Consider the following 72089-nt stretch of genomic DNA (forward strand, 5'->3'; position numbering starts at 1 on the left):
TGAAATTCAGTGTGGGAGATCTTTAGAATTTATGATGAATTATGGTTTGAAAAAATGTTCAAATTTTAGGGGATAAGGGTGTGCACCGACATACAATATATGGCACCCTTCTAATTCCCTTATTAGTGTTTGTGCCACAATGAAATTCAGTGTGGGAGATCTTTAGAATTTATAACGAATTATGGTTTGAGAAAATTTCACATTTCAAGGGATTGCAACTGTACTCTTAATAAATTTCATCAAGTATTTTTAGCAAATTAACAAGCAAGAACAAATTTGAAGCAAGATATGTATATAAATAGTTTTCAAAACGAGTTGACAGACGACAATTTTTTGTATAAATACGTCTTCCTACGTTATAAACTGTTGAGAAAACATCAAATTTGTCGTTCAAGAAATAGATTCCATTACAATACTGTCTTATTCTTCGAAAATAAACTAACTAATAATGTAAATATAATTTTTCAAATAAAAGCGAAATGTTTGGGGCAGCTATGTTGACTTCGCGATGGGCAAAATCAAAGGATAAGGCAACTAATGGTGTCGAGCGAGCTGGAAAAAGATTCTCGGGTGTAAAAATGGATATGTCACATATAATAAAGAGGTACTTACAAAAATGTTTATATTAATTATTTGTAGTTAGATTAGGTAACAAATTTTTAGTATCGAAAGTAAAGGATTTTGATTACAGAACACCCTGCATGGTCGCAGGACGTGAAAATACTTACAAGTCTTGAAAATACACTCTATATTTTTAGATGTAAAAACTGTTTAAAATAGAGACTAAATATTTCGAGATATGAAAAGGATTCGAAACGCTGAGTAAAATAAAGTACTTCCAAGTAAATAACAAGTACTAAGATGTAAGAGTACTTCAATAAACTACTTGAAGTAGCAAAATTACTTTAAGTCCTACTTCAAGTACCGCCAGATCGAAAAAGAAATTAGTCAAAGTTGGCCATGCACGACAAGCACATGTCGTAATTTAATTTTTTTTATTAAATGTCAAATTGACAAGCGCATGTCGTAATTTAAATTTTTTTATTAAATGTCAAATTGACAGTTTAAAATTAGAATTATGACACCTACATTTATAACACATAAAAATTGGTCTATGGAGTTCAGACAGTAGCTCCCTCGCTGTCGGAAACGTGACGACTGCATGCCTATTATGTTTTTTTTTTTGCAGTAGATTTCAAAGCATTCGGTTTTGTAGTTCCTGAGTAAACCATTAAAATAAATTTACGCATTCATTGCTTTTTTGAGTCACCGGGTATATGCAAATTCAAAAAATATGAATGGAATGATAAATTACAAGTACAGACTCATCATATTTTGTGTATTCTAGATTGGATTTATTCGGCCAACTTTTGAGCTGACGTCATCAATTTTTTGGAGGGGATAAGCAAATATATTTTGGCTAAACATTTATTACGCTCTTTATAACCTTAAAACATCTGCAAGATTTCAAAACATTCGGTTCTGTAGTTCCTGTTAAATCAATAAAATACATTTACGCATTCATTAACTTTTTTGGGTCACCCTGTATATGCAAATCCAAAAAATATGAATGGAATGATAAATCACAAGAAGAGACTCATCATATTTTGTACATTTTAGATAGGATTTATTCGGCAAACTTTCGAGCTGACGTCATCAATTTTTTGGAAGGGATAAGCAAATATATTTTGACCCAACATTTATTATGCTCTTTATAACCTTAAAACATCTGCAAGACTTCAAAGCATTCGGTTTTCTAGTTCCTGATTAACTTACTAGAATAAATTCACGCATTCATTATTTTTTTTGAATCACCCTGTATATGCAAATCGAAAAAAATTGAATAGAATGATAAATCACAAGAAGAGACTCACCATGTTTTGTATATTTTAGATAGGATTTATTCAGCAAAATTTTGTGGTGAGGTCATAAATTCTTTAGGGGGGACGACCAAATACATTTTGATCAAAAATTTTCCATGCTTATGATAATTTTAAAACATTTTCAAGATTTCAAAGCATTCGGTTTTGTAGTTCCTGAGAAAATCAGTAAAATAAATTTACGCATTCATTAATTTTTTTGAGTCATCCTGTATATGCAAATCCAAAAATATGAATGGAGTGATATATCACAAGTACAGATTCATCATATTTTGTACATTTTAGATGGGATTTATTCGGCAAACTTTTGAACTGATGTCATCAAGTTTTTGGAGGGATAACCAAATATATTTTGACTAAAGATTTATGATGCTTTTTATAGCCTTAGAACATCTGCAACATTTCAAAACATTCGGGTTAGCAGATTCAAAATTAAATTGCAAAATGTTGTTTTATAATTTTGATTTTTTTTTTAACTCAATTCGGAGTTTTAAACTATATGTATAGGACTGTTATTTTATACAATTTGAAACCCATTTACTACGTACAATTTTGAAGTGACGTCATGGCATTAGTGGTGGAGATGATTAGACAAATTTTGGTTAGCGTTTTACCGTCTACATGATATTCCTAATATAAGTGCAAAATTTCACAACAATCGGTCCAGTACTTTCGAAAATTATCTGTCTAACCAAAATCCGGGACGGCAGACAGACGAACAGACGGACAGACAGACGGAAATGGGAGACCTATTTCTTCGTCTTCTAGGGGTCATGAAAGATAAAAGAAAACGTAAAAGTAAAAGTAGAGAGTCGCCCGAGAGACTCGATTACGATACTTCCTTTGCTTACGCTCGGGAAGTAAAAATGAATCAAAATCACCGTTTTTCAATTTTGTCATAGTTCTGAAGTAAGATTCTAACAAAAAAGCTTTAATTGCGTTTGATAACATTGCAAATTACTTTTGCCAACATCTCTCGCTATCTACTTTTAGATGAAATAATGTACAGGTATGCTTATAATGGTTACTAATTTATTTAATCAGCACATCTGAACTTTTTCAAAGCTTCAGTCTTGATTCTCCTGTTTATCGATGGCCTCTTAATCCCTAAATGAAATTTTTGGGAATCAGTTTAGAACACTCCTTGTGAGTCAACAACTCGCACAGCAGCAGAAATTAGTCAATCATCTGTGCATCCTAAGCAAAAAAGAAACAAATTTCGTCCATATAATTTAACACTAGTACAAAAATTCGGACCCACAGGTAATCCTACAATACTGATTAGTTGACCTCTTTAACTATTTGAGGAAACATCAAAATTTTAATGATAACTTTTACGATTTGTTTGTTTTTTTCGTATAAAGCAAAATTTTGAAATAGTGGTATGAACAAACATAACTGTCATTAATACAACAAAGACAACCACACTGGATTAGACAAAGACAGTTTCAAGCAGTCTACTGCAAAAACATTTCATGTAGTATCGTCGGGAAATAAATTGTTAGTCCCAATTTTTTTTTAGAGACAATTCGAACAATTTACCGTTACTACTGAAAAATGTTAATTTGAAAATACTCCAAATGTATGGTTTTAACAGGAGGGTGTTTCTGCGAGTTACCATAAAAGGGTGCAGATTAACTTCATGTGGTCTTCCCTAACAGATGGATTACGAGGAGGTCTTTCAACCCTTGGCGTCCAAGAAGTCTAGATGTCATGCCCTTGGATATTTTTCTATGAAGCACAGTTAAAGAAATACACCGTATACTACACTCCATTTAAGAGTGTGAAACATTTGGAAAAGGAACTAAAAGCAGCTCTTGAAAATATTTTATCAGATGTTTTGTGCCGTTTAGTGTTTTTGATAAATAAATTATCTATAAAATATATAAATAATTACCTATTTATTTATACACACCTACGAATCCTTTGAAAAATGTATTGTGAATTGGCTTCCCAACTTCACCTAGCTCATTAATACTTGTGAATCATTCTATGTAATAAGTAAATACCACTTTTGGGAATTTTTAACATTTTTTCTTAATTAATTTGTCGCTCAGAGCATTCTTCATTGCCTACGCCCTGACGTATCCACATGGTCGCCGCCCACCCCGGTACTCCTCAAAATCCCCAACTTCTCCGAACAAATGGCCTCCTTTCCTCCCCATCCCCAAATCAGCGCTCGAAACAAATTATTTCCATGTAACTCCATCCTTTCCGGAAGCCGGCTCAATGGCCCACAACCACGTGAATCGTTAAGTAGCCTCCACTTATTCCAGACTGTCGAAATAAATGTCCGCATCCATTTCGGCCGTGGGCCTCAGCGCGTGTTCTTGACGTCCTAATTATTTTATTAATAAATCGAAAAGTGTTGTTACGGCTTTTGACTGCCGTCCGTATGCGAACTGACCATCGGATGTGTGTGTGTGCTCGCACAGGCGTTTGTGTTCGACGTCTAATTAAGTGTGAAGCCAATATCAAAGTGTGCGTTGGGGTGAAGTAAAGACCGCTTCTGGTTATTTTGCTTACGCGGCTTGCTACGCGTATCGCGCTCCAACGATTTTCTCTTCTGCGGTTGGGCACTTGCGAGCCCACTGATCCCAGGGCAGGCTTTGAAGTGGAATATGAACGGACTGCTGCTGCTGGGATCGAGCGGGCTATCGCGAAACGTTATGAGTTGCGAGGATCATTATGCAACGAATAGTTAGATATGTATAAATTTTAAGCGATCTCGCAAAAAATTTATTATATATCGGATAGAATAAAAATGCGCAAAGATCAGGAAAGTTAGAATAACAAACATTGGTAACGAAAGATATTTAACAAAAATATTGTTTTACAAATAATTTTTCCAATTTAAGTGACAAAAATGTCAGCTGATTTCAGACTGCCAAAAAAATTATGAAGTTGGAATACTGTTTGTTTCAGCATCGATTTCTGAAGAAAATGGCAAAAAACCCAGTGGGTTTCTTAACGCGTGAATGTTGATCAAAAACGTCTTCATTTTGATGAGAATTTTTTCAATATTTTAGATTTTCGACAAAATAAATAATTAAAAATTTAAATTCATTCAGTCAGGGATTTTTGAGGAGGAGCTCCGCGCACCTAAGGCTGTTATTCAATTGTATTGTTGGTCGCATTTCTAATTGTTCGGCAGTGGAGCTCTATGTGAAAAATCCTGCATGGGAACATAATCAACGTTTAAGTAACTCGACAGCTATCCCAAAAGAAAGTTTGTAGTTTTTAAAAGTCTTGTTATATTTTTGAGATGAATAAAATATTTTTCTAATTTGAAACACTTCTGAACCAGAGTTTTTTTTTTCCAATAATTAATTAAGAAAATATATACCGAAATATTCCGTTTTAGTGCTCCGAAGAACTATATGCAGATTGATAACTAGAGACAGGCAAAATTAGTCGAAGCGCTCGAAGATTTCTCCCACTCCTCATTATCATTGCAAGTCCAGTGTCATGCCGCGGTTACGATGACCGAAAATGCAGCTGGACGAAGCGAAACAATATTGCGCCCTACTGAAGTAAAGTATTGGGAGTTGCAGCGACTCAAACTGCATGTCTCTATTCATACGTTTTGCAATTACTATTATTGCAACAAATACGAATACGCCAAGTGGCGTCATTATTCCTAGTTTAATAAATTTATCCCTACAGTATGTCTTCTAACTCAAAGCAGCAAGAATTCTCATATATTTTCTTTGTAGTACAAAGATTTTTTTAGTGTATCCACAAAAGGTCATCGTTAATAGGATTATGAAAACACCTAAAGTATCCTGTCTGAAAGAACTTGCCTTGAAACTATGAGTTTTAATTGTGAAAATAGCAATAATGATTCGTCAGTTAAAAATTTGGTTGGTTTATCTAAGATAAGATATAAGTTTTTCAAAGAAAAAAAGTTAAACTGTATTCCCTTTTCTTGTTCAGCAAATCTGATTCACAAAAAACTAAACTTGCAGTTATAATGATTGTTCAACTCAATAACATTTTTACCAGCAGCAAATATGTTAGTTATATGAGGCACGTGGAACGGAAACACGAGCAACAGTTAACACATTTATTATACAAACACAAGTAAATATACATTACATTGAACTTAGACACACGCGCGCGGACCACCGACGAGCCATTAGTGTGACGTTCATCTTCGTCATGGCTACGTCATCGCTGGCGCAGTCGCGCAGACTACCGCCTAACAAGCACTCCATCTATGTTTCCTAACAAAATAATGTGGTGTCATCGGTAGCTAGAATAAATTTACCACTGCAACAAATTAGACCGGTCTTAACAATAGCCATTGTGGCACTAACTAATTTTAGAAAATTTATCAATAATTGAAACATACTGTTTCCTATGATTAACTATCAACTACTTGCCTTCTAAAATTCATAGAATTTTAATTATCAGTAAGCAGTTTTTGTAAAATACTGTTACGAAATAAACCCATACGCCGCTCTGGTACGACGCCTATGGGTACGGTGATGAGCGGTGGTGGCGGCGCCGGACCGGACTAAGAAAAACCTGGAAGCGGAAGTTGCAATGGGCACTCCAGAACAACTTCGATCGCGAAATATCTAGAAAAGATCGGTGGCTATTTAAACAGGGACCACCGCCGGGAACGGCCAGTCGAGTCCAGTAAGTGAGAGAATTTGACTCTAGTCAAATCCGTTCCAGTCGAGTTGGAAATATTCTGTACATAATCTCTCCATAGTTAGTCGTATAGTTTTGTATTACTGTGAAATAAATTGTTATATATATGATCTTAATTACCGATTAACGTAGCAAAACAATCAAATGCTTTTATAAGATGGCAGAAATGTGAATTTAGAAAACTTGTTCAAAGACTCATGATATTTCGCGACACATTAAGTTTCGTTCTAAAAGTGTAAAATATTTGCTCCTGAGATCGAACTCACATTTTAACTTTATTAAACGTTAAAAAATTTTGCTTACTTATAAAAAATGGAAAAATATTAACTAATTTGTCAAAAATTATAATAATCGGAAGAATTCGCTTTCTCAGTAAAAGGGATTTCTCTGTCTAATTTCAACACATCCTAAAATATTATGGTTTATGTCCGTGTATGAAGGAAAGCTTTTTAAAAGCTATGAAAAAAAAAAGACGAATCTCAATGAATACTAATAGTTAAGTAATTTCAACATTTGCAAGTATTCTGACTAAGTGGAGTTAAAATTGAAAGAACTCTGAACTTTTAGGAACGATTTGAATACTGAAAAATGTTTGATGAAAATAGGAAGATAGAAGCGTTATAAAATTTTTGATCAAGGAGGGTAATGATCCAAAAATTATCCATCAAAGAATGATTGCCATAATGGTGAGAATGTCCCATCATTATATCTATATAGCGCACTGGTACAAGTGTTGATTAACAATTTTCTCAATTCTTCCTCGTTTTCATTCTTACTTTTTCAGTCTCTAATATTCAACTTATCTAAATCTTTTTTACTGTCATATCTATTGTCTTTTTTCGTAGTCGTTCTCTTCTTCTTTTGTCTCCTAGCTTCTTTTTGATTTAAATTTAATTTGACCTTCTCCTACTTTTATTTTTCGTAACATTTTTACTTCCCGAGCGTCAGCAAAGGAAGTATTGTAATCGAGTCCATCGGCCGACTCTCTACTTTTACGTTTTCTCGATCTCTCATGACCCCTAGAAGACGAAGAAATAGGTCTGCCATTTCCGTCTGTCTGTCCGTCTGTCCGTCTGTCCGTCTGTCCGTCTGTCCGTCTGTCCGTCTGTCTGTCTGCCGTCCCGGATTTTTATTAGACAGATAATCTCCGAAAGTACTGGACCGATTGTTGTGAAATTTTGTACTTATATTAGGAATATCATGTAGATGGTAAAACGCTAACCAAAATTTGTCTAGTCATCCCCACCACTAATGCGATGACGTCACTTCAAAATTGTACATTGTAAATGGGTTTTAAATTGTATAAAGAAACATAGTCCTACACATGTAGTTTACAACTCCGAATTGAGTTTTCACCCGAGATGTCCAGATTTTTGGAAAAAAATCAAAATTATAAAACAACATTTTGCAATCTAATTTTGAATCTGCAAAAGCGAATGCTTTAAAATGTTGCAAATGTTTTAAAGCTATAAAGAGCATCATAAATCTTTAGTCAAAAAATATTTGCTTATCCCCTCCAAAAAATTGATGACGTCAGCTCCAAAGTTTGCCGAATAAATCATATCTAAAATGTACAAAATATGATGAGTCTGTACTTGTGATCTATCACTCCATTAATATTTCTTGGATTTGCATATACAGGGTGACTCAAAAAAATTAATGAATGCGTAAATTTATTTTACTGATTTACTCAGAAACTACGAAACCGAATGCTTTGAAATCTTGCAGATATTTTAAGGTTATAAAGAGCATAATAAATGTTTAGTCAAAATATACTTGCTTATCCCCTCCAAAAAAATGATGACGTCAGCTCGAAAGTTTGCGGAATAAATCCTATCTAAACCGTAAAAATAAGATGAGTCTGTACTTGTGATTTATCACTCCATTCATATTTTTTGGATTTGCATATACAGGGTGACTCAAAAAAATTAATGAATGCGTAAATATATTTTATTGATTTAATCAGGAACTGCGAAACCGAATGCTCTGAAATCTTGCAGATGTTTTAAGGCTATAAAGAGCATCATAAATCTTTAGTCAAAATATATTTGGTTATCCCCTCCAGTAACTTGTTGACGTCAGCTCAAAAGTTTGCCGAATAAATCCTATCTAAAATGTACAAAATATGATGAGTCTGTACTTGTGATCTATCACTCCAATCATATTTTTTGGGTTTGCATATACGGAGTGACTCAAAAAAATAAATTAATGAATGCGTAAATTTATTTTACTGATTTACTCAGGAACTACAAAACCGAATGCTTTGAAATCTCGAAGGTATTTTAAAGTTATCATAAGCATGGTAAGTTTTTGATCAAAATGTATTTGCTCATCCCCCCTAAAAAATTTATGACGTCACCACAAAATTTTGCCGAATAAATCCTATCTAAAATGTACAAAATATGGTGAGTCTCTTCTTGTCATTTATCATTCCATTCAAATTTTTTCGATTTCCATATACAGGGTGACCCAAAAAATTAATGAATGGGTAAATGTATTTTATTGATTTAATCAGGAACTCCAGAACCGAATGTTTTGAAATCTTGCAAATGTTTTAAGGTTATAAAGAGCATAATAAATTTTTAGTCAAAATATATTTGTTTATCTTAAAAAAAAACTGATGACGTCAGCTCAAAAGTTTGCCGAATAAATCCTATCTAGAATATATATACAAAATATGATGAGTCTGTACTTGTAATTTATCATTCCATTCATATTTTTTGAATTTGCATATACCGGGTGACTCAAAAAAAATAATGAAATCTACTGCGAAAAAAAAACATAATAGACATGCAGTCGTCACGTTTCCGACAGCGAAGGTAGTACTGTCTAAACTCTTTAGACCAATTTTTTAATCTTGCCACAGTTCACATCCACTGAAAATTAATGGTCTTATGACAGTTCTGTACAGTCTTTCTTTTGCTTTCCTGGAGTCCTGTTTGGATACTTCTGTGAGCACTCCTCCACTTCTGTGTCCTTTGTTTATTCTGTAGCTGATATCACTGCTTTCTGCAGGTAGGTAACGTTGTCTTTTTTACATACCGATAAAAATTTCTGTCTGTACAATTATTTAGTATTACATCTCATGTTCGCTGAAAAAATATTTACTATTACTTTTTCTTCCCCTGTCCCTTCAGTCGACCATCAACACATATTTTAACTTTTCTTAATTGATTTCTAGTCCCATTCTTTTTGTAGCGTCTTCTAATCTTCTGGTCATATCCTTGAATTATTTCCTTGTTCTTGTTAGAAAAACCAGGTCGTCTTCGAGCGTTAACATTGGTGCTTCAGGTTAATTAATGTACCTTGTCCGTGAATAATACGTACCTTTGTTTAATGATGGTATGTTTATATAAGTATTTAATCAAACCCCCTTTCTACTTTAGCACGTTGTACTGGTATGTACAAATTTGGGCAAATTATTTTGGTTCTTTCCAAGACTTTTTGCTTCCATCCATGTGTTATCCCTCTTCTTGAGTATTTTCGCTATCATATCATCCCAGATTTATTTTGGGCGTTCCTTTCCTCTCTTGATTTGTATACAAGCTTCCCAGACCTGTTTTACTTGTCGGTCACTATTTAGCCTACCTAGGTGTCCCTACCAAGTCAACTGTTCATATATACTCTAGGATGCTTTGTACTTCTAGATCTTTCCCCAATTCCTAATTTCTTGTTCTACCTCATCGCGTTGTTTTTACTTTTCATTAATATCTCATGTGTCAAAATTCGTAAAAAAATAGTGTTTTCAACAGTCATTTTTATTGTCTTCGTTACTTCTTTCTTATCTATAAAACTTGTAGTTAGTGCATATGTCTTTGCACCCTTCTCTATCTATTAGTTAACATCTCTTTCTTGGTTTCCTTACTCATCAGTTACAACACCCAGATATTGTGTTCGACCCGCTCTAAAACTGTATGTTCAACTTGAATTTTTACTTATTTATTCCCATTCTGTACTCGTTCAGGATTTGGTTCCATATCGTTGTATTTTTTGTTTTCTTCAACTATTACGATAACGTCCGCAATTGCACACTTCGAAATATCTATTTTTCTTAAGTTTCTGTAATCAAGATACAGTTTCTTCTACGACATTCCCTCATTATATCGTCCATAAATATTGAATAGAAAAAGGCTCATAACTCCACCTTGCCTTAATCCTTCTCTAGTTACAATGTCTTCCGATTGTGCATTGTAGATGATTATATGGTTTACGTTATTCCTATACATGCTTTGAATTACTTTTATCATGTTGTCGTTGATTCCTCTAGCTTCTAGCGTCTAAACTTTACCATACTTTTTCTCTAGGGACTCTGTTGAACGCGTTTTCCATGTCCAATAAACAAAAGTATCATTTTGTTGCTTCGTTAGTCTTCATTATACTTTTTTTTAACGTGAAGATGTGATCTTGCAGGCTGCACCCCTTTCTAATCAGCTTTCTGCTTCCACGATCGAGTGTTTTAGCTTTGCCCTTAGCCTGTGTTCTAGCACGTGTTCGAGTAGTTTAAGTACTGCGTTTAATAAAGTTATTCCTTGGTAAGTTTTGCATTCTTTCTATCGCATTTCTTACAGATTGGCACAATTAATGCTACTTAGCAATATTTAGGTATTTTCTCTTCCTGTATCACTTGATTTTGTATATATTTCCAAAAGCCTGCAGCCTACTATGTTTAATAGTATATTGTTGAAATGCTGGAATCTTTTACATGAAGCTTAAAAATAGAGAATGTTGGGAGCCGCGCAGAGAATAACGACTGGTTGTGTCTTCCCCTGTAGGTATATTGCACTTTTTCTTATGACTTTAATACTCCAGTTATCGTTTTGTTGACCAGGATCACTAAAATCGCGCTTTTCAGATTTCTGTTCGTACTTACATGTGAACAAAGTTTATTGCTTACGTTTACCATGTTTGTTCAATTCGACTAGTTTTTCGAACTGATATTTTGTGCCATAATGCATAGTTGTTGCGAGCAGTTTTTTCTCCTCAAAATAAATCATTCATTCCAGAGTATGGATGGCGAGTAGAAGTCTTACTTCTAGGAACCTCCTGAAGTTAATGAGCAAATTAGACAGATGCTACATGACTTAATACCGACACTTCTCTTTTCAGGTCTTTAATTTCAGAATTCAGTGCTACAAACGTAATTTGATAAGTTCTTCGCCTACCATAGAAGAAACAACAATTTGAAAATCAAAATATTTTTATTCAACGTAATCCCCTTTCAACGCTATACACTTGTTACAGCGACCTTGCAACTTTTCTAACCCTCTTAAAAAAAAATAATTCTTCCTGCTCCTCAAACGAAGCCTCCACAGCCTCTATTATCTCGTTGTTTGAAAAAAATTTATGGTCTTTTAAGGTTTTTTTTAATTGACGAAACAGATAATAATCCCAGTGAGCTAGGTCCAGAGAATAAAGAATGAAGTGTTTTGAACCCCAAATAATGAATTGTATTCATTACAATGTGCGATTTGTGTGCAGGAACATTGTTCTGCTAAAACAGAACTCCTTTGGAAATTTTTTGCCTCTCGTTTCCACAATTTTTCGCGCAGCGTGGTTAATAGGCTTTAGTAGTATGCTCCTGTTGTGGATTTGCCCTTTTCTAGATAATCAACCATAATTACCCCACACGAATCACAAAAAACTGAAGCGAGTATTTTTTCGGCAGATTTTTACACCCGAAACTTATTGGGTCTTGGAGCACCAGAATATCTCCGTTTCATGGACTGGTTGCTTTGTTTCTGGATCGTAGAAATACAGCCAGGTTTCATCAATGATAATCACGCGGTTTAAAAAGTCAGGGTCCTCATCAAAAAAGGCACACAAAGAGCGTGAAGTTTCCACTTTTGCTCACTTTTGATCGGCATGCAAGCACTTTCGAATCCATTATGCTGAAATTTTTTTCATGTCCTAACCGGTGTGAATGATGTGACGCACACGTTCACAGGAAATCTTTAGTGTCACAGATATTTGTCTTATGGAAATTCGACGACCTGACAAAATCATATCGTGCACTGCGTCAACATTTTTAGGAGTGGATACCGAAATCGGTCTTTCTGGTCTATCGTGATCTTCAATCGAAACTTTTCCCCTTTTGAAAGAAGGAACCCAATTTTTTTAAAGGGGCATAAGAAGGACAAACTTGACCAAGTGTTTTAGACATATCATCGTAAATTCCTTTACCCGTTAACCCCTTTAGATACAGGTACTTAATAATCGATCTAAGTATATTCAATTTTACTGATTTCCACATTTTCACTAGAGATGACTTTTCCAAAATTCTCGTGCACAACAATGCTTGAACTTTTCGGAGTCAAATTTGACAGTGATTTCTAATAAGTTGTTGTTTGTTACCATGGTAATAAAAATTTGTTTTATGCAGTGGAAAGTACGTAGTCTAACAATTCTAACAATTTATCAAATTACCCTCGTATAAGTTCGAATAAAGCAGTAGTCAGTATTCTCAAAGATCAGTTTTAGGCACGCAATCAAAGCCATATAGATCAATTCGTTATGTATGAATTTTTAAAACGAATATGTCTAAAATTCAAAAAATCTATTTTTTGCACTCATGACCTTTTTTGATGGCTTTCGCGCATTCACCACCGTGCGGGAGTTCGAATTTCCCGCACACGTGCATTTTAACTTCCCGTTGCCATGGTAACCTTAAAATACTCGCGTAGTGTCAACATTGTGACGTGTTGACGGCGCGCATTGTTTATAAATAACTCACAGTTAATTTCTTCAATTTAAAGGTTTATTCGTTGCAAAAAATATTGTACACAACACGTTCGTGAGCCTGCTTCCCGCATTCACGCAAATGCGGCACTCCCTTCGGTCGTGCCGCAAACAAGCGTTCATGCGGGAAGCAGGCTATCCCGAACTAGTTGTGTAAATTACTATTGTGCTTCACCAAACTGAGATTTCGCCTGAGAATCTGCAATACATCTAACTAGAAAACTAAACAACTTTGCTTAATAACGTTAGATTTTCTTTTGTAAGGATGTTATATGAATTACCAGTGTGATGTTCCTTCGCCAAATGTTTCTGAGTCTTAGTCACGTGTTATTTTAATTCAATTGTTTACCGTACTTTTGGTATGTGCTAAATTTTAGCTATGCGTCAGTATTATTAGAGCTATTATTACTGGCAATTTTAGCATTATTATTATTGCTATTATTATTACTGATCCTTGCCGTGATATACAGTTGTCAGGTTTATGTATTCGATGGATGTGAGTTTTGCATTCATCGCAGGAAGATTATTCCTGGTGGAAGTTTGGAGGAATTAATTTGTGCCTCGAGTGGCGTTTGGATTCCCACGGCAGGCTATGACAAGCAAATTTACTTTTTATTTTATGAACCGAGTGGTCTATCTCTGGAGAGAAGCAAGGAATAATAAGAAAAATTTTGTATTCAGTGGGTGTTTGAAGGGCAGTATAAGCACTCGACAGTAAGGGAAAATTCACATTTGTACTATATACTTGTACAATGGTACATCTTATTACGAAAAAAGAACAATTATTGTAATTAAAGTTTAAAATAGCCAGAAAAAATATGTAAAATAATGAGAAAGTTAGGGCATTGCAATAAAATTTGTAAAATTACAAGATTTTAAAAAAGTTGACGTTTTTGAACTTTGGATAATTTCCAACGAAATGTTACTCTACGAGGAATTTGAATAGAAGTTGCGAATTGGTGCTTTTGAGATTATAGATTCTTTGCAAAAAAAGATTCATATCTAATAAGATTCATACTAAAAATAATAGTAAAAAAATTGAATCTTTGAAAAATATATTGTTCCAACTACGTTTAAGAATTAAGTAAATTGTCTGTTTCATCTTAACATAGAAAATAAATTTTGAACCAATTCTTTAACGATTTATTAGCTTAATTTTCCCTTTCGTCTTTATTATATTAACGGTGTCAGTTATTTGTCTTGTTCTGTTTCCTCTGCCTTGTTATTTACCCAGAAAATACACTTTTAAATAATCACGAACAAAAGCACACTGCACCTACATATTTAAATGCGACAAAAACAATGTAGACTTAGTTGAAAAAGCTAAAATTTGATAGAAACTTCAAATAACCGTGGAAATTTGTTTTTGTTAAATCAACACTCTGCAAACCTAAAATTTAAATTAAAATTACTTCTTCCCATCATTTTGCCCAACTTGTAAATAATAAAGTAAAAAGTTAAAATTAATTTAAAAATTTCTACGCCAGCAAAAATAACCTCAGGAAGTTGTCTCAACAATTAATTATTTCAAGTCTACAGCAGCTGATGCCCTCGCTGATGATCCAACTTACCGCAGGAAATTTGGTTCGAAAATCCCACATTGTTTTTAAATTTCCAGTCCAGAGATATTATTTATCCGCGAATTTCCGCCGCAATGAAGTGTAAAGCAAAAACCATCCCTGTGAAAATTTCCGAAGTACGTGTGTTTGCATTTTATATAGAGCTCCACTCTTCCACAGAAAAGTAATAAAGCTTTCTTATAACTTCTTAAAGTCGACTGGCAAAGTTCAAACTTGGAAACGAATACATAAAAAGCGCCGAACTCCGTCGATATTGAGGAATTATTTCTTAAATTATACAGATGTCGGCTTCTGATTACTTTATGGACTCGTCATTTATGAGCAAGGCCCGATTGCCAGATGCACCACGCGTTATTCGTCCTTCGCTATTTGCTAGACGCCAGAAAAGGATGACCTCTCCTACGTGCATACAGTTACATTTGGGAAATAAATTTGTGGTTTTGATTTTCATAAATTGGTTCCCGTTTGTAAATCCACCAAGGTTGTGTAATGTGATTTAAATTGATGTTCGACTTTATATTAAAAATGAACGTGCTTTCGTATAATCGTGCAGATTTTTCCACTTCCAATGCATATTCTTGGGGTATTATTAAAGTCTGAAAGAGAAGTAATTTGCTACGTTAAACAAAGTTTGAAGACTGCATACAGGTTTTTCGTTGAGACGGTAAATTACTTATTTAGAGATAACTGAGTGGAAAAGTTGCGTTCAATTTTAAACCACGTTGTTTTTTGACAAAAATCTTTTTTTTTTTTTTTTTTTTTTTTTTTTTTGTACATTTGGTCGCATCGACAGCTAGGTCATTAGCAACCTTACATGGTAGGGAAAACACACTTAGTAAAAAGAAAAACCCTTCTATATGCATTCAAACAGCTTAATATGTTTAAGAAACAGAAGGATGTTGACCACGTTCGGGATGGTACTTCCTAGCGCTTCGGCGAGGTTGGGTGATATTTGGAAATGGTTGCGTTGGGTTTGCCAGTGGGGACAATCGCAGATGAGATGCTGGACAGTTTGACGGCATCCGCATTGCTGGCAAGTAGCTGGGGAGGTGCGGTTGAGCAGGTATCCATGGGTGAGCCGAGTGTGTCCTAATCGCAACCGCGTTAAAACGACTTGATCACGACGATCTGGCGGAAGTGGAAGTATACAGTTAACTTCTGGCTTAATCTGCTGCAATGCTGTAGGCGTAGAGGTCCAGTCTGTTTGCCACTTTTGAATGATAGCCTGTTTAAATAAACTTTTGGCGTCAGGTGCTGGGACTAACAAAATTTCTGCGGCAGATTCCGATTCGACTGCTTCTTTAGCAGCCCTGTCAGCTTCTTCGTTTCCCGATATGCCAGTGTGAGATGGAACAAAGATGAAACGGACGGTTTTGCCGCTATTGGAGAGCATGGTCCACACTTCAAAAATTTGCATGATCAACGGATTGGTTGAATAAATATTTCGCAGTGCGCTTAGACTGGCTAAAGAGTCGGTACAAATGCAGTATTTAGAGGCGCTCATCGTGGTGATAATCTTGCAGGCTTGGAGGAGAGCGTAGAGTTCGCCCGTGAACACACTAGCTGGAGATGGTAGCCGTAATAGTCGGCGTACGGAAGGCCCAACGACGGCTGAACCGACGACGCCTGTGACTGATTTCGAAGCGTCCGTGTATAGAAAAGTCGAATCTGAGCAGGTTGCTTGTAAGGTATGAAATTCTGTCTGGATCACTGAAGCGGGTGTATTAGTTTTGGTGAACTGGAGGAGAGTGGTGTCTGGTCGAAGAGATGGAATTAGCCAGGGCGGGGGTGTAGCGAACTCATATGGAAGAATAGCGGGGAAGGACGGTATTCCGAGAGTTACCAGATCTTGTTGAAGGCGAATTGAGATGGGTGGGATTAGGTGTCGTTTGCGATCAAATAGTATAGTCAGGCGATCGGTAAATACATGCTGGAAAACAGGATTGCTGGGATTTCTAGAGGTATTAGCTGCGAAGGATAACTGAAGGTACTTGAAACGGAAAAGAAGAGGCGGTTCCTTTGCTATGCTATAGAGGCTGATAACTGGGCTTGTGCGGAAGGCCCCAAGGGCTATTCGTAATGCAGAATTCTGAAGAGTGATTAGAGGTGTAAGGAGCCTGGGACGGCATGCTGAGTAGGCCACTGCTCCATAATCAAGTTTGGGTCGTAGTAATGTTCTGTAGATACGAAGGAGGATTTGGGTGTCGGCTCCCCAAATAGGATGAGAGAGGACTTTCAGAAGGTCTACAATTTTTAGACAGGTAGCCTTTAAGTGATCTATATGCGGTTTCCATGAGAGGTGCTGATCAAAAACCACTCCTAGGAACTTGGCTTGAGGAACATAGTCAAGATTTATTCCCTGAAGCTGGAGGGGTGGAGGTAATTGCCCGCTTTTCTGCGAGAAACAGATACATTTCGTTTTTTCGGCTGAGAATCGAACTCCGTTATTTTCGGACCAGGCCTGGACAGTGTGTATGGCTCTTTGGAGTAGACTGGTTATTGATTGGAGTTCCTTTCCTTTTATGTAGAGGATGAGATCGTCAGCAAAGAGGCCACCTTTTACAGGGTGGTTTACATCCTTGAGAATATCATTGATTGCTATGAGAAAGAGAGTCACACTAAGGACGGAGCCCTGAGGGATGCCGTTTTGTAAGTTCTTTTTTCTCGATAACGTGTTGTTTACCCTTACTGAAAAAGTACGGTTGTGTAAGAAGTTAAAAACAAAAAAAAATAAATGTTTCCAGTGAGTTCCCATCGAAGAAGTTGGTCTAAGATTTTATGCCGCCAAGTCATATCATAGGCTTTTTCAATGTCAAAAAAAACAGCCAGAACTTTGTGTCTATTAGCGAAAGCTTCGCGAATTTCAGATTCGAGATTAATAATGTTGTCGGCTGTGGAACGAAGCTTTCTAAAGCCACTTTGATGGATGTTTAAAAGATGTTCCTTTTCTAGATACCATACAAGTCTCCGGTTTATCATTTTCTCCATGAGTTTACACATTGTGCAAGTAAGAGAAATGGGCCGGTATGAGTTAACATCGAATTTAGGTTTGTTGGGTTTTAAGATTGGAATAATAATAGCTTCTGACCAGAGCTCAGGAAAGGAATGGCCAGTCCAGATGTCGTTGTAAAGATTTAGGAGGATAACTTTTCCGGTGCAAGGAAGATTTTGGAGAAAGATGAAAGGTATGTCATCTGGACCTGCAGCAGAATTGGGACAAGCTTGAAGTGCATTCTCTAGTTCTTCCAGGGAAAAAATATTGTTGAGTGGGTGGACTGAATCGATTTGGGGGGGCGCAAAAGACGATTCCACTTGGTTTTTGTGGGATAAAAAGGCGGGGGTGCAGTTTGCATTGCTTGAGGCCGTCTCGAATTTTTGTGCAAGAAGATTTGCTATGCCTTGATTGTCATCAATAACAGAACCGTGAGAAATTATCTGCGCAGGACCCGGTTGATAAGTATTACCCTTAATACGTTTAATTCTGTCCCATACTACCTTGGTAGGAGTATTGCTGTGAAGGGTGGAAACAAAGTTCATCCAGGAGTTTTGTTTGGCTCTTTTGATGATAAGACGTGTTTGTGCACGGAGTTTTTTGAATTCAATAAAAGAGTCTTGTGATTTTTTACGTTTCCAAACATTGAAGGCTCTTTTGCTTTTTCGCAATGCTTCTGCACATTCTACGTTCCACCAAGGGACAGTTTTTCTTGGTATTAGTTTGGTCTTTCCAATATGGTTATGAGCGGCACTGACTATAAGGTGATTGAGTTGAGATAGAACACTCTCTGGACTCATGTTAGTATTTAACGACCCTAAATTTTGATCGATTTCTGCTTGATATTCATTCCAATTAGCCCTCAGGAGATTCCATCTAGGCTTAAACTGACCACCTGCAATATTCGGATTTGAAGGTTGTGAGAGCAGGTCCAACTTAATTGGCAAGTGATCACTTCCATATAGATATGAGTAAGGGCTCCAACTGAATATATGAGCCAAAGAGGGGTCACAAAATGCTAGATCTAAGGCCGACGTAGTGCCTGTAGCTATGTTGATTCTAGTGGCCTGTCCAGTATTTAAAAGGACCATGTTGGTGGAGCCAAGGAAGTCCTCAACTATTGTGCCTTTTGAAGATGTTGTGATAGAACCCCAGAGAATGTTATGTGCATTGAAGTCTCCTACAATGATGCACGGGTGGGGTAGTTGCTGATAAATATTTTCTAATTCCTCGAGAGAAAATGTCGTTGAAGGTGACAAATATATGTTACAGATTGAGAATGACTGCTTGAGTGTCACTTCAATCGCAATCGCCTCAAGACGAGTTTGTAGTGGAATTTGCATTGCCTGATAGGAAGAATCTACGTATATAGCCACTCCACCACTAGCTATAGAACTCAGCAATCTGTTTTTATAAAAACAAGTATATTCTTTATGGCAGTAGTAATGGTTGTTTTTAAAATTAGTTTCCTGTAAGCACATGATAGAAGGACGACATTCAGACATTAAAACTTGCAATTGAGGAAGGCGGGTATAAAACCCGTTTAAATTCCATTGTAATATGAATGGGCTATGAGAAACTTAAAATGTCTGGGATGAATCGGTTGCTTCGCCGTCATCATCTGAGGGATTAACTAGTGGGTTTAATTTCTTCCGAATCTTAGTGAAACGGGTTTTCATCGTACGATTTGTCAGATGTGGATATAGTTGGTAAAGCATATCTATTAGTTTTGCTATGTCTTGAGTAAATTCTTTAGCTACTGCTATTGGGTCTGCGGAGCCGGTTACATTTTCCAAAAAGATTTGAAGTTGATCGTAGGATAAAATGAATTGGTCTGGATTCTCTTGCATAATTGGTTTCAATGGTTGAAGATGTTCAGCTATTTTGCTCAAATTTCCATTATCTGAAGTTAGACTATCAGAAGATAAACTTTTCTTGATTTTTTTGGACTGTTGAGCTGGCCTTGTGGGTTTTAAAAATTCTGGAGCAGTATTTAATTGGGATGCATTGAGGCCTTGGAAAGGTGAACTAGAAATATCTTCCACTGGCGACCAAGATAAAGAGTCAGCTGCCCGTTTGTTAGGAGGCTGAGGGACAGTGTTAACTGCATCACTGGTGTCCATAATTCTTTGGAAGACAGAGGTAGCAGGTGCAAGGGTATTTAATGCTGGCAGGGGATCCTTTGCTAGACTAGGAGGGTTGAGCGGACTTTCGACAGAGCCTGCGTTACTTGACATCTGCCCTTCTTGCGAATTTTCTGGGACAACCGAGGTAGCTGTTTCTTGGGGGGTGTTATTAGGACATGTGTTAGCTATGTGCCCAGCAACTTTACAGGAGAAGCAAACCAATTCGTCATACGATGTGAATATTCGGTAAGTCGTCTCATCGAAGTTAATGAGTATGGATGATGGAAGCTCTACTGTATCATTCGTACTGACATAAACATGTCTTCTGAAGCTTAAAATGTGAGCAAACTGATCGCCCGGGATGCCTGCCCTTAAGAAGGCCATACGAGACATTAATTTAAAGCCCAGCCGTTCCACAGAGTTTTCCAAAAGTTCATGGGGTATGGAGGGGCAGACATTAGAGAGTATTATGCGGCGAGTCGGAGTTATTAAGCGCCGAATATTTAAGGTTTGGTCGTTGATTTTAATATTTGAATGATTGGCGACAAGATCATCAACAATGTTTGTGCTCGAAAAGTAGATACATATACGATTGTTGGACATACGGGAGGCAAAAAGAATAGTTTTGGGATCAACGATGTTGGCCAGAGCAGTAACATAATCACCCAGTTTAGTTTCTTCTATAGCGTTAATAATTATGGCCTGTTCTTTACTCGGGAATGTGTAAAAAAATCTTTAAGTTAGGTGAAGTATCGTTCAGTGTAATACGTGATAGACTTTAGTTAAGTTTCAAGAAAACTTAGTAAGGTGTTAAGGAAAACACTTAACAAAATTTCAATGACGAGCTTTCAATCGATATCTGAGCTTTATAATCCTCGTTCTTGTTCATAAGCTGAGCTATAAAGGTAATTCTGAAGTTCATCTGATTTATTAGAGGAATTTAAGCTTATAAGATACTAAATTTAGGTATGAATCTTTATGAGAATTTTTGCCTTGAAAATTTTAAATATATAAACCCAACTTGTCAGAATAAAGAGATTTTTATTTATGTCTCAAGACTGTTACTTTAAAGAAATAATAATGAAGACTACCTTTAATCAAGAAAAAATACTGAGCAGTAAAATCTAATTTGCAAACATCTTTAATAAAGAAAGCTTGTGTCCAAAAGCAAAAAAAATGGCATGTATATAGCTTCTCCAGTTCTAATTCGGTTTTATGAAGTGTAAAAGTTAACTTCGGTGATGGGACAATCATAAATAAGGATTTAACCATACCGTTACCATTATGCTGTATAATGGTTAAATCCTTATTTATGATTGTCCCATCACCGGCAGTAGTAATCTATTGTTAAGCAAGTTAATTTTTACACGTTGGGGTAGTGTCATAAAACCGAATTAGAACTGGGGAAACTATACTTATTTATTTACAAGCTATTAATGCAAGTTTTGAATTCTACATGGAAAAACAACTTAAGGGGTTCTCTACATGCTGCGTGGGTTTTTATACTCGTATGTACATTCATTTTAATATAAACAATTTAACGAAATAAAATTTAGTACATTCCCAATATTTAACGAAATTGGGTAAGCTGTTATAAACAATAAGTTCTATATCATATTTATTTTTAGATTTATTTTGTCTTTCAGAGCACACTACAACGCTAACAATTAAAAGATGTTTACATTATCAAATTTTCTGAACAAATACATACATTTTATTTCGTATCATTATCGTATACATTTAACAGTATTTTTAGATGACGTTATGCAAAATCATAATGGTAGCATGTAGTAAATAAGGAAATATTAGCTGTCGTGCAAAAATAAAATTATATTGACTGTCCGTCCATAAAAGCTGCTACTGTATTCAGTTAAGGATATGTACTAACTGAATTTAACAAAACGCCATATTTTAAGAAAAAAGTTGTACTTTTACTTTTTATTATTATAATTTTTTCCCAAAAATAGATTTATCAAAGTATTATCCAACCACCAAATTAATTTTCATGTAAGTGGTAGAAACGAGTTCGAGGCGCCATCTTCACTTCCGCGTCAAATCAATACTTAACGTTCTAGCAAACAACCAGTTAGCAGAAAACTTTAATCTAAAAAGTTTAATATAAGAAAGTATTCTGTTCTACTAGTTTTACTTATCACAACAGCAACAGATGCCTATTATCTAATAAATAAAAAGAAATACCTATGTAATCATCTTATTACATATTCCTTTTTATTTTTGCTGCCCTCTCTTAGATAGAAGCATGATTAAAAAATGTTTATTGTATTACTGTAATTTACTAGAAGGAATTATACTTTCTTCTTTACAGTTTCCTACATTTAACTGATTTGGCAATGAAATAAAATTAATGTGTGATAGTGGTCAATGGTATATAAAAAATTAGAGCTTTTACCTTCATATTTTGGGTATTTATTCATTTAATACAAATTTTAAATAAGTATATCTGGCATTTACTACAAATCATACATGAAACTTGCAGCAATTTCTCAAACAATGTGCGATAAATTTCCGACTATAATTACAAACTTTAAACCAAACGTGTCATTTATATGAAGATAAACGACAGTTAAAATTCATGCAAAAGAAGGCTATTTTCCTTTCATTTTAAGTTAACTAGAAATCTTATAATAGGTTCGGAATTAACAGAACCTCGATACGAAAAAGTCCTAACTTAAAACTTAAACTTATTACATACGCAGTTATTAACACCAGATTTAAATTAGTTTATTAATACTTTTTCAATAATAATAACTAACAGTTTTTATTAGTATAATTTCTTTTTTTTTAAATAAATTTATAAGTTTGTGTCTTAGTTAAATCTATTGTTCTTAAAAATTCACGTATATTGGCAAATTATAAGGTAATTACTAGCCACGTAAAAAAAAAAAAAAAGACAAATATAGTAATGCAGAATATATAAGAAATTTTAAGGATTACAATTAATTATTCTCCAGGCCATTATAACGCGCCATGGATTATTGTAGAACTCTGCAGCGGTATTTCTTGCGGACGGATAGAGATATTGGAATTCCGTAAACGCCATTGTTTTGGCCTAGGAATAATAAAAAATAAGAAAAACATTGCCGTCAAAAGTATTACCAATTTATTTACACTTAGTCACCGCGACAAAGCACATTATAATCTCAATAAAAAAAATTTGATTTAATTTTTCTCTTGAAATTATTTACTCATAGAAGGTTTAGTTAAACCAAAATGGCTATCAAATATCAAACATCCAAATATTGTCATGCTGACTGTTTTATCAAACCAAAATTTTAAGGAGAAAAATGGAATTTTCTACACAAAAAATACCTGTGTATCATTGACTACTTTACATTAAGGACTGTGGGCAAAAGTGTTCTATCAATTACTGATATAACACTGACGTATTTTCTCTATTCGGTAATAAGTTTAAACGAGGTATATGGAACACACAAACATGCATTAAGAAAATATGCGTGTGGTTTGTCTTTGTACCCAGCTCTGCAACTATCTTTCAGCATTATGAAATAATTTTATCTTAGCCGCGTAACATTAACAGACTAAAAAATTGTAGTTATATTATATTGTTAACTACCTAACAAAACTCATTTTTGTCCAGGCCAACTGTACTCCATGTAAATAATTCCAGGATTTTTTCCCCATTGAAATGTGAAAATTGAAATAATTTCTGTAGTTGCTAGGTTGCTAAAAATTATAAATAAATATAACATCTTGTCGATCTTACAAAAACAAATCTAAATTACTTAAATAGAAAAAATGTTTCTAATTTCTGATACTAAATTTATACATAAATTTTATAACTTTAGAAATCAATGTAATAGTTTCATTTATTTTGTCAGTATATATATTAGGATAGTACAAGAGGTGACAGATTCTCCTTAAATTTCATATCATCTTATATCAAAAGCAACCGTGCATTACCGATTACAAAAAAAAAACTCCCCAGACTTAATCAATATCTTTTCCTGAGCTTTTCATCCGAAAACAAACACTTTTCTTAAGAGCAATGCCGAAAACAAAACTGTATAGACAACAACCATTATACAATACGACTTTTAAAACTTTGCCCACTGTAAATATATTTTTTAACAAAAAATGTCGTCTAAGCGTTAATTTTCAAGGCAAACTTAATAAGGAACACAAAAAGACCTGTCAGGTGGACTGTTGCATAACCATAAGAAAATTTTCCGTCGGTAATAATATTCTTAATGGAAGCTCGTTATTTTTTAATTTCAAATTCAAAAATTCATCAAAATAAGTGATTCTAAATTATTTCCAAATTACAGGCTTCGCGAGAGTACGAGCAAATAATCAAGTTTTTAGCGTCGCAGAAAAAGGCGTCTCTAATTGGTTTTAAATTATTTGCAAATTTTCGTTTTAATTGAATACTATAACATTTCCGCTCATTAATAATCCGTTGGCTTATTATTTCGTCTGCGGTACGAAATTAGAGCTATGCTTAGATATAATTTTGCCAGCGGCCAAATTGGAACTGATTAAAAAATCTATTGCGTCTCGAAATGTAAACAAAATACTTAACCTGATTGACTTTTCGAGTAAAATTCTATACGAAACACGTGTGCCATTATTCGCAGATGTTTAATGAAATACAATAGTACATTTTAATTTACAATTTCGTTGGCTTGGAACATCATAGTGTGTAATATGAATTTTTCATTGCGTGTAAGTGTAATAAATGGACGAATCAGATATTACTTTTAAAGCAGGTAATTATTTTTAATGAAAAGAAATATTGCGAAATATTTCCGCTGGGACTGAACACATTTCCGACGCGTGTTGGCAAGTTTTTACGAGTACATCTGTTTTAATTATTTGTAGATCATTTTGGTCCTACGTGTAGGCGAAGGACAGGAATTAATTTTGAATAAAAGATTGTTTACAACGATTTAAATTCTTTTTAATAAAAATTATTAAATACATTGAAACAGAAAGGTGTCTAAATATTCGCAAAAAATTATGAGAGATAGATTTCGGCGTGTTGAATTCAAACTCCTGAACTAAGGTTACAGGCCAACATCGAAAATCCTGAAGCGCTCAATCGCATTATTGTTAAGGACTTATTTATAGCAATCCTAGAAAAACTGGGAATATAAAAGTTATAACAAAGTCGTATTTGGGCAAGCGTCAAAAATAATAATCCAAAGCCAGTACCGCCAGTAGTTTTCAAAATCTTCGGGTTCAAAATCAGGACAATAAAAATGAAAATGTAAAAAAAACTCATATTATTTATCTTAAATGGATATATTGTTTTTACTTACAGAGCATATTTTGAAGAAGTAGGGTCCATCCAGTGAATGGCGACTTTCATGTCTTCTCGACGTTTCATGATCCCTAGAGTATCGAAAAATAGGTTTCCCATTTTCGTTTGTCGCTCGCGTCAATATTTTATTAGGCAGATAGATAATATTCTGCAAAATTACTGGACTGATTCTTGTGAAATATGTTAGGATTATGGTGTAGATCGTAAAAAGATCACTAAAATTTGTCTGGTCATCAATTTGATGACGTCACCTCTACATTTTGCATAGTAAATATTATTTAAACTTTATAAAATTACATATTTTTGTAGTTGTGGTTTATATTAATTCAATAACACAGATAAATTAATAAGAAATAATTTATTTCGTTATTTGATAGGTAGGTACCTAAGAAAATCGTATTTTAAACGTTTCTCAAGTTCTCCACCAAAAGCCCACACATCCTGCCATCTAATTATTATCGATAAAAGTTCAAAGCACATAAGTTAGAGGAGATGGTTCAAGTTCAAGGTAACGAACACTTATTGATGACGAACAGTAGATAAAAGCGAGCAAAGCAGCTTTATTGTATTTTAAGCTTTGTTATTTTCTCAAACATGTACCGCAGAAACACTCTCTGTAATGAAACTGTCAATATCAAGTCATGACTTCAGACTACCTAAGTTTAATCATTTAAGATGGAAGTTAAGCTGCGTAGGTGATTTAACCCACCCAACAGAAATGTTTGTTTTATTTTTTTTTCACTGTGTGGTGGGATTTTTAATAAATAATAAAATTATTTTGCGAAAATAATTGTCGCAAAAATAACACGAATCGACCAAAAACGCGATTCTTTCTTCTGGGGAATTAAAAATTACAAGAATTGCGTCTCTTCTTTATACATCGATTCAGTAATTGTCTGCCCATAGCTCACATCAAAAAATATTATTACAGTAGACTAGCAGTTGACTACGAAGAGCTTCATGGTGAATTTCTAGACATCAAAGCAAACGATAAATATCTTGCCTTCGAAATGAAATTTTATCTACGCTACATCGATGTGAACATAATAACGTGGAAAACTGAATACATCTAGACCTTTGTTTTCAGTTATCCATCTAGACATATTTTAATAAGAAAGACCGTCATTTTATTAGCGAAAATGTAATAACGGTGCTTATATTAATTGTAGTACAATTTTGTATGAATTGTTGATAACAGTGTCTAGACACTTATTTCAAAACGCTTTTTGGCGTGATGTACATATCACGTTTGGCATTGACCAACTTATTATAATTTCAATTTTCTACAAAAAAAAAAAATGTGGGAGATAAATTTAAACACTTCATACATATAATTATTCGCGTGGTTACATGTGCGGTATTATATTTATTTGGAATAGAGGTAAATAGACAAGGTTGTGTATTTTTTTATAAAAATTAAAATAATTCGTAGACGGAGTATTAAATAAATTACCAAAACGTTACGAAACATATAAAAATGTTTTCCTGTGCGATTTTTTGCCAACTGCATTGTGTTTCAACAAAATAACACATAGTTAACAGTTATCAAAGTCATGTAGTAATGTCGCTTTAATGAAAATTACTTTAAAAAATTCAAACGCATACCAGAGGAAGTACAGTACGTCATACAACTTTTGAAAGACTCTAACTCCCATCGCATGTTTACGAATATATTTGGGGAACTATAAGTATCGCATGTTAAAATTGCACAGTTTTTGCATTGAAAGCAGAGTTTACATAATTTATATTATCGAATAATGGCTCAGTAATGATGCCGTATGTACAATTACGGAGAATTATACGATTGCCGGCCTATCAATTATCATCACCTGTACGTAAGTTTCCACTTACGGCGAGCCATTAATTTGAATATTAATGGAATTTGTGAATAATGTTAACGGAGAATCAGGTTTAATCAAGTTATATAAGTAAAAGACGACAATGACACTTCTAGTGAATTATTTACTCCACTTTAATTATCAGTGTTCGTATCAATAAACTCTAATTGAAATCTTCTGATTTCATAAATTTATCAAAGGGTTAATAATGAGCGCTTAGGGGTGTCGCCTGTCCGACATCTGAAACTGGCAATCTAATTTAGAGAGACTTTACCAGAGCAGGATTATTATTTATTTCAACTAATACAGAGTGGAGGCAACAATTTAATTAAATTAGACGTTAAAACGATCAGACAAAAAGCTGAAGTAAATACACATAGTTATATTGCAAAAGCTTAATTTGAATTTAAATTTCTTCTACTGAAGAAATATTCAGTTCAGTTGTAATGAGTTTCATTTATAAATCTTTTGGTTTTAACTTTTTAATTCTTATCTATATTGTTAGATTTATAATATTTTTTATAACATTAATACATAATGATTTACCACTATATAAAATTAGATACCCAGTTATCGTCTCACACCAAACAATTTTTTTCTTTCTTATTTAAATTGACACTAAATATAGTTAATACGGAAGTCTAGACGGCTTACCTATAAATTATTTCGACAACTTACAAAAAAATATTACAGGCAAGGCAACTGAGTAAATTAAGTAATTACATCTAGCTTCATTAAAAATTCGATTATTAATATTCCATTTGCAATAAACACAACATTAGCTTTTTTTAAATTTGAACCGATAAAATTATACCATTGTAGTATGTTATTAAGTAAATATCCATGTGCAACACCAGTTGAAAAACATAGGTATAATATTAGAACAGGTTTCGTTTAACATATAATTATCTTACAATTTGTACTTTATAACTTGTTATTATGGATATTGTGATGACTGATGACAAATAAAAATAGATAAACATTTCTCGTTGGATGCATGTTAATGCACTTCTTGGTAAATCGTTCTCATATAATATACATGAGTGGTAAAAGTCCACTTGTCATATCGTAATTAAGTATGTAGAAATTAAAACGAACTTAATATATTTTTGATATTTCAAATTTTGTAACCGTAACTAGAATTATCTTAACAAAAAACACCCCAAGAGAAAAATGTTACAAAAATGTTGCATGTAAATTAAAATTCGTAAGAGCGTCATTAAATCAATCGTAAAACATCTTACGTTCCGACAAGAGTTATGTTAGATAAATAAAATCAGTTAAGCTCATTTACAATCATTTTATTGCACAATTATAACAAATTAGAGAACTGGTTTACACGTGTTAAAAAAGTGAAACTAATCTTGGTGATTTGAGATCTGAACGTCAAAAATACTCATCAGTTTGGTGGTATATTATTGTCTTTCATGCTGAGTTGTAGTCTGCGGCTTGAGCCTGCATAAGCTTGCAAGCATTTCCAATTACATTGTGTTCAAGTGAAAGTATTTCGTTTGCAATCTGTTGGTTTGATACCCATTGTTCATTATTCTTTCGTGTGATCTTTGCGCCCTAGATAATATTTGTGTTTCTTTCTTTTTGTGACATACAATGTTTCAGATCTATACGTAAGCACTGACAATATATACCTATAGTTCTTTCTTCAAAATATTTGGTTTTTCATACGTTCTCTTTTAAGTTTCCAAAAGCTGCCCAGGAAAGACTGGTTCTTTTTGATATTTCATCACTCGTGTTGTCCTTACTTGTCATTTTCAATCTTAAATACTTATATATAATCTTCGACTAATTCTAGCTCTTCAAGTTGTATGTTTACGTTTTTTGAGTGTCTGACATATTTAAATTTTATTCATGTGGATTGTGTTAAAATTAATTTGCTCTCTGTAGACACAATCTCTTGAGAGTCGCTACTTATTAAAACAATATAGTCGACAAATCTGAGATTGGTAAAATGTTTTATGATGCAATCAAAAGAACACAAAAGGAATCAAAGCGTATATTGAAACAAAATAAGGTGTACATAGTACTCCCGCTGATATCAGTATCATTGTATCTATGTACCCATTAACGAAGAAGTTTCGTTCAAAATTGTTTTTTGGTCCTATTCCGATCACCATCGGTCAACCTAAAGCTCTAACACAACCCTGATCAGGGTTGTCTTCGAAGATGATGTTGCTCACATCGTCTTCTTCTGCAAAACTGACCTCCGTGGAGCCATCATTCAAGCCCGGCCTCTCGTTTTCCCCGTCCGTCTGGAAGGAACATCGGCGGGGCTATGCGCCTGGATTCGATTCGCATTCGCATTCCACCGTCTGGGAAGGAGTGTTCTATGTGGGTTGAATGCTCAACCTCTGGTGAAGTTTCTCGGCTTCTCTCGTCTCTGCAGTGTGCACCGGCTAAAATGCTTCGGGAATGAGTTCTTCTAGTTGCCAAGATTTGAGCGGGAAATTGTCCTCACTGGAAGCCAAACGCGCGTTGTGTTTGTGCCCACGCACATATCTAGTAAAAGTCATCAAGCCTCTTCTCACACGACTCCACAGTCCCATCTAAGTCTACGATCGCGTCGCGCAGCGTCGTTACGCCAAAAACGTACTTCAAGCTCACGATCCGTTACTTTTCTCACGAACATTAAATTAATTCCCAAATCGGGAATGGGGAGGGCGCCACCTAGGAGGAGTGTCTGCTTTTGACGCATGGGATTTTCAATAAATACATTTTCAAACTGTAGTACATATCTATTAACAAATTTATTGTTATGAAATTTTAAATATAATCTGCCCATAAATTTCTCCATATAACACAAGAGCATTGAGGCGAAGTTTTTCATCACGTATCAGTTACGTGGGAAACATTGTTGATTTTTTTGTCGGAAATGAAATTCAGTAAAAATAGCTTCTTCGACACAAGCTTCACACACATACACTAAAAGGTATCTTATTTCTGACAAAAAAAAAACGACAATGATTTTCGCGTAGCTTATAGAGTTCTGTAAACTGAAAACCGTGGTGAAAATTGCTTTCCAAAATTCCCATAAATAATTAGGATATTGATTTTTAAAGATACCTTAAAAACTTTACCTTATTAAAATGAAGATGGCACTAATTTAAAAAGTGCTATATCCAGAAAGTTGTGAACAGGTTAGACTTAAAATTTCATAACAATAATAACTCTGTTAATAATGGAGATATTACTTACATTAAAAAATTATTTAAAAAAACACTTGCTATTTCGCCAGTAGGTACACGCTCTGAGAACCGTATCCTATTTTCGACCATCGTCCTGGTAGACTTCTTGTACGCGGGATTTAACGTTCCCCTCTTCGAGTGCTTGGGCTTGCTAAACTGGGCCAATTAGTTGCATAAGTGTGTTGAAGCACTGCTATCTAAATACCAATCCAGGGTTGGATTGATCTCCTCACGCTTTGTTACCTTCAAGCATACGTTTTTTGCATTGCGTTGCAACTATATATTTCGTATAAAGTTCTTCAATAACATTATACTAAGTAGCTCGCTTTGAAAATCTTTGGGTCTCTATCGTTTCCTTTACAATTTTTATGTTATCTTGTATGATATCTTTACGTACTTCTGGGAGATTCTTGTATGAATCTACTTTAAGTTGGCTTCGACTTTTACATACGAATCTTGTATCTTTTACTGAAATATATTTCCTAGTTGTTCCGACTTCCTCTGCTGTTCCTCCAATGACCTTGGTTATGAAATCTGCATATAGTTTTACATTGACGTTATTTATTTTCAAGCTTTATTTTTCTGTTATCATTCTTGGGTCAATTCTTTAGGTATTTTTTTTTCCTCTTCTTCTGCTGTGTATTTTTACATACCAATGCTTCGCTTCCAAGCAATCTGATATTTTACAGTTACATCAATCCTGTTGATAACTGTCACATTTATTAGGGATGTACCGACTAGTAGCCGATCGGTCGAATAAGCCGACTATTCGGCCGTTTTTCATCGTCGGCTGGTAGTCGGCGACTGGTCGGTTAAACATCCGATCGGTCGGCTTTTTTTATTAAAATTAAAATAGTATATAATACAATTAAACCCCGTTTACAGAACCTTAATTAAATATGTAAATGTGATTTAATTTTTAACACGGCGTTAAAGTACCATGTGACCGACTCTACGCCAATCAGAAATCGCTAATGGCCTTGTTAAACGCGTGATCAACTTAATCTCACTTAAAATATTGTATAAACTGGCCCTAAATTGTGTTATTCTTTATTTTTGTACTGAGTTACTACAAAACAAAATAAATTTTAAAATTATCCAAAGAAATTTAACACATTTTTTGGAAAACAAAAGAACTTTTATTAAAATAAAACAAATTTTTAAGGTAGTCAGAGAAATAGAAAAAAAACACTGTCGCATTTATAAACCGGTTTTAGCAAAGCCGAACAGTCGGCCGACTAGTCGGTTTTTAGTGGCCGAACAATCGGCTAGTCGGTTAGTCGGCCAAACCTACAGTCGGTACATCCCTAGTCACATTGTTTATTATTTTTGTATTGTGTCAGAAGGAATAATAGATTTTGTTTCTAAATCTGAAGTCTGGCCATCTCCATATCTAGTTTTTTAATTGTTATTACATCATTGTTTTTTTTTGTTACGCCATTTTGAACTAAATTAAAATAAAGTACCAGCGACAAGAAATAACTCCATTTCTTGGATGCATAGTCTCTATGTTTATAATGTATAGCCGATTCCTACATCTTGGCAGTTGTGTAATTAAATTTCAGCGAACAAGAATCTTAAGCGAGGTAGCTTGTTTTGACATTGTTGAGAGAGAAATCTAGAAACCAGCAGCATTGGATCAAAGCCCTAAGAAGTCTTTTGACTTCGTCACAGACCGTGAAGTGAGGTGGAAATGAGCTTCGAGCGACTAAATATCAGATATGTTAACGTTGAATAACTCGTCGACTTGTCTTTCAGTTTCAGTTTTGGTGCAGGTTTTAGTGCTGCAGTTGAAGTGAAAGAAGTTTTGTATCCACAAATATCTACATTCCAAGAAAATATTTTATTCGCCACTGTTTATTTGTTCATTCAAAATTCAAAAATTCATTTTACTATGTATTCCACACAAAATACATACAATCAAAGTAAATGATGTAGGTATTACACAACAACTGAGAGTCTGAACCAAAAAAAGCTACTTGTGTATATCAGCACAGATTTAAAAGTCGTTAAACTAATTCCAATTCTCTACAAAATAAGGAAACTTCTCGGAACGTGATTTATTATTCCGGAACAGCAATAGAAACGATAACAAATACAGCCTTAAAGGACGCCACACTGTCCCTTTTAAATCTGATTCCGGAAAGGTTATCTATAAAATTTCGTTTGCGTCGAGTGGTGACAGAATTAGATTTAAAAAAATTGCGAAATTGCTGTTTTAGTCGATGTGGATCGTGGTAAAACAGCACGGGCTAGAAAATATTTATACCTACGTAAAGAGAATCTACATCGGTCTCCAAACCGTTGTGTTAGCATTTGTTTTGAGGAAAACGAGAGTTTAGCTGATGTTCTCAATTCACTGATTTTCCGCGTCAGATCTTTTAGCTTTGCCACAAGAAGGCGCTGTCAAAAGTTGAGCAGACGCTTCATACATATCAAACGCTGTTTTGTGAATGTGGAGGGTTTAAATTTAAAGGAACCGTGTACACAACCGGGCTTGAGAGGGCAATGACTTGGTGAAACAAATGATGGAGAACAAAACATCCGTATAAAGTGAAATGGCATAAAGCGTACACCTGCAATTTGAAGTTGGAAAAGTCTAATGTGTGTGCGGCTTTCAGGAATTTCGTGATGGATGCGGGTCTTTGACTTTTCATGCTATTGGAGAAAAGTGATATAACTGATATTAAGTTTGTTTAAAACTGTTATATTCTTAAAGAATATAACTTTTTGTAGAGTAAATTGTGTCAATAATTGCAAAGAAATACGCTTAAACCACGTGCCCCCATCTTTATAACAGTGTAATATTACGACGTTTACCAAGCAATAAAAGGATTTTATCTGCTTCAATATTTTACTGAGTCTCTAACTTTTACAGGTTGTCTCTTATTTGTGTTCTTAAATTCCAGTGTTGTTCTTAATCCAGTCCCTATAGTAAGCAGTTCTTGTGTATCCAGAAGGTAAACCGGCTTCACACCCTTTTGTACTAACAAAACTAACTATAGCCACATGAACGGGATTTGTTGTACCATTAACAACTGCCGGACCACCACTGTCTCCCTAAATTTTATAATTAACAGACAATTGTGCAAAACTCAAAATAATACTTACGCTACAAGAACTCCTAATTTGAGATGAAGGAGAATTAGCACAAATCATTTCAGGTCGAATTACACCGTAGGTGTCCTGGCATTCATCATTTGTGATAGTGACTAACTCGACATAGTTCAATAACTCACTGATATCTTCACTAGCTAAAAATCAAAATAAATATGATTTAAATAAAATAAAGTCCAACATTTCACTAACTGTCACTTGTGTACCCCCAGCCACTAATTGTGATATCTACATCAGGTCCAAGTTCCTGGGTGGACAAACTGATAGCAGCCGTGTTTTCTGAAACAAAATTACCACTTGCTACCGGAAGCAAAGTTTGTAACTATTAAACTCACCATCAAATTTTAGTGGTGGATCAAGTCTGGCAAGCCCGATGTCATTAGAAACTGTGTCAAAATCAAAACCTTCGTGAGTAATAAAGTTAGTAGTATTGGAAATTGTGCCCTGATGTACATTTAATGATCCTGTTACGATTTGGGCAGATAAAGCTCTTGAAAAAAATTAATATTTGTTTTGCACAATTCAAACTATGTTTATTACTCTTTCACGCAATGTCCAGCAGTTAGGATCCATTCCTCGCTAATTATACTACCCCCACAAAACCATGTGAACCATTCGTTGGCCATAAATAGGGCGGCTTGCCACGGAAACTGACCTTCGCTTGCAGGATTCCCGTTAATAATTCTAGGATCTAAAATTATTCTAAAATTAAATGTTTGTCTTCTGCTTGTTGACAGAAAGACTAACTTTTAAATTTGAAGATAAAATCTTTGGAATGTGGTGTTGAAGAGGACAAAGCCCAGATTGGTGACACACACAAGCAAAGTGTAATTAAAGGAGACATTTTGCTCACATTATATGTTTCCCTGTACTATGCAAGATTTTTATAGTGTGCGATTTTCGTTTTCAGATTAAAAATTGTCCTATCAGTGTCACGTATTTCCTGTATGTGATGATATATATCTCCGAATAATAGAAAAATAAAAAACAAAACCTATCAGTCTGCCTTAAATTTGATCTTATCAATACTTGGTGAAACGAAATTTATAAAATTTATTCAAATATTTTTGTCATAAAAAAATAATTTTAATAATCTTTCACTTCACAATCTAATCACCTAACTCCTCCTATATCCTGTTTGATAAAAAAATATGTTTTTTTCGGTGTTATCTTTAAGTATTGAACGCAAAAGGAAATACATGAATGGGAGGATTATCAAGATGTTCGAACAAATGCGATATTTACTAACTGTAGTAACGTATTTAAGAAAAGTTTTTGTTTTTCTTTTTATTTTGTAATCCTAGAGAACAGTCAAATCAAGTTAATTTGTTACTTTCAATATAAAGTAGCTTTTGCGTTTTTGTTTATATGTCATTTGTGTCAAAGAAATTACAAATAAATAGCCAGGTGGCTAAACGTATTTTTGTAAATAATTTAAAAATAAAAATATATCGACCTTCACGATTTGCAAGGCATTAAAAATCGCTAGGAAGAAATCGTCCGAAAAGTGGTATTTTTAAATATTTGCAGTGTTGCGTACAGCCATCGGCCGAACTAAGTGGTAAATTCTAATTTGTACATTATTTACAATTTATTTGAAAACAGTGACATACCAACGAAAACTTCAAAAGCTACTTGATATTACGTATAAGTACTGGTTAATTCGATTTAATTGTTCTCTAATATTATAAAAAAATCCAAATCTTCTGTTCCATACGTAACATTACAGTGAGACCTCTCAACAACGGACATCCATGGGAATCTCAAATTGTCCGTTGCGGAGAGGTGTCCGCTGTTAAGAGGTTTCAAGACACGCACTAAAGGAAAGACTACATTTTAACATGTACATACAATGTAGGTACATACATGTATTTTATTTAATATTTTATTGTTTATTGCTACATACATATTATTAGAATTTCTTTGTTATATGTAAGTAATAATATTTTTTCTTCTTTAAAATTTCTTAAACTTGCGTTTTACTAACGGTGAATTTTTCTGAGAGTCACTGAATGCTTAATTTAAACTTCTCGGCAGTGTCGAGCTGTAATTTCAATTTTTTCCACTAATACTTAAAAATTTTCTTTGCTTATACCCCAGCTTTGCTATTTGGGAAAAACCCATATTTATTATGAGTGGTGTGGGGTTGAAGGAAGTTATGACCTGTTACTGAGAATCTGTTGGCCTAATCTTTAAATTTTATTGTATGGTCTAATCTCGGGACCGCCTTACCTGTTACCTGCCCGTTGTGAAGAGGTAATGTTACAAGAAAATAACTAAAAATTGTTGAGAATGTGGAATGTTTCGAGGGTTGTTTACATTATATGACCTATTTTATACGTTGGGACAATGAAAATGGGCCGCTGTGGAGAGGTGTCTGCTGTCGGAAGGTGTCCGTTACAGGAGGTTTCAGTGTATTTCTTTGGAAACCTTTTTTTGATTCAGAGAGCAGAAAATGGAATTAACAAGAGTCTTGTAAGTTAACTTAATCGTGAAAGAATAAGTTTCTCTACTTTCCGGAACGTAAATCTGCAAGCATTGTACAATTTCAACGTCCTCTTTTTGTAATAATCTTATTTTCACGTTATCAATTGCAGCGACACAGTCAGAATGTATTCCTTGAAGTCATTTGTAGAAAATCGTAATTTCCTAAAATGTCTTGTTTTCGTTAGAATAATTTGCTATTTTTTTCAGGTTTTTCCAGTTTTTACTCCGAGTTGTGGTTTTCGACTGGAAAAGCTGTTAAAAAGTGATGTTTCAGTTTAATTAGTAAAAATTGAAAATTGCATTCTAAAATGATGTGTTTACCAGTAAATCCATCAAATCAAATGGAACTGTAGAATTATGAATAAAAAGGCAATAACTGCATATGCAGGCTTCAAGTACGCTTCTCATAAATGACGTTTCTATATTATCAGTCATTCTGTCAATAATTCTTAGTTTAGAAATTAATTGAATACTAGTGTGTTCAGTGATTTTTATAAATCGAGAAAATTTCAATTCGTATTGTGATTGAGTTTAGGAAGAAAAGACTGCGAAGGAAATCCATGAAATGATTTTTCCCACACTGCGCCATTATATTTATTTTTTGAGCCCATTCTTCTCTGAGTTAATAAGTTCAAGCACAGGAGAACGTTCTGAAGGTCATATCAAAAATCATTGACAAAGTTCATGATATGGTTTTGGCCGATAGATGGTTGAAGATGTGTGAGTAAGACGAAGTTAGAAGCACCTCAACTGACAAAGTTCATTTTATTAACCCCCAATGCAAAAAGAGAGGTGTTATACTTTTTATGCCTTTGTTTGTCTGTCAATCTGTGACATTGTAGCTTCTAGAGGAATATGAACCACTTTTTCTTCAAGATTCTTTGAGGATTAATTTTTGCTTCCTAAACGCAAGCTAAGCTAGTATTTTATTCGAATCCGTCGGGGGACTGGCAATCTTCATGTTTTCTTGAGGTTTCCTGACCTCTAGAATACCAGAAAATAGGTTTCATGTTTCCATCTGTATGTACGTCTGTCGTCTGTCCGGATTTTTATGAGACAGATAATCTCCGAAACTATTGGATTGATTGTTATCAAATTTTGTATGTCTATTAGAAATATTATGTAGATAGAGAGATGCTAGCGAAATGTCTAACAACGTGATGACATCCCCCAAAATTTTGGACAATAAACATAAATTAAATTTCATAAAATAGTAGTCTTCTACACTTATGCTTTATGAATTCGCGCTGTTTTTGTTTATTAGTCCTGCGCCCCTCTGTCAAAAATTCTATCAACTTTGTTTTTTTTACAGAGAACCCCACATAGAATCTAAGGTTGCGGGTGGTCAATCTAGAAACCGTTAACCGTTAGAATTCGCATAAATATTCTATTCACGTATGCCAAATATTAAAAGCATCATTATGATTGATTTATTTATTATACCGGGTGTCTGGAAAATATCGGATTAACTCTCCGCTACGCTCTTAACAATCAACTGATGAGTCTGGGAAAAATAGTAAAAAAAATCCTTCTCACATTTTGGTGAAGTTATAATGATTTTAAAATTAGCTCTTTTGCTACGTTTAACAACTAAACAACTCATTCACTATCAGAATAAGAAGTAGTAAAACTTTTAGTTAATATTTTTCTCGCCCATGACCATGTTTAATTACCACTTCAGTTAGAATGCACAAAGATATGGCTGTGTTGTTTTTTTAATAATTTGATAAAATTCCATTTGACAACAATGTTTGTCTGATATAAAGCGAAGGTGGATTTCAGTCACCATCATTACTAAGAAACCAGCAAGTAAGCCGGAGGTATTCACGCATTAGGTGTGTACAGTGTTGCCAATTTTACTTTTATAAAATCACGTTTTTTTCGTAATCTACATTATAAAGAATTTTTTTATTATTTTTTGGGAGTCCTGAAACCCCCGTATATAACGTACTGAAAAGTTAATCCGCCATTTTCCAGACAACCGGTATAATGAAAATAGCTAAGAAGTTCAAAAGACGACAGTCAGTAGATACAGTCTTATTACAATTATACAATTTACAGAGTTATTTTTAGATAATAAGAAACAAAAAATATAATAAAAAATTTAAACTTAACACAAAATTATAAATTAGGTATTCTAAGTATAGCACAAGAACTTACTTCATAAAATGATCATCAGCACATGCCAAAAGTACATACTACAATCGGTATTAATAACCAAATGCTAATACTTACGTATAAGCAGATGCTTTAGTACCATTTTACATGTACTTATGTGAACTTGTTAGACAACCTAATCTGCAGCTGATTATTATTTTTGATACTATCTATATTATCTACAACCTGCGATAATACATACAAAATTTAGTTATTATTTCATTTCTGCAGTTGCAGAATTCATACGTGTCAGCATTTAAAAAGATGTCGGATTCGTTTGTGATTTGGATGATAAAAAAAAAGATACCGAATTAGAATTTGCAGCTAATTTTGTGAAACATAAACTTAAAACTTTTTAAGTTCGACATCAATGAGCTCGTTATGTTCCTTGTGTCGTTGTCATACTTGTTGTTTAAAAAAATAAAATATAATGCATTATCATTTCTTTCCATATTAAAACGAAGTGCTTTTAGAGCGTCAATTCTACTTTCCCTCGCGTATTTTAAAGTGGTTTTAACGTTAAACTGGGTATCTGATTCATGATGACATCCCAACGTGAAGTTCTTCCGGAAAAAAATACATAAATTTCCTGGACAACTGAAAAAACAATCGTTATTTGTTCATAATTTACCACAAAAATAAGGCTGTGAGCCGCACAAGGAACATAAAAAGCACGAGGATTCATGTCTAATTTTTTTTTGGAGGTCTATATTTTTTCCTCTCATGTTTGTCCCATTATAATATTCTTGGCCTCGCCAATCATCCAGTTTAGTATGTATTGATTTTAAAAAATCTAACAGACAAGTTGCTATTCCTTGTCCCGTCATATCAGTAACAGATGAAAACCCTAAAAAACGCTCTGTAACCCTAACAAGCTTTGTGGACGAGTTGAGATAAACAAACCTGACAATAACATACAAAGACAACAGTAAGTTGTTCTTTGTATGTTGCATCACGTGCACAATCTAAAATTATAGAATAAACAACTACAGTTGTTTTTTCAGTAATTATACTTATTAATTTATTTACTATATTTTGGCCAAGATAATGGGATATACAATGTTGAGCACTTTGAAGTCGAGAAATGTGTTCTGATAGGGTATTATCAAAATTAGAAATACACCCTAACTTCAAGATTATTTCCATTATTTGATTCATACAACTTTTCAGTAGTTCCTCTTAAACCTAAATTTTGACGCCCTAAAACTGTAATTATCACAATTATTCTTTCCAAAACAGCGACCCATTTCTTTTTTTTTTGGGGTTTAACTGCAGCTTGATTAACAGCGTTTACTGTGTAAGTCATTTTTCCCCTTTGAGTTCACGAAATATGTTTACAAAAACCATTATAATACAGTTATTAAATTAACATCGAATTTGTTCGAACGCTGAAATCTTGACAATTCTTCACGTCATGTATTTCTTTAAGTTCGACATAAGAACATAATATCGAAAAAAATCTTATTAAAAAAATATTATTAACTGACGGGCCAATTCCAAGTTGGATTTAGGATTTCGCAAGTCCCTGTTTGCGATGGAAGATGCGATGACAATAGTCAAATCGCGACTCACAACAACGGTTTTCGCAATTGTCATAGCAACGGGACTTATGTTTTCGCACATCCAACTTGAAATTAACTCCTGAGTAAATACTAAATGTTGCTAAAGTCTAACCTAACGTGAAGTCGGCCACACAACATCCTTAATATCTGGTGCCATATTTGGTAGAAATATTTGAACAAATTTCATTTTACTAATTGTCGATATGATCAAGACAGACCGATAGATTTTGATTTTTTTTTTTTGCTTTTCTATTATTTGGAGATAGATATCAACACGTACAGAAAATGTGACACTGTTACTACAATTTTCAAATGAGGTGCTGTCAAAGTAGCATTTATGTTAAAGTCTAAGCTAACGGGCAAGTTTATGACTGGGGTGGCGTGAAAAATCAACTCCATTTAAAAAACAGGGAAGTACATACATTATATTAAACAAATACTAGAAATCTCATTAAATATTTAATTCTCAATAATTACAATTGGGTATGTTTATAAAAAAACTTGGTTTTGACCTTTATGGCTTACTTGTAACTTCAACATTTCTTTCATACCTGTAAATTCATGATAAAGATTACTTCCATTTAGAAGCACCATTTCATTCTTTTGACCTTTATTATATTTCATTATATTTGTTACTTGACAATAACATTTCTAACTACCAATCTTGAAAATATAAATTACACCAGTTCTGCTAAAACACTCAAATTTCTATTAAAATACTCAATTTGGGTGCTTTAATAGCGTGGTTACGAACGCAAAGTAGAGAAAGAAAAAGTTACTGTTTTCCGTGCTATAATAAAATTAAATGGCATTATTGTGAAACGCATATACGTTTCATAATGAAAATATTATTGACGCAAAGTAGAAAAATAGTATATATTAAAGAACGAGTTTCATAAGACAAATATTGAGTATTGAGGCACGAATCCAAGTTTATAGAATGAGCGGCGAAGCCGCGAGTTATATAAAGGATGAGTGCTACAATGGCCTTATGAAGGAGTTGTTTTTATTATTTTTCTACTGCGCATGTTATTTCGCAAAATTTAATTGAAATTCGAGTTTTTTTAAATCTGGGGAATTTTGTCGTGGTTGGTGATGGGTTGGTCTGACGCTAACCACGAAATATTTGAAGTTCGAATTTTCACAACAACAACTGTAATTCGAATCAATTCGAGTTTTTTAAAGTTAAAATTGGTTAAAATGTCTTGTGAAGAAGTTAGTGAAGTCCTTACGTCTCCAGAAATACGGGAAATTTTAATTTGACATTTGCCACTGACATTCACCTGACATTTCTCGTGATGGCTACCAATCTTACCGATCTAAATTACACCAGATCTATTAGAGAACCCTTTTTCGCTATTAACGAACCGCTTTGACGTCATTTGCGTGCTTTAATAGTTCTATTAGAAAACCAAAAAACGTGCACGATAGAAAAAACATTAAAACATTTTATTTACTAATTTATACAGTTTTCAACATTTTTGTCCTTTATCTGTGCTTTTAAATCCCAGTTTTATCTTTGATCCAATCTCTGAAGTACGCAGTTCTTGTATACCCAGAAGGTGCACCCATTTCGCATCCAGTGAAACTAACAAAACTAACGATGGCTACCTGAACGGGATCTGAATCAGCATTAACCACTGCTGCACCACCACTGTCCCCCTGTATTTAACAATTATAAAACAATTTTATAAAATTAAAAGTAAACTTGTCCAATGTAAGAAAGAACACTATATGGATACACAGTAGTGCTAATTTGGTGCCCAATTTAACTGCATCCAGGGGCGGCATGTAAAAATAATTTTAAGCTGGACAAGCTGTACTTACGCTGCACGAGCTCCTAGTTTCATCTGTCCCAGAAGTGGCACAGACCATTTCAGGTCTAATTGAATTACCATAAAATCCTTGACAATCGTCGTTCGAAATAGTGACTAGATCGACGTAATTCAGCACTTCAGTTAATTCAGTACTACCTAAAAGAACAAAATATAATAATTTAAACTAATCAAACCAAAAGTTTTCACTAACCGTCACTGACGTGTCCCCAGCCACTAATTGTGAAGGTAACATCAGCCCCCAGCTCTTCTTCAGCCAAGCCGACAGCAGCTGTGTTTTCTAAGACAAAATAAGTATTATAACATTTACTAGAAAAACAAGTTTAAAATTTAATAAAAACCCACCATCAAACTTCAATGGGGTATCAAGTTTAATAAGTCCGATGTCACTAGCAGCGATTTGAGGATCAAAATCCTCATGAACGATGATTTCAGAAGCATTTGAAGTTGTGCCCAGATCTAAACTTATTGAACCGCTTATGACTTGGGCAGACACGCCTCTAAAAAATGCAATGAGTTTGGGATATTAAAGACAGGAAAATGTGATCATTACCCAGTGGTACAATGTCCGGCTGTAAGGATCCATTCCTCGCTGATTATGCTACCTCCACAAAACATTAAACTATTCTCGCCGGAAATATATAGCCCAACTTGCCAAGGAAACTGACCTTCACTTGCAGGATCTCCGTTGATAATTCTAGGACCTAGTATTTTAGAAATTAATATTTATATTCTAGAGGCTGTTAGAATACAGACCTGGAAATTTGAAAGGTACATCTCTGGAATGTGTTATTAAAGAAGGTAAAGCCCAGGTTGATGATACACACAAGCAAATAATGGCAAAAGGAAACATTTTGTTCATACTGAGTGTTTTCTTGTATTATGCACGGTTTTTATAGTGTGTGTTTGTACCAAAATTATAAATAAATTTATCAGTGTCACGTATCTACGCTTCATGTTAGATCGGTATCTCTGAATGGTAGTAAAGCCAAAAACAAACCCTATCTACCTCTTTTAAATTTGATGATCTTATCAAGATATAATTGAAAAACAATGAAGCGTGATCAAAATTTCCTCTGGTGAAGTGCGATACAAACAAGGATCTCCAGCGGTCAAGTTAATATATATATTCTACAATTCATAATTTATAGGTCGATTCTGTAACAATCAGTTAACATTATGTTATTTTAAATTTCTGTTATTAAAATTGCTATGTTATCACGACGTTAACATAAAACAAGAAATGTCGTATTCTCTAAATCGTTATGTTAGTATTTAAATAACAGATGTGTCATTTGTCCGAAAATGTTATTTTTCGAAGTAATGATACCATTTTCATCATCTGTCACTGTCAAACAAATAATTACATCACGAAAATTTGTTTTTTCGTAAAAGAGAGGCATTAAAATTTCACTAATTAGGCGACAAATTTGAGTCATGGCCCTGCTAACCGATGGTTGACTCATGGCAGTAGAAGAAGACATTCCTTTCCTAAGCAGTGTTGGTATGAGCCATGGTCTAAGAAGTTCAATGTGGCTAAAATTTTTAAGTATCCAGGAATACCATTGGCACGTAGATTTCCCAAATGAGGTTGCAACCTCTGCAGTAAGAAACGGGTCAGATTTTTGCTGAAACGAAAGGACTTTCTAAATTCCGTCTTTAAACTTTCAAAGGGTTTTTGATTGTCGCGAAGTTCCCTCCGCCGAATTCTCATCCTGTTCCTATAATACATGCATTGTTATATTTTTATTAGTAATACTATGATATGAAAGACTTATCGTTGAATTTCGTCTTCTAATAATAAATAACCGAAGACGGGTAGAAAATCATCCACTTCTGCCATTTTAACTTCTTTTGCCACCGCAGTCAAATTTGTGATATTATTAATTAATAAACGTTAAAATAAGCGTATTATGTTAATAACATTGACTCAAATGTCTCTGTTATTTTACAGAGTATTTTAATAACATAATGTTATTAACATAACAGAAACAAGCTTAACGAATTGCAATTTATGTTAAATATGTTATTACATAGCAACAACATAATGTTAGCTGTGTTTACATAGTGATAACAGAATGTTGTTAACATAATAAGTTACAGAATCGATCTATTAATCTGAAAGTTGATGATTGCAATACTACATCCTGTCTGATAAAAACACAAAAACGTATTTATAAAAACATAAAAGTAGATAGTGCTAAAATTGGTGTTTTTGACGACTTTGGATACAAAGGATATATTAAAAATGGTCAAAAAAAAATCTAATTTTTCAAACGTAGTTCTTTTTCAAAATTCCTACTATGAGTATATGTAATTTTATAGATTAAGTGGATCAATCTGTAACATTTTTCCAGTGGACTTACTAAAATTTGACAAGCAGACTAAAGTTGAGAAATATCGTCTACCAAAAACGTATTATTTCTACTATAAATTCATTAATTACAGATTAAAACATAAGCGCTGAGGCTTCTCAATAAATTCAGTGGCAGGTTGAGTTTCTGACCAAATGCTATATAGTTAGAAAACAACATTAAGTCAGAAAATGACATTTTTTTGAGTGACAGCTGTAGGAAATACTGTAATAAGATCATTTTGATCAATGACTAAAGTAGAACTCATTTAATCAAAGTTTCCCCGAGTTCCCGATAGTACTATCAACAACGATAAATGTGAAACAATTTTGAATTGATCATGTTTCAAATGGTTGCATTTTCAGTGGTTATCTTTGAAACAAAATGTATAATAAGTATTACCAGTTGTCACCATTTTTAGAAACTTTAATTGAATCCAGAAAGATCTAGTGGAACCAATTCAGCGGACGTCAGGTTGTTGTTTTAAGTGGCATTCAAGAGAAATAAATCGTATATTCGCGATGGCTTTCGAATACATAAAATTTGATACGACGTAAAATTTAAATAGATAACATAGGCCAAATTTACTAGCAGTTTTTATTGAATAATATAAGTCTTACATATAAAATACTGAACACAAAAGTTCTCTTTTGTTAAATACTACTTCTTAAATGAGTCATAACTACATTCATTTCATGGGCATTGATTTGTTTCGCCTCTTTCAGACTATATAACCGTCTCATTTGTTGTTGCCGTATATTTTACTGGTTGGTTTAATGGCAGAAAATGAATTTGAAAAGTTACAATGGCTGCTTGCTTCGGTATTTTGAAAATTCACATATCCATTTCACAAAGTCGGGTAGAATAGTATTAATGTTTAAGAACTGGTTTCTATTAATATCTTATATAGCATGAAGAAAATAGTTTGCAATTCTACTTTATCGTTTTACCTCACGCTGTGGATATTTTCCAAATATTTCGGTGAAACCAGAATTACAAGACACACTTTATAAATATTTATAAGCTGCTTATTACTTAAATTTTAGAAAATTACATTGGTTGCAGGTTGCAGGTAATTGAAACAAATAGGTATTAAAAATTTGTTAAACATCTTATTTATTAATTTGTAAAGGTCTAAAACGGTTTATCTTTTATTTGTAGTTTTAAATTCCAGATTTGCTTCTAATCCAATCTCTGAAGTACGTAGTTTTTGTATACCCAGAAAGTGTACCAGCTTCACATCCAACGAAACTTATAAAACTAACCATTGCCACTTGAACGGGGTTTGCGGCAGCATCAACCACTGCTGCACCCCACTGTCCCCCTACATCTAAATATTAAAATACTTCTCACAAAATTAAAATAATACTTACACTACATGAACTCTTATTAACTTCAGATGTAGCAGAATTAGCGCAAACTATTTCAGGTGGAGTTAAATCACCAAAATACCCCTTGCAATCGCTGTCCGAGAGAGTAACTAATTGGACGTAGTTCAACACTTCACTTAATTCAGTAGTACCTTAACGAACAAATTATAATAAATTAGGCAAAAGAAATAAGAAATTTTTACTAACCATTATGGGTGTGTCCCCAGCCACTAATTGTGATAGGTACATCAGCTGCAACTTCTTCCTTATCCAAGCTGATAACAGCTGTATTTTCTAAGACAGAAGATAATGATTATGACAAATACCTACTAACAATTTAATAAAACGCACCATCAAACTTTAATGGTGTATCAAGTTGGACAAGTCCGATGTCGTTAGCCGTTGATTCAGGGCGATAATCTTCATGAGTGATAATAGTAGAAGCGTTTGTAATTGTGGCTAGGTCTAAATGTATTGAACCACTAGCGACTTGGGCAGACATACCTCTAGAAAAACGCAATGAATTTTCAAATTTTGCACATACAGTAGTATCTTTATTACCCTCTAGTGCAGTGTGCGGCAGTGAGAATCCATTCTTCGCTAATTATGCTGCCTCCACAAAACCATAAACCGTCCTCGGTGGTAACATATAGGCCAACTTGCCAAGGAAATTGACCTTTGATTGCAGGATCCCCGTTAATAATTCTGTGACCTAGAATTCTAAAATCTGTTATATACTTATTTTTTAATGGTTGTCGGAATACTCACCTGGAAATTTCAAGGAAAAATTTTTGGGCAAAGCTCAGATTGATGATACGCACAAGCAAAGAATTACAAAAGGAAACACTTCGCTCTTACTGAATATTTTTTTGTATTATGCAAGGTTTTTGTAGTTTATGTCGTTGTATGAAGACTATAAATAAGTTTATCAGGATTTTGTATTTATTTTAGGTACATGTTAGATATATATCTCTGAATAATAGTAATGCGAAAAACAGACCATATCTTTGTCTTTAAAATTTGGTGATCTTATCTACAATGAAGCGTGATCAAAATTTTCTCTACACTTCTTAACAACATAATCAGAGAACTTTTGATAGCTTGTAACCTTGCGATAGTTATGAATGTGTCATGCTCCCAGTAGCTGCATTTTCAATGCTTCTGTTTAGAACAAAATATATTCGTATTTATACCATGGACCACCATTTCTTCAAAACTTCGTAACTACTTTTTTTTATTTCCTAAACACAGTTGCGCATTTAATGAACCTACGTACAATTTCTGAATCAACATATTCCAGAAAAGAGGAAATATCATAGCATTATTGTATCTAATAAACTTGGTAGTAATTTGCAACAGTTGCATGATCTTGTATCACTTTTTGTGGAAAGAGAATCGTCACATTTTCAACAAGCACCACGCAGGGATTTTAAAACATATTGGGATTTATCAATACCAACACCTTTGATGTGAAAATGGTTGGTGCAGTAATTGCATTTAATTCCAGGAACTGCAGACGTAATAGCACTATTGCAGATTCCACAATAAACAACCATCTTGAGAAAATAATAGAAAACAAAAAAGGTTACTGGACAGATAATTAAGGTGCTAATGTGTACTACTGTACCCTGTTGTACCTAATATTAACCAGCTAAAGTTCAGCCACGTGAATAAAAACAAGATTTAAGACAGGTAATTAATTAGACCCAAAAAAACTCTAGCGATAACTGATAGTCACACGCGCCAAAAGCATCACAGAAACACAACAAGCAACACTAATTTACTAATTGTGTAATTTAGCTAAAAATTGCTGATAATATAACAGTGCACACATATAGCTGACTGTCCAATTTATATTAAATAACCCATTATAAAATTAGTGAGAAAAACTAAAACTCACGGAGCACAGCTCACACACGTCCAGACACTCTTCAAGAAATTTTGAATATTTATGTTTATACATCGAAAGAATGTCACGTAGAAATTAATTTCATTTAAATAAGTTAATCTTCTCAAAACAGGACTAAAACTATTAAACCATAATAATCGAACAAATTGCTCTGAATATTATAACTCTTATTTTATCATTATTATATAAAGACGTTTGCAAAAACAGCTGGTTGCAAAAAAATAATTTTTACGTAGAAAAGTGTCCTTTTAGAAAATAAAATTTATCTGTTCGAGGATTTTTCAAGAAAATGCCGATTAAGGAAAATATTAATTTTGTGGGGAACTTTATCAACACTCTGTATATACTTCAAAGAGAGACGTGTTCACAAAAGAGGAAATGTCGCATCAAATTAGCTCACTAATAACTGGAGAAGCTAACCTCTCCTTGATCTAACACTTATCAAGAACTTCTTAAAAAATTTAGGCATTGAAATAACACATCACAATATAATCCACTATTTTCTGTTGTTGTATTTACACATATTATACTTTCATTTTCACACTCCAGCATTTTCCTTAATCCAGTCTCTATAGTACGCGGTTCTGGTGTACCCAGAAGGAATACCGCTCTCGCATCCTTGGTTGCTAACAAAGCTAACAATAGCGACGTGAATTGGATTTGAGTCAGGGTTTATTATTACTGGACCGCCACTATCGCCCTGCAAGAATGTCCTCATTAATAAGCAATTTCCAAATTCACAGAAAAAACTCACGTTACAGGTGCCCCTAACTTCAGATGTAGGAGAATTGGCACATACCATTTCCGGAAGGACTGCCCCCGGTCCATAATACTGATTACAGTCGTCGTTTGTGATGGTACGAAGCTCGACATAATTTAGTGATTCGCTTATCGTAGAACCAGCTAAAAAAAAACATTATAAAATTAAAAAAAAGAACGGTTTTACTAACAGTCGCTGGTTAGACCCCAACCACTGACTGTGATATCGACATCAGCTTCAAGTTCATCGGATGCCAAGTTTACAATATCTGTGTTTCCTGGAACAAATTGATTTTTTATAATGCGCTTATATTAAAATAAAAATAATATTGCGTTTAGAAAATTTTGAGAAAATTGGAGAAACTTTTTTATTCAATTAATAATCTGGTGAAAAGGTGTGTCATCTAATTTTTGAAAAGGATAAATAAATGAAATCTGATTAGCAGTTTATCATGTTAACAATAACCTTAACGAGTGTACAAATTTTCAAAGTGATCGGTTATGTATTCCAATAGTTTCGAAGATTAGTTCTATGATCAAACTGCTAACAGAAACCAAAAACTGAAGCGGTAATGGAGTACCTACTTTTTCCTACTCGAGGGACTACGCCCGGGAATAAAGAGATTCTAATAAAACTTACCACCCAGTTCTAAAGGTGTATCAAGCTTAATTAGCCCAATGTCATTAGCGGTTGTATAATCATCATACCCTTCATGCAGAATAAAAGTAGATGCGTTTGAAAATAATCCATTATTTGCATCGAGAGTTCCAGTTACGACTTGGGCAGACTAGGCTCTGAAGATGAATAATATAACGTACTGCATAGTTTAAAATATGTATTACCCAAGGACACAGTGTCCAGCAGTAAGAATCCATTCCTCGCTGATTATGCTACCTCCACAAAAAAAATACCCATCATCTGCAGTTATATATATGCCGGTTTGCCAAGGAAACTGACCTTCACTGGCTTCGTCTCCATTAATAATTCTGGGACCTGAGCGTTGTAATTATTATTGTTATTATTATTACTGTATTACGGTACACACCTGTACGTTTGAAGGGTGACAATTTTGAATCCCTGGGTGAAGAAGGCAAAGCCCAGATCGATGATACACAGAAACAAATAACAGCAAGGCGGAACATTTTGTTTAATTAAGGTATTTTTTCGCTAAAGGTGCTTTTATATTAAAGTGTAGAGTGTGTCTTATGTTTTAAGATAATAAAAAATTTTAAGTTATCTGGTCTCAGGTACATTTTTTACACACTCGAGAGGTGCAGAAGAATGGAATAAAACTTTACAGAGATTAAACAGATCTAATCATATAGAATTGTTTCATTCTTTATCTCGCGAGTATCTCCTACACGTGTTCGATTACTGTTATGTAAACTTGTACTACAGACCTCATAATTAACTTGAAATATTTTTTGTGGTTACAAGTATCTGGTTAGTGACTACAGACTCCTGCAATTTTAGGTATAAACGAGTGACCCTTAACACCTGAAACAAAACAGAAAACAATAAGTTAGATGTTAATCTTGCGTGTAGATGAATGAAATTGTTTTAGTTTTCGAACTGAATGTGTAAGAATTTGTTCTAGATCACTTGCAGCTCCTAAGTGTTCACTTGATCCAGTATATCCCCATACTAATGATATGCACACCTACAAGCTTCATTTTATCTAGGACGATTTTTCCATTCAGCGAATCAGACTGCGTGGTATTACACAGCGTGGTTCATCGTTGTATTAATTAATCAATTAATCAATCACACTCCAAATTTAAACGTTCGTATGCATAAACAGCAGTAGTCTTAGTTTATTGTGGAGAGAATTATTTTGAAAATGGTATAAATTTGTTTTTATTTCAGTATTTTCAAGAAGTTTTCAGGTTATAAGTATTTTAGTTTTAATTACGAGGTAAGCGCCAAATATTCTCGGCCTGATATATTTGCGATTGCTCGTCGGGAAATTTGTACAACTCATAAAAGACTAGAGGGTCCCCGCAGTATGTGTGTAAAATTTCAAGCCCCACTGCCCATTAGTTTTGATACATTTGAGGAGTAATATTTGAAAAATTATGGACTCAGCATGCCTGTTTAAAATTGAAAATCGAACGGCAATCAAATTCTTATCAAAAGATGGAATTGCTCTAAAGGGTATTAAGGACAGGATGGTTTTTGTGTTTGCTGAAGCTTGTCCTTCACATTTTACTAAAAAAAATGATCACAGTTATTTCGCATGGGGTAAGAAACCCTTGAAGACGAACCAATCTTCCAAAAAAATCATGGCCACAATTTTTTGGGACTGTAAAGGAATGTTGTTGATTAATTTTAAAGGATGAAATACCACTGTCAACGCTACATATTATGCTTACTTACTGCATAAATTAGGAGAACGTATTTGGGAAAAAAAGCCGAGAAAATTAACAAGAAGCGTTCGATTGCTTCATGAAAATGCGCCCGTTCATACCGCATGTCTTTCTCAAGCTGCTATAGGGGCCTGTGACTTCGAGTAACTTGATCACCCACCCTACAGTACTGACTTAGCTTCGAACGATTATTAACTGTTCTCTAAGTTAAAAAACGACTTGCAAGGAAAACGTTTTGGACGGATAAAGAGGTGCAAACGGCAGTACTACATCATTTTAGTGATAAAGATTCAAATAATTTTTTTAAACGCATAGAGCTGTTAGTTGGACGTAGTTTTGAATGTATTGAAGTTAACAGAGATTATGTTGAAATATAAATATTTAATTTTTTTCCATCAGGTCTCTTTCTTTGTTAGGCCGAGAATATTTGGCGCTTACCTCGTATATTCATTGTTTAGTTGGTCATTATTTCTAAGTTTAGTTTCTTATTATGTAATATGTTGACGTGGATAATGTATTTGTAAATAAATTGTAATATATGCAAAAACTTCAAAGCCTTAGCCGGTATATTCATCGTCTTGTTAACTGACAGTGTGAATACTGAAAAATATTACGTATAATCGAAAAAATGCCCTCTAGTAAATGTAGATAATGAAATATATTTATAAAATAATGATGTTGGCAACATCAACGCGTTCCTTGTTCAGTTTGACAGTTACGGTCAAATAATTTTCAAATAAAGTGTCAAATAGCTACAAGCCAACATTATTATCTTAAAAATTATTATTATTATTAATATTATTATTATTGATTACAGTGTCCAACGGGTAATAACCCAATTACAGGAGAAGGGGAACAAGCAAATTCAACAAGCGATCAGTACTGAGAGTTATTAAAATATCGTCTTGTCATTAATCGTGCAATTAAATATGCCTATGTCATTCGCCTCTAGGCTTCTACAGTTAGATAGCATTTGCATTAAAGGAGAAGCAACAGCACTGAGAGTACGGACTGCAGGAAGATAAAAAGTCTTTTTATTCCGACCATTTGCTCTGTTGATCTTAAAGTTTAAATTGAAGAGTATAGCCAAACATTCATGTACACCTTGAAGAATTTTAAACAGAAGTATCAAGGAATGTTCAACACGCCTGGTCAACAAAGAAAACATTTGAAATCTAGCAAGCAGCGATTGCTGAGAGAAACCTCTGGGTGGATAAGCACCATGCAATATATGTATAAACCATCCTTTTTGAAAAATCTTGTTTGAATTCTCTCAAGAGAAGCAATATGAATATTATATATAGGAGACCATATAATAGAAGCGTATTCCATTCGCGAACTACAGTAGCTAAGACATAAAGCTTTTAATGTTTCAACATCACCAAATTCACGGCCATCTCGTATAACAAAACCTAAGGATTTATACGCTGCCTCTGAAATAAACTGAATATGATGTGAAAATGAATGTTTATAGTCAAAAATTACACCGAGGTCACATATCACTTCAGGTCCATTAAGCGTGGTACCATCAATATTGTAATTAAACAATAGAGACTCAGTTTTTTTTGTAAATGTCATAATTTTTGTTAAGTTTTAAATTATTGTTTTCAGACCATTGATGAACTCTGTCTAAATATTTTTGTAATTGTGCGGCGTCATCATATCTATTTATTTAAGTCATCTGTAAATAGAAGAGAACGTTTATTTATGATGTCAACAATATGGTTTATGAATACAATAAACAGCAGGGGACCCAAAACAGATCCTTGAGGCACGCCAGTTTCTTGTTTCAATAACTTAGACCTATATCCATTTAACTCCACAAAAAGATACCGGCTATCTAAATAGGATGTAAACAATTTTATCAGTGGATCAGCAAACCCAAAGCATTCTAGCTTTATTAACAAACTGTGGTCTATTTTATCAAACACCTTGGAGTAGTTAATATAAATGACATCCACCTGGCGTTGATCATCTTAAGAATCATGAGGAAATTGAGTGAAAGGTATAGGATTGGTCTCAATTAAGCGACCACTAATAAAACCATGTTGATTTGGTGAAATCATTTGAGACATGTGATTTGAGATGTAAGTGTGCAATACAAGTTCAAACACTTTAGCAAAGTTACATAACTAAAATCGCTGGTCTGGGGAAGGGAGGTCTGGGGAGGGCGGATATGCCCCCCGGAACTAAACACTCCTGGGGGTGGTGGAAGTCCGACCTGGATTTTTCCCTTCTCCAGATATGTAGGTTAGGGCTGAGGCTCGTCTTGCCTGGACATGCCTTGGTGGTTGTCGGCTTAGACGGCCGCGAAGGCGGTTCAGTAGAGGAGGGCTGGAAATAAACGTGCCCCCCCCGGGATTAAACCCCTGGTGTGGGGTCGTCAAAACAGCCCCGCGGACAAGCTCCCGCGTGTTTGTGCCGTGCGTGGACACCCGTAAGGTGGGATGAAGGAATCCTGGAGGTTGAGCCCCCCTTGGTGCAGTGTGTCACCAAGGCTGGGCAACACGCCTCTTTGGCCTGGATTTCCACCAAAACGGGAGGTCGAGATTAACCCATCTCAGATCAATCGGCTGTGTCGTCGGGTCACACCGCCGACAGGGTGAGTCCTTGGGGGAAGTGTAGTCTGAGCACGAGTAACCTCACTAGTTGAGGTTGCGTACTGCAGGATGAGCTTCCCTGGGGGCTATATCCTTCTGCTAGCCCTGACGTCGAAGTTCGACGTCCCCTTGTTGGACTCCGTGGTGGGTGGGGACGCAGGAGGACGAAATCAAAATCCAGATCATGGAAAATCTATATTAATAAAAATGACTCGCCGAAATGTATGTACGCCCATAACTTGAGAACGGCCTCACCGAATTGGACGATTCTTTTTTTTACGTGTTCCTTATCGTCAGGAGAAGGTTTATATGTAAGAATATTTATAAAAAATAAGACGGCTAAAAGATAAAAAAAAAATTTAAAATTTTGCACGGGAATCGCCACTTGGAATGAATTTGAATAGTTGGCCATTCCTGACGGACCTGTCGCCTGACTGACGTGTCACACAAAACTATTTCTTCCGTGCGATTGTGAAAAGTATTATTGCATTTCAAGTCGTTGTTTGTTTTTTCGTAACAAAAAACGTCGTTTATTTCAAGAAAAGTGTTCGTTAAAGTGAATTCAGTTACGCATTGCGAAAGTTTCTTATTAATTTTGATCTGCCATTCTATTTACCTATGTTCACTTTGCTGGTTTCGACAAAATCTCAAACTTTACCGTTATTCGAGGATTTGATTTGAAGTTTTCAGTATTTTAAAATTCTCAAGACAAAATTTACAGATTTGATTGACCGTGAAAATAATTTTGTGTCGTTTTATATACGGAAGTTGATCAGCGTTGTGCTCATAATCAACATAATCAAACATTGAAGCGAGACATGGGTGGTATGAATAAAAGTGAGTAGATACTCATATTCGAAGTAAGAAGTACTTAGAAAGAGTAATAATCTTATATACCTGAGCATCTACTCTATGTACTGAGTACCTACTTGGAAACATTGTATCTCCCCGGACACAAATTGAAAATCTACCTACGCGTTTTGTGAGCATATAATCTAAAAATGAGAATCGGCGTGGCAAATGACTGAACTGTCTGTAAAGCAGCTTAGAAAACGAGTAGGATCGTTGTAAAAGTGAATTTTGACTAAACATGGATACTTTCATGAACGTAGAGCGTCGTCAGAAGGTGCATTCAGTTTGAAAAACATATTAGCAGCGGGAATATCGAAAACTTTTCAGGTAATTAACTTTTATTTATGCATAAATTGTGCAGTACGTTTTTTCTAACACTGGCCATAGAGATTCTCATCTCAAGGTGTCTACCCCATACTGACTTATATTTTGGTGACCCGATTTTTGCCTTGATGGTTGAACACTGTCAGTGTTTTCTTTTTTTGTTGTATCAAGATGCTACTTGAGCATCAAGTGTTACCTATTTGCATCATCTAGAAAAACTAGAAATATTTTGATTTGATATTCGAGTAGATACTTCGTATTTCGAGTATGAGTATCTACTGAGTTTTATTTATATCAACCATTGTCAAACAACTGATCGAACGTTTTTTCGATAGAACTTCCTTCGCACCAAAAGTATAATGTAACATATTCAGCATTTTCGAGTTGATTCTTTTCTTCACACAATTTTGTGATGACCTAATCAACATTTACGAACAACACGTATATCACCTTGGATTGGTGCAGTGTAACTAATACTAAAAATAACTGTATTGTATCTCCAAAAGTATCTGCGAAAATCAAGTGAGCCGTCCCATCAATTTTTAATGATTAACAATTTACCATGCTTACAATAACTTTAAAACGTCTGCAAGATCTCAAAGTATTCATTTCTGCAACTCTTGAGTTATTCAATACAATAAATTGACTGATCCATATATTTTTTTAAGTCACTGTAAAAGCAAATCTAAAAAATTGGTCTAAAGAGTTTAGACAGTACTTCGCTGTCGGAAATGTGACGACTGCATGTCGATTATGTTTTTTTTTCGCAGTGGATTTCAAAGCATTCGGTTTTGTAGTTCCTGAGTAAACCAATAAAATAAATTTACGCATTCATTATTTTTTTGAGTCACTCGGTATATGCAAATTCAAAAAATGTGAATGGAATGATAAATTACAAGTACAGACTCATCAGTTTTTTGGAGAAGATAACCACATATATTTTGACTAAAAATTTATTATGCTCTTTATAACCTTAAAACATTTGCAAGATTTCAAAACATTCGGTTCTGTAGCTCCTGATTAAATCAATAAAATATATTTACGCATTCATTAATTTTTTTGAGTCACCCTGTATATGCAAATCCAAAAAATATGAATGGAATGATAAATCACAAGGAGAGACTCATCATATTTTGTACATTTTAGATAGGATTTATTCAGCGAAATTTTGTGGTGATGTCATAAATTTTTTAGGGGAGATGAGCAAATACATTTTGATCAAAAACTTACCAGGCTTATGACAACTTTAGAGAATCATCAAGATTTCAAAGCATTCGGTTTTGTAGTTGGTGAGTAAATCAATAAAATAAATTTATGCATTCATTAATTTTTTTGAGTCACCCTGTATATACAAATCCCAAAAATATGAATGGAGTGATAAATAACAAGTACAGACTCATCATATTTTGTACAGTTTAGATAGGATTTATTCGGCAAACTTTCGAGCTGACATCATCAGTTTTTTTGAGGGGATAAGCAAATATATTTTGACTAAACATTTATTATGCTCTTTACAACCTTAAAACATCTGCAAGATTTCAAAGCATTCGGTTTTGTTGTTCCAGATTAACTCAATAAAATAAATTCACGCATTCATTAATTTTTTTGAGTCAGCCTGTATATGGAAAACGAAAAAATTTGAATGGAATGATAAATCACAAGAAGAAACTCACCATATTTTGTACATTTTAGGTAGAATTTATTCAACAAAATTTTGTGGTGACGTCATAAATTTTTTTAGGGGGAACGACCAAATACATTTTGATAAAACATTTACCATGCTTATGATAATTTTAAAACATCTTTAAGATTTCAAAGCATTCGGTTTTGTAATTCCTGAGTAAATCAGTAAAATACATTTACTCATGAATTATTTTTTTTGAGTCACCCTGTATATGCATATCCAAAAAATATTAATGGAGTGATATATCACAAGTACATACTCATCATATTTTGCACATTCTAGATAGGATTTATTCGGCAAACTTTTGAACTGACGTCATCAAGTTTTTGGAGGGGATAACCAAATATATTTTGACTAAAGATTTATGATGCTCTTTATAGCCTTAAAACATCTGCAACATTTCAAAACATTCCGGTTAGCAGATTCAAAATTAAATTTCAAAATGTTGTTTTATAATTTTGATTTTTTTCCAAAAATCTGGACGTTTCGGGTAGAAACTCAATTCGGAGTCGTAAAACACTATGTTATTTTATACAATTTAAAACCGATTTACTATGTACAATTTTGATGTGACGTCATCGCATTAGTGCTGGGGATGATTAGACAAATTTTGGTTAGCGTTTTACCATCTACATGATATTCCTAATATAAGTACAAAATTTCACAACAATCGGTCAAGTACTTTCGGAGATTATCTGTCTAATAAAAATTCGGGATGGCAGACAGACAGACAGACGGACAGACGGACAGACGGACAGACAGACGGAAATGGGAGACCTATTTCTTCGTCGTCTAGGGATCATGAAAGATCAAGAAAAGGTAAAAGTAGAGAGTCGGCCGGCGGACTCGATTACAATACTTCCTTTGCTTACGCTCGGGAAGTAAAAATATGAATGCAATGATAAATTAGGAATATATACTGAAGATTTTTTGCACATTTTAGATAGGATTTATTCGGCAAAATTTTGAGATGACGTCATCAAGTTTTTGGGTTTGATAAACAGATATATTTTGATTAAAAAGCTACCATGCTTACAGTAACTTCAAAACGTCTGCAATATTTCAAAATTTTCAGTTTTGCAATTCTTGATTCAGTCAATAAAATAAATTGACCCAGTGATTAATTGTTTTGGGACATCCCGTTTAAGCAAAACTAAAAAAATTGGTCTAAAGAGTTTAGACAGTACTTCCCTCGCTGTCGGAAACTTGACGACTGCATGCCTATTATGTTTTTTTTTCTCATTACATTTTTGTAGTGGGAATTTAAAAAAAAATTGTGATGACGTCATCAACATTTTTGCAAGGACACGTATATCAGTTGGGATAGATGTAGTGTAATACTAAGAATAAAATTATTGTGTTCCCAAATTTTCGGGAAAATGAATTGGGTCGTTTTGAATATTGATTTCTTATAATCAATAAAATAACGAAACAATTTACTCACGTATACGGCGCCGGTGTGTAATATCTAGAGAGCGGATTTCTGTCGGGCTAGGCAAGGCCAAACTCGGTACGGCTCGCACGGGATGCGAATTCATTGCCGTTGCGGACTGCACTTCGTTTATTTGAGATTAGAATAACGTTGTTTCGTTGCACTCTGCTGTTAATTCACGTTCTCATTTACTTAGCCGTTTGATTAATAAATCGTTAATTATATTTATGGAATCCAGCACGTCCCCCCCTATAATCGTGACGTAGCCCGACAGAAATCCGCTGTCTAGTAATATGAGGGGCAACTGAAAATCGTTTATGTACAAACATTCTTAATTTAAGATGACAAGCGTAACAGCATACGTGAGAGTCAAACAGAGAAACTGTAAACAAAACGACCATCGGTTTTATTGCTTCGACTTCCGCTTATTATATAAAACATTGGGTTTTATTTTAATTCTTTACGGTGAAATTCACAATTGATTGATTATAAACATGTCTATTCCACATTCGCGGAACCTAGTCAACGAACAAAACAAACGCACGTCTGTAATGTTAAAATAGATGTAAATAAGCGTGCTACCCTTATGTTTCAACCACGGTGTATAATAAGTTAGGTGTTACGACGAAGCGTATTCACCGTGCATCGACTTGACGCCGGTTTAGTCACGATGAGCGGTGGAGAGAGACAGACAGCGGCGGCCTGTAACCTCTCACTTAGATCTGTTTAGCAGCGTTTGGCGGGCTTTTTCCCTCTCTAGGTGTGACAGATTTTGCTAGGTTTTCTCTGCGATTTCTTACTTGTTTTTTGATTTATCAATAAAAATGGGTAGAAAATGTGTTGTGCCTAATTGTTCTAGCGGATACAATGGTAATCCCGAAAAAGTGTCGGTGTTTCGGGTACCTAAAGACAGATTACTGGAATGGCACTTTTATTGCAGTAGTGAACTGCTGCTTTTGAACAACACTTTGCACTAAAAAATACTGGTCGTCGCTATAGTAATAGTAGGCATTTTATGTTGAATTTTATTTTTACTTAAAACAATTACTCCCTTTTTATCGGTTATGTGTTATGTTTTATCATTCAAGAAACAGAATTTATATTTATTTTCAGAGGGTTTTTGAATGCGATATGTATTTTTTCTTTATTCCACATAAACTATATTTTTTGCAGAGATTTTTCGGCACAATTCGACAAGCAGGTTGTGCCAATGGACATCCCTTATCTATAACTTTTTGCAGCTATACCGAATGTTATCGGTTTATAAATTATTAAAACCTCCGAAATTTGGTAATTGCACACAGATGCAGGAAAATAAGAATGCAAATCATTCGTTATCATTTAATGACTCCAAAAATATTTTGAAACAAATACCAGGAATGCGGAAAAAATCATGTTGAGAAAATAAAAAGGAAAATTGAATATATTTTAGATACAGATTCACCGATTAACGAAATAGACGAACAACTATTTGAAGATGTCACTACAACTAAAATTGTTGACAACATCATTTATTACTTAGCTGGATTTGTCGCAAAAAAATTGTACAATACTTCAAAATGTAATATTTGCCGTGAACAGTTATATAACAAAGAAGATCCATGTTCTAGTACATCTGAATTTACTGGTACAAAATCCAGGGGGTGGTTAACCCATCCAGATTTGTTAATGTTTAATATGTTCCGATGGGTGGAAGGGATACTTATGAAATATATCGATTTTGTGGATGTATTCGATGCAACAATTGAAGAGCTATTCGCAACAAAAATTTTTATGACTATTTACTTTCCTTTTTCTTGTGAAGAGCATAGAATGGAAATATTTTCAAAGGCAATATATTTTTACACAATTATGTAAATTAAACAATTTTATAAACAGGAACAAGAGAAAACAACCAAGGCATGTGCAGAAAAAAGAAAAGAGTCTTGATTACAGACTACGTAATAATGGTAAATTTTTATTTCTCAAACAGTAAAGCAGATAATGGTTAATGGATATTTTTTAGTTGTCTTGTGAAACGAACAGAAGTGAGTGAAACTAATATAATATGTGAAGGCGAAAAGAACTATCTTTAACAACGAGTTTACATTCATCTTTTTAAATAAATTATTATTTTAAAAATGTTTAAAGTTTTTGTTTTAATACAACGGATAATTAATTTTGATGTTTTTGGACCTAAATGGCTTTAATCCGACAAATACTTCTCCCGTCTCTTTCCCGTCAGTGCGATTAAATGATGGCCGCCCTCTTCTGTTTCTCTCACTCCAAATCTGTGACTAGTTGGGGACACGTCTGACGCGCTCGTCGGAACACCTAACTTATTATACACCGTGGTTTCAACCGAGTTTTTCCTTTAACAAATTTTGTGTCTACCAAATTGGGTTGGTTGGGGTGTAATACTAATAATAAGTGTTGCCTTTAATTTAATCAATAAAATAAATTGTCTTCATTAATTTTTTTAAACCACCTCTTAAGAAAATCTAAAAAATATGAATGGAATGATAAATCACAAGTACAAACTCATCATATTTTTTGCATTTTAGATAGGATTTATTCAGCAAAATTTAAGGGTGACGTCATCAATTTTTTTAGGAGGGATGAACAAATACATTTTGAACAAAAGTTTACCATGCTTATAATAACTTTAAAATATTCCCAAGATTTCAAAGCATTCGGTTTTGTAATTCCTGATTAAATCGATAAAATAAATTCACGCCTTCATTAATTTTTTTGAGTCACCCTGCATATGCAAATCCAAAAATATGAGTGGAATGATAAATCACAAGTACAGACTCATCATATTTTGTACATTTTAGATACGATTTATTCGGCAAACTTTTGAGCTGACGTCATCAGTTTTTGGTAGAAGATAACCAAATATATTTTGACTAAAAATTTATTATGCTCTTTATAACCTTAAAACATCTGCAAGATTTCAAAGCATTCGGTTTTGTAGTTCCTGATTAAATCAATAAAATAAATTTACGCATTCATTAATTTTTTTGAGTCACCCTGTATATGCAAATCGAAAAAATTTGAATGGAATGATAAATCACAAGAAGAGACTCACCATATTTTGTACATTTTAGATAGGATTTATTCAGCAAAATTATGTGGTGACATCATAAATTTTTTAGGGGGGACGACCAAATACGTTTTGATCAAAAATTTACCATGCTCATGATAATTTTAAAATATCTTCAAGATTTCGAAGCATTCGGTTTTGTAGTTCCTGAGTAAATCAGTAAAATAAATTTACGCTTTCATTTATTTTCTTGAATCACCCTGTATATGCAAATCCAAAAAATATGAATGGAGTGATAGATCACAAGTACAGACTGATCATATTTTGTACATTTTAGATATGATTTATTCCACAAACTTTTGAGCTGACGTCATCAAGTTTTTGGAGGGGATAAGCAAATATTTTTTGACTAAAGATTTATGATGCTCTTTATAGCCTTAAAACATCTGCAACATTTCAAAGCATTCTGGTTAGCAGATTAAAAATTAAATTTCAAAATGTTGTTTTATAATTTTGATTTTTTTTCCAAAAATCTGGACGTTTCGGGTGAAAAGTCGATTCGGAGTTGTCAACTACATGTGTAGGACTATGTTATTTTATATAATTGAAAACCCATTTACTATGTACAATTTTGAAGTGACGTCATCGCATTAGTGGTGGGGATGATTAGACAAATTTTGGTTAGCGCTTTACCATCTACATGATATTCTTAATATAAGTACAAAATTTCACAACAATCGGTCGAGTACTTTCGGAGATTATCTGTCTAATAAAAATCCGGGACGGCAGACGGACAGACGGACGGACAGACGGACAGACGGACAGACGGACAGACGGACAGACCGACAGACAGACGGAAATGGGAGACCTATTTCTTCGTCTTCTAGGGGTCATGAAAGATCGAAAAAACGTAAAAGTAGAGAGTCGGCCGACGGACTCGATTACAATACTTCCTTTGCTTACGCTCGGGAAGTAAAAATATTAATGCAGTGATAAATCACAAGTAAAAACTCATCATATTTTGCACATTTCAGATGGGATTTATTCAGCAAAATTTTCAGGTGACGTCATCAATTTTTTAGGAGGAATGAACAAATTTATTTTAATCAAAAAATTACCATGCTTATGATAACATTAAAGCATCTCCAAGATTTCAGAACATTCGGTTTTGCAGTTCCTGATTAAATCAATAAAATTAATTCACCCATTCATTAATTTTTTTGAGTCACCCTATATAAGCAAATCTAAAAAATATGAATGGAATAATAAATCACGAGTATAGACTCATCCTATTTTGGACATTTTAGATAGGATTCATTTGGCAAATTTTGGGCTGACGTCATAAATTTTTACTTCCCGAGCGTAAGCAAAGGAAGTATTGTAATCGAGTCCGTCGGCCGACTCTCTACTTTTACGTTTTCTCGATCTTTCATGACCCCTAGAATACGAAGAAATAGGTCTCCCATTTCCGTCTATCTGTCCGTCTGTCCGTCCGTCTGTCCGTCCGTCTGTCCGTCCGTCTGTCCGTCCGTCTGTCCGTCCGTCTGTCCGTCCGTCTGTCCGTCCGTCTGTCCGTCCGTCTGTCCGTCTGCCGTCCCGGATTTTTATTAGACAGATAATCTCCGAAAGTACTGGACCAATTGTTGTGAAATTTTGTACTTATATAAGGAATATCATGTAGATGGTAAAACGCTAACCAGAATTAGACTAATCATCCCCACCATTAATGCGATGACGTCACTTCAAAATTGTACATAGTAAATGGGTCTTAAATTGTATAAAATAACATAGTCCTATACATGTAGTTTACGACTCCGAATTCAGTTTTTACCCGAAACGTCCAGATTTTTGGAAAAAAAATCAAACTCATAAAACAACATTTTGCAATTTAATTTTGAATCTGCTAACCCGAATGTTTTAAAATGTTGCAGATGTTTTAAGGCTCTAAAGAGCATCATAAATCTTTAGTCAAAATATATTTGGTTATCCCCTCCAAAAACTTGATGACGTCAGCTCAAAAGTTTGCCGAATAAATCCTATCTAAAATGAACAAAATATGATGCTTCTGTACTTGTGATATATCACTCCATTCATATTTTTTGGATTTGCATATACAGGGTGACTCAAAAAAAATTAATGAATGCGTAAATATATTTTATTGATTTAATCAGGAACTACAAAACGAAATGCTCTGACATGTTGCAGATGTTTTAAGGTTATAAAGAGCATAATAAATGTTTAGTCAAAATATATTTGCTTATCCCCTCCAAAAACTTGATGACGTCAGCTCGAAAATTTGCCGAATAAATCATATCTAAAATGTACAAAATATGATCAGTCTGTACTTGTGATCTATCACTCCATTCATATTTTTTGGATTTGCATATACAGGGTGATTCAAAAAAATAAATGAAAGCGTAAATTTATTTTACTGATTTACTCAGGAACTGCAAAACCGAATGCTTCGAAATCTTGAAGATATTTTAAAATTATCATAAGCATGGTAAATTTTTGATCAAAATGTATTTGGTCGTCCCCACTAAAAAATTTATGACGTCACCACAAAATTTTGCTGAATAAATCCTATCTAAAATGTACAAGATATGGTGAGTCTCTTCTTGTGATTTATCATTCCATTCATATTTTTTAGATTTTCTTAAGAGGTGGTTCAAAAAAATTAATGAAGTCAATTTATTTTATTGATAAAATTAAAGGCAACACTTATTATTAGTATTACACCCCAACCAACCCAATTTGGTAGACACAAAATTTGTTAAAGGAAAAACTCGGTTGAAACATAAGGGTAGCACGCTTATTTACATCGACTTTAACATTACAGACCTGCATTTTTTTTATGCGCTCACTTGGTTCCACGAATGTAGAATAGACATGTTTATAATCGACCAATTGTGAATTTCACCGTCAAGAATTAAAGTAAAACCCAATGTTTTATATAATAAGCGGAAGTCGAAGCAATAAAACCGATGGTCGTTTTGTTTACAGTTTCTCTGTTTGACTCTCACGTATGCTGTTACGCTTGTCATCTTAAATTAAAAATGTTTATACATAAACGATTTTCAGTTGCCCCTCATATTACTAGACAGCGGATTTCTGACGGGCTACCTCACGATTATAGGGGGGGACGTGCTGGATCGCCGGGTGATAGATAATATAATCACTGAATTTAATCGGTACTAATTAACGATTTATTATTCAAACGGCTAAGTAAATGAGAACGGGAATTAACAGCAGAGTGCTACGAAACAGCGTTATTCTAATCTCAAATAAACGAAGTGCAGTCCGCAACCGCAATGAATTCGCATCCCGTCCGAGCCGTACCGAGTTTGGCCTTGCCTAACCCGACAGAAATCCGCTCTCTAGATATTACACACTGGCGCCGTATACGTGAGTAAATTGTTTCCTTATTTTATTGATTATAAGAAATCAATATTCAAAACGACCCAATTCATTTTCCCGAAAATTTGGGAATACAATAATTTTATTCTTAGTATTACACTACATCTATCCCAACTGATATACGTGTCCTTGCAAAAATGTTGATGACGTCATCACATTTTTTTTTTAAATTCCCACTACAAAAATGTAATGAGAAGTTTCCGACAGCGATGGAAGTACTGTCTAAACTCTTTAGACCAATTTTTTGGAGAGGATAAGTAAATATATTTTGAATAAAAATTTATTATGCTTATCATATGTTTAAAACATCTGCAAGTTTTCAAAGCATTCGGTTTTGCAGATTCAAAATTAAATTGTAGGTGAAACGAAGTTCACCGGGTCAGCTAGTAATAATAATAAAAAAACCACTGAGGAAGTGCCTTCGGGTGCACCTCAAACAGAAAACCCGGCCAATGTGGGGTCGCAGCCTCCTAGGAGGAAGCGAATCTGCGGGGCTGAGGTAAAAAGGCGGAGGAAGGCTCGTTTGCAGGCGGAGGCGGCGAATACCGACCCGCCGAAACCGGGTCCATCCTCCTCCGGGATAAACCCCAAGGGTAAAGGGCAGGCTACGATAGCCAACCCTAAACAACCCGCGGGGAAAAAGACCTCAGGGTCAAAGAAGAGAGTGAGGTCTTCAACCTCCACACCTCCGGCAGCTGAAAAGCAAAGAGGATGAGGAGGTAGGAGACTACCTCTAGAGAACAGAGCTACAGGGAGGCGGCTGCAAGTCATCTCCGTGTAGCTGTGATTGATGTGCAGCATCCACTTGGTAAGCTGACTGCTGACCAGGTGGAGATAGTACAAAAGGGTCTGATGGGAGCGCTGGACAGGCAACTTGACCAGTGCTTGGCATCGGGTAGACAAGCAGCCACTTTCAGGGGCATGAAGTACACAGGGGAAATCTTAAGGATAACCTGTGAAGACGAGTTGTCCCTGAAATGGCTTCAACAAACAGTGCGCTCCCTAACACCCTTGTGGGAGGGCGCACAACTTAACGTGGTCCCCTTGGCTGAGCTACCAAGGCTGGTGAGGGTGACCCTGTGGATACCGGGGCCACCGGTGGACGCAGGAGTCGTACTTCGCCGCCTGGAGGGTCAGAACCAATGGGCCCACGTCAAAAAATGACTTCTTTTCCATCGCGAGGCCAAACCCGTGGCTGCCTCTCCAGGCAACCTCTTTGTGTTTGGTCTTGGGATGGAAGAGGCCAAGATAATCAGGGAGAGAGAGGGCAGAATCAACTATATGCTGTCCTCTTTCAACCTGAAACTCAAGGAGAACGAGGCGTCGGCTCAGGAAGGGCGGACCCCTATGGAAGAGGTAGAAACCCCAGGGGGTGAAGCCTCTGCCAGTGGGGGCGGGCCCGCCTGAGACATATGCCTCGTGTCTCCTAGGACAATTATGGGATTTTTTTGGTTGCAGAGATGGCACTGCAGCAGATAAATTTCATTCAGATTAACCTGCAGCATTGTCGCATGGCGACGACTGTTTTGTGTCGTCGTCTAGACAACATGCAGAACACTATAGCAATAATCTAAGAACCATAGATAGTAAAATCCAAGATCGCAGGGTTGAGCAATTTAAATGGCACTATTGTTTCAGGTACCACAATAGAATCTCCAAGGACATGCGTCTACATTCCGAGGAAAATTAAAGCCGTCCTCCTACCTCAGGTCAGCTCCAGGGATGTGACTGCGGTAAATGTTAAGTGTAACATAGGAAGAGGCGAAGAGCAACTGGTAATAGCATCCGTGTACTTACCACAGGGAGCACAGGAACCATGTCCAACATGGGAAATGGCGAACTTGGTGGAACACTGTGATACCGGAAATATAAACCTCATCATCGGTGCCGATGCGAATGCCCACTGTCTGTTGTGGGGGAGCAAAGACACTAATGATAGAGGAAGAACACTAGCTGAATATCTTTTATCAACAAATCTAGAGATTCTCAACCGAGGCTGCGAACCAACTTTCGTAACATCACGTAGTCAGTCAGTAATAGATATTACACTGGCTACATGGGATATCTCACAATATATAATGGGATGGCACGTCTCTAAAGAGGCGTCAGTGTCAGACCATAGATGGATCATGTATACATCAAAATGTATAGACATGGAGACAAAGACGTACAGGAACCCTAGGCTGACGAACTGGGCTTTATACAACGAAGAACTGGACGACAGACTGGGGACCTCCGTGCAGTCTATACCAACAGAATACAGATCGACAGAAGACATAGAGAAAACCTTGACCATTATCAACGACTCTCTAATGTCAGCGTATGAGAAAATTTGCCCCCTAAAGAAGGAAGGTCTGGGCAAAGGTACACCATGGTGGAACCGAAGGCTCAGCCTACTTCAATCGGGGCTAAGAAAACTTTTCAATAGAGCAATAAACACTAAGAAAACTGAAGACTGGGAAGCCTATAAAGAGCACCGGAAAGAGTTTAAGAAAGAATTAAGAAAGAGGAAACGGGAAACGTGGAGATCCTTCTGCAGCGACATAACGTCGACTGCTTCGGCCGCAAGGCTGAAGAGAGTTCTCTCGAAGGACCACACACATCAACTAGGTTTCCTAAAGAAAGAAGATGGCACCTTTACAGCCACCTTAGAAGAGTCCGCAGAACTTTTGCTGCAGACCATGTTTCCAGGCAGCACAAGGACTACCTCCCATTCCAAAAGGGATGTAGCAGGTACTCAACCTTCCCCGAAGGACTGGGCGCTGGCGGCAAAGGTAGTCACGGAGGCAAGACTGGAGTGGGCAGTGGACAGCTTTTCCCCATACAAATCTCCAGGAGTTGACGGTATTTATCCCGCCCTCCTGCAGAGGGGAATGAGCAGACTATGCCCTATTTTGTTGCCAATGATTCGGGCGTGTCTGGCTTTCAGCTACACACCGAATGCATGGCGAAAAGTAAAGGTTATCTTTATACCTAAGCCAGGACGACAAGATTACACCTTGGCTAAATCCTACAGACCAATTAGCTTAACATCATTCTTGCTGAAAACGCTAGAAAGACTAAGCGAAAAAGAGATTCGGGAGACTGCTTTGAGCAAGCAACCTCTACATCCGAACCAACATGCCTACATCCAAGGAAGATCCACCGATACGGCCCTACACACAGTTGTAAACCGTATAGAGTGGGCGATGGAGAACAAACTCTTCACCTTAGGAATGTTTTTGGATATTGAAGGAGCGTTTGATAAAGCGACCTTCAAAAGCATAGAGCTAGCCCTACGAGAGCACGACGTGGACCCCACCCTAAGTAGGTGGGTGGCCGGTATGCTGAGGAATAGGGAAGTAATGATTAATGTAGGTGGCACTGAGATCGAGGCTGTTGTAGACAGGGGATGTCCTCAGGGAGGAGTTCTCTCTCCTGTACTGTGGGATACTGTCGTTGACAGCCTGATACGACGCCTCAATGATCTTGGCTACCACACAATTGGATACGCGGACGACCTAGTCATTCTGCTAACAGGAAAAAACGCAGATACATTATGTGAGATAATGCAAGCTGCAGTAAAAATAGTCGAGGAATGGTGCAGCAGACATACCCTCTCCGTTAATGGAGAAAAAACGAAACTAATCCTGTTCACCAGGAAAAGGAAAATTGGCACACTACAGATGCCAAAAATATTTAACACAACGCTTCAACTTTCGGACGAAGTCAAATACCTGGGAGTTGTATTGGACTGGCGACTGAATTGGAAGAAGCATGTAGATGATAAAGTAGAAAAGGCACGCTCGGCTCTTTGGCAATGTCGTAGGGTGGTGGGAAGGTCGTGGGGTTTAAATCCCAAGATCGCCCTCTGGATCTACACGGCAATAGTTAGACCGACGCTGTGCTATGGAGCTTTAGTTTGGTGGCCCAGAGCCAGACAAAAAACAACAGCCCTGCAACTTGAACACGTTCAGAGAATGGCGTGTCTCAGTGTTACAGGAGCAATGAGGACCACTCCCACAGCGGCTCTGGAGACTCTTCTTTGCTTAGCACCTCTTAACCTTTACATAGAGGAAGCGGCAATGACGACGTCTCTAAGACTTCACTCTCCGGGAGTATGGAACAAGCAAGGCCGCACAACGAAGCACACTCGGATCTTAACGGAGGCGTTCAACAGAATACCCTTGTTAAGGATGGGTTGTGACCGAATGGACACAAAATTAATATATGAGAAGACATACAGAATATCAATGAATGATAATTCAGCAGGACGAGCCGACATAGATATCTATGTCGATGGTGCCAAAACAGATAGTGGTTCAGGAGCCGGCATCTACTCCGAACAACTGAACGCACAAATCAGTGTACCTCTCGGCACCCACACGTCTGTCTTACAAACAGAACTGATGGGAATAATGCTGGAAGCTAGAATCATTGCTGAACGTGAAATCGGCAACAAATCAATATGCATACTTACTGACAGCAAGTCTGCACTACTAGCCCTGGACAGCTGTATGGTTCGATCCGGGCTGGTTTGGGAGTGCAGACAAACGCTAAAGTATGTAACGCAGAGGAATAGTGTGGAACTTTGTTGGATCAAAGGACACAGTGGCAACGATGGAAACGAGAGGGCAGATGAGATGGCGAAGCGAGCCGCGCGCATGCCCTTCTGGGGACCCGAACCGGCAATCACGCCTTCGGTCGCCCTCTCGAACGAACCCGTAAAGCAATATACCCAGAGACGCCATGAGCAGATATGGGTGAAGTTGAGCAGCTGTCGGCATAGTAGAGCTTGTATGGCGACACCAGACCGTAAGTTGACAAAATTTTATCTCTCACTTTCAAGGGACAAACTGCGTAAACTGGTAGGATTCCTTACGGGACATTACCAGTTTAACAAACATCTACATACGATAGGGGTGGTAACAGACCCAATCTGTCGTGGATGCAATGAAGAAGAGGAAACAGCTGAGCACATTCTTCGTGAGTGTCCAGACTTAGCCTCCTACAGGGAATCCATACTAGGGGACATCTGGCCTAGTATGGCAAATATCAGGGAGTTTCCACCCTCTGCATTACTCAAGTACATTCAAGCAGTTGGGTGGCTTGACGAGTAGAGGAGCGGGAAAACACCCTGATATGGACTTGGGGAAGGTACAATGGGCCCAAAGGCAAGGCCTAAGTGCCGGCTGGCTACGGTCAGCCCCCATAAATTAAGAATCCAGAATCCAGAACTATAATCGCTATCGGTCTATAGTTTACCACGTTTGATCTATCACCTTTTTTATAAACTGGGCATATTCTGGAGACTTTCCATTTTTGAGGGAACGTGAAAGTTTTAAGAATTAGATTGAATGGAGTGGGTAACGGTTCCGCAAATACATTTGCGCAATCACGTATAATAAAAACTGGTATTCGATCGGGTCCATTGGTCATTTTTGATTTGAGTTTTTTATGCCATCATACACTCATTCCTGGCTGACACATTTAATACTTAGCACATTTTTATTCAAACTTGAACAGCCATGGTGACTAGAAGAATTATGTTTTATAAATGATTGAGCAAAGTGCTCTGCGAAGCTATAAACAATATCGCCCGGATCAGATATATTTCTGTCATTATGAGTCATACTAGATGGAATATAGTTAGAATTTCTTTTTGCATTTATAAATGACCAGAGCTTCTTAGGATCCGATTTTACATAATTATTCATTTGCTGTAAATAAATATTGTATGTTTCACGTAATTTGGACTTCAACTGAGCTCTGATGGTTTTAAATATTAAATAATCATTTTGCGATTTAGATTTGTTGTATTTATTCCAGGCCTTGTTTTTATATTTCAAATCCTTAATGACGTCACTGTTGAACCAAATGGGGTAATTACCAGTAGGATTTTTTTCTTTGGTACGTGTTTCTGAAAAATTTGATCCAAAATAAGGTAGAGATGGGAAAATGCATCATCAACGTTGGAGTAGCCATTAAGAAAAGACCAATTTACTGATAGTAGTGCTTCATAAAGCGAAATGAAGATGCATTTTTTGAAGTTATAATCTGAATGAAATGAGGTGGGAAATTTCTTAATGCGAGATTCTGACAAAAACAATCTTCTCTTATGAATGGATCATTTGATTTTGAGACAGTACATTGAATTTCGTTGTTAATTAAAACTAGATCTTAGAGTCCATTATTGCCGTTTAATATATTATTGTATTGCTCTAAGTCAAAAAAGGATATGAAACTGTTGATACATCTATACGAACTAGAAGATGGCCTTATATTTAACGTTGATAAGACAAAATCAGCACAGTTAAAGTCACCGACAATAAATAACTGAGATCCATATAGACAAGACATAGACATTAAAAGATCGAAAAAAATTATGTAATCATTGCTATCACATGCAGGTGGCATGTAGACGACTAAAACATAGATATCACAGAAATTTAAACATATTTTCAGTATCAAAAAATCAATCAGAGGCAAAATATCACAGATAGAGTCACAAATGAAATTATCACAGACATTTACAGGAATCGTACGGTTAATAGCTAATAAGTCTCCTCCACCTTTGGTATAATTACACGATTTATAATTGCGATCTTTCCGAAAAACGTTATACCTTATTAGATGAAATAATTCTGCATCTTTTACACCATTTAACCAAGTTTCGAAGAGAGCAATTAAATTAATATGAGATGCAGATATTGAAGATAAATAAAAGTTAAAAGTTTTGTACATAATCCTCTAACATTTTTGATAATAACATAATAAGGACGATGAATCACACACAACAGTAGATGAACATTCATTCATTCGTTCGTGAGAGGTAGAATTTACATTTGAAATATCCAGTATTGATTATTGTGATTGCTTTTTGGTACCCAATACCCTGGATTTAAAGTTTTCCAATTGTTTTTTATAAACTACATGGTTGTTATAATCATAGCTGGCATGATTCGAATTAACCTCAAGGTTACTTTTTTTAAGACTATTACAATATACACGCTTTAGAAAATAAGCTGTACATTCTTTAAAAAGATGATGACCAAAACATTTGGGACATGCGGGATTTGTCTGTCTACATTGATGCGAAGTATATGGTTAAAACCTGAACATTTAAAACAGCGACGGATATCAACAGCGTCCCACACCCTGCAGTAATCATAACCAACTAATACTTTACCAGCTTCAATAAGTTTGTGATACATTAATTTATCAACTTCTATTATAATTTACTTTAGTTTATTATGATTATACAGAGGCTTACACTGTTTTAACAAACATATAGAGTTACCACCAAAAAAATTTTTATTACCACATACAAGGTAATCTACAATTGACTCTTCTGAAATATCATTATCAATACCCGAAACTCTTACTCTAGGGTTAAGAGTTGGTAATGTTTTTACACTGTAATCCACTAGGTTTTCAGATTTTTTTTTTTTATTTTTTCAGTTTCATCATTTGTGTTACAATTTATAATAAGACTTCCATTTCTACCTGTTTTCACCGCAGCTATGTCAAGTTTAGATTTCACCGGATCAACTTTATTTATTAAATCTTTTTTTTGTGATGGACACTGATTGTTTGTCGTTTTTTGGTTGAAGAATAACAGAAGATTTTTTACTAACAGCATTAGAGTAAAAGGGCTTACTAGTTGGTTGTTCAACACTTACAGTATTTGGTTGTTCCTTGTCAATTAACTTGTCAATAAATTCATTATGAGATTGAAGTGATTCACTCTGCTTAACTATAGCAGATACACATTTATTCACAAATTCTTTAAGTACATCTAATTTTGATGTACCTTCAAATACAAGAGAAGAATCACAGATAAAACGAAAATTTTCATTCTTACCCAAATTTTTGGTTCAGCATCTTCAGTTTTCAGACATTTGTTATGAACTTTATTGCCACAGGTAAAGCATTTTTGACACAATTTTGAAGATGTAAAACGCAGAGCAATTCACGACACATCTACACACTTCGACCACCACGAACGTTTTTAAAAATAAGTTTGATACTCTACGAGAGACCTTTTTTTCATCATATGGTACTTCTGTTTAAAATACACAATATAAAGAATTCCTGGTATTTCTTTTCTGATGTTCTGAATTTTTGATAACCGAAAACCAGGCGAGCGCTTTTGAAGTAGACTTGTAGTATAAGCAAATTAGTTTGAAAATTAATATTTTTTTATTTATAGAATAACACATATTACAAAAATTTGTTTCAACTTTAAACTCCAGTATTTGTTTTGATCCATTCCCTATAATAGGCCGTCCTAGTATACCCAGACGGAGTACCGGCTTCACACCCTGTGTCACCCACAAAACTGGCAATAGCTACATGAACTGGATCTGAATCGGCATTAATCACCACAGGACCACCACTATCACCCTAAACAACAACATTAGCTCAAAATACAATATGCAAAATGTACTTACACTGCAGGTGCTTTTAACTTGAGATACAGGAGAAGTAGCACAAACCATTTCAGGTCGAATTACGTCTTGTCCATACGTCTCTCCACATTTTTCG

The 72089-nt window shown here is 35.0% G+C and overlaps 6 protein-coding genes across 6 annotated transcripts in view; all 6 read right to left on the reverse strand.

Moving 5' to 3' along the window:
* Window positions 1-13092: 13092 nt before the first annotated feature.
* LOC135133981 (uncharacterized) lies at window positions 13093-17446 on the reverse strand. The gene is made up of 3 exons (XM_064062549.1): window positions 17430-17446; window positions 15724-17334; window positions 13093-13201 (listed from the first exon to the last, which is right to left on the reverse strand). The coding sequence occupies exons 1-3, from the start codon at window positions 17444-17446 to the stop codon at window positions 13093-13095; spliced, it is 1737 nt and encodes a 578-aa protein (XP_063918619.1).
* A 15701-nt stretch (window positions 17447-33147) lies between these two features.
* LOC135133982 (brachyurin-like) lies at window positions 33148-34273 on the reverse strand. Its single transcript, XM_064062550.1, has 6 exons — window positions 34177-34273; window positions 33970-34120; window positions 33765-33919; window positions 33622-33708; window positions 33424-33566; window positions 33148-33372 (listed from the first exon to the last, which is right to left on the reverse strand). Exons 1-6 carry the CDS (start codon window positions 34271-34273, stop codon window positions 33211-33213), a joined length of 795 nt encoding a protein of 264 aa, XP_063918620.1. The 3' UTR covers window positions 33148-33210.
* A 6792-nt stretch (window positions 34274-41065) lies between these two features.
* On the reverse strand, window positions 41066-42369 carry LOC135134559 (brachyurin-like). Its single transcript, XM_064063251.1, has 6 exons — window positions 42227-42369; window positions 42024-42174; window positions 41816-41970; window positions 41664-41750; window positions 41463-41608; window positions 41066-41297 (listed from the first exon to the last, which is right to left on the reverse strand). The coding sequence occupies exons 1-6, from the start codon at window positions 42330-42332 to the stop codon at window positions 41136-41138; spliced, it is 807 nt and encodes a 268-aa protein (XP_063919321.1). The 5' UTR covers window positions 42333-42369; the 3' UTR covers window positions 41066-41135.
* A 2618-nt stretch (window positions 42370-44987) lies between these two features.
* On the reverse strand, window positions 44988-46750 carry LOC135133984 (brachyurin-like). Its single transcript, XM_064062551.1, has 6 exons — window positions 46651-46750; window positions 45756-45906; window positions 45546-45700; window positions 45402-45488; window positions 45203-45346; window positions 44988-45154 (listed from the first exon to the last, which is right to left on the reverse strand). Exons 1-6 carry the CDS (start codon window positions 46748-46750, stop codon window positions 44988-44990), a joined length of 804 nt encoding a protein of 267 aa, XP_063918621.1.
* Window positions 46751-47590: 840 nt separating this feature from the next.
* On the reverse strand, window positions 47591-49042 carry LOC135133985 (brachyurin-like). Its single transcript, XM_064062552.1, has 6 exons — window positions 48909-49042; window positions 48714-48856; window positions 48503-48650; window positions 48054-48140; window positions 47858-48006; window positions 47591-47803 (listed from the first exon to the last, which is right to left on the reverse strand). Exons 1-6 carry the CDS (start codon window positions 49003-49005, stop codon window positions 47642-47644), a joined length of 786 nt encoding a protein of 261 aa, XP_063918622.1. The 5' UTR covers window positions 49006-49042; the 3' UTR covers window positions 47591-47641.
* A 22723-nt stretch (window positions 49043-71765) lies between these two features.
* The window catches only part of LOC135134536 (brachyurin-like), a 1084-nt gene continuing 760 nt past the window's right edge, over window positions 71766-72089 (reverse strand). Inside the window, exons 5-6 of the mRNA XM_064063233.1 lie at window positions 71996-72089; window positions 71766-71948 (exon numbers count right to left, since the gene is read on the reverse strand). The exon at window positions 71996-72089 is cut by the window's right edge and continues 55 nt beyond it. Of these exons, the coding sequence (XP_063919303.1) occupies window positions 71787-71948; window positions 71996-72089 (256 nt within the window). The 3' untranslated portion in view covers window positions 71766-71786. The remainder of the gene's footprint in view (window positions 71949-71995) is intronic.

The sequence above is a fragment of the Zophobas morio genome, unplaced genomic scaffold (assembly GCF_036711695.1).
Source record: "Zophobas morio isolate AGI-343-1 ecotype UQ-CSIRO unplaced genomic scaffold, CSIRO_AGI_Zmor_V1 ptg000023l, whole genome shotgun sequence".
NCBI lineage: Eukaryota > Metazoa > Arthropoda > Insecta > Coleoptera > Tenebrionidae > Zophobas > Zophobas morio.

What these genes read in the sequence shown, in the direction of transcription:
- LOC135133982 (XM_064062550.1), bottom strand. Translation starts at nt 34,273, where the DNA reads ATGTCTCCTTTAATTACACTTTGCTTGTGTGTGTCACCAATCTGGGCT. An exon ending in TCCACCACTAAAATTTGATG is followed by an intron (nt 33,709 to 33,764) that starts GTGAGTTTAATA and finishes ATTTTGTTTCAG; the next exon opens with AAAACACGGCTGCTATCAGT. An exon ending in CTGGGGGTACACAAGTGACA is followed by an intron (nt 33,567 to 33,621) that starts GTTAGTGAAATG and finishes TTTGATTTTTAG; the next exon opens with CTAGTGAAGATATCAGTGAG.
- LOC135133981 (XM_064062549.1), bottom strand. An exon ending in TTTCTTAAACATATTAAGCT is followed by an intron (nt 13,202 to 15,723) that starts GTTTGAATGCAT and finishes GAGTATTTTAAG; the next exon opens with GTTACCATGGCAACGGGAAG.
- LOC135133985 (XM_064062552.1), bottom strand. Translation starts at nt 49,005, where the DNA reads ATGTTCCGCCTTGCTGTTATTTGTTTCTGTGTATCATCGATCTGGGCT. An exon ending in TTCTTACTGCTGGACACTGT is followed by an intron (nt 48,651 to 48,713) that starts GTCCTTGGGTAA and finishes TTCAGAGCCTAG; the next exon opens with TCTGCCCAAGTCGTAACTGG. An exon ending in TTGGGGTCTAACCAGCGACT is followed by an intron (nt 48,007 to 48,053) that starts GTTAGTAAAACC and finishes GTTTTTTTTTAG; the next exon opens with CTGGTTCTACGATAAGCGAA.
- LOC135134559 (XM_064063251.1), bottom strand. Translation starts at nt 42,332, where the DNA reads ATGAACAAAATGTTTCCTTTTGCCATTATTTGCTTGTGTGTATCATCA. An exon ending in TGTACCTTTCAAATTTCCAG is followed by an intron (nt 42,175 to 42,226) that starts GTCTGTATTCTA and finishes CTAAAATACTAG; the next exon opens with GTCCTAGAATTATCAACGGA. An exon ending in AAACTAGGAGCTCGTGCAGC is followed by an intron (nt 41,298 to 41,462) that starts GTAAGTACAGCT and finishes TGTTAAATACAG; the next exon opens with GGGGACAGTGGTGGTGCAGC.
- LOC135133984 (XM_064062551.1), bottom strand. Translation starts at nt 46,750, where the DNA reads ATGGTTGTTTATTGTGGAATCTGCAATAGTGCTATTACGTCTGCAGTT. An exon ending in GCCGCACACTGCACTAGAGG is followed by an intron (nt 45,701 to 45,755) that starts GTAATAAAGATA and finishes GCGTTTTTCTAG; the next exon opens with AGGTATGTCTGCCCAAGTCG. An exon ending in CTGGGGACACACCCATAATG is followed by an intron (nt 45,347 to 45,401) that starts GTTAGTAAAAAT and finishes TTGTTCGTTAAG; the next exon opens with GTACTACTGAATTAAGTGAA.